This window comes from Megascapheus bottae, chromosome 6 (assembly GCF_031878675.1).
Source record: "Megascapheus bottae isolate mThoBot1 chromosome 6, mThoBot2.hap1, whole genome shotgun sequence".
Lineage (NCBI taxonomy): Eukaryota > Metazoa > Chordata > Mammalia > Rodentia > Geomyidae > Megascapheus > Megascapheus bottae.
In genome coordinates, this window is record NC_143514.1 from 54,079,137 (window position 1) to 54,150,265 (window position 71,129).

The following is a 71,129-nucleotide window of genomic DNA, read 5'->3' on the forward strand; positions in this document are numbered from 1 at the left end:
ATTTTTTATTTTAAATTGTGCCAAATATTAAAAAACATCTTTAATCAATCATACAAAGAGGTTTCAATTCAACCTTTCAGTTTATAAGTAGAGTCATTTAGATCAAAGTCATCCAAGATTAATGTTTGAATCCTTAGACTTTCCTAAGAAAAGTCGGCCTCCCCAGATCAACCGAATGTAAGTAGAACAGAAAAGCTGAATAGGAGGGAACTGCCAACTGCCTGATTGCTTGAGGTGGGACACTGCTTTATTTCCCCCCTTTGGACTGAAGCTGGTGTTGAGCTTAGAGTTTTTTTGATTGGGACTATATTACTTCTCCTTATCAGGTCCTCAGAGTTAAGTTTGACCTGTGCGTATAAAAAGAAACAATGAAGGCTGTAAGAATCAAAATGGAGTTGCTGTGTCAACCCTAAACAGAAAAAGTAAACAAGGCAGAAGAATTTACAAGGAAATATTCTTATACGTGATTGCCTGCTAGTAACTATTAGAAGCTTACAAAAGCCACCACAACCTCATGCAAAAAGTATTTCCACAAGGACAGCTTCCAAGCTAGACGAACACTACTCTTGCTACTAATCACTATGGCCAACAACTATCCTTTCAAAATACCTGGTGTAATCCTTCTATCTTTTGTTTTTGATAACTTGTCCTTGTCTCAGTCTCTTTAAGTGCTGCCTTAGTTTACCACAGCAAGAAGTGATTGCTGTTTCCCACCCTCCTTCCCTCCCCCTCTCTTTCCCTTCCCTTTCTGTCTCTTCTTTCTTCCTTCCTTTCTTTCTTTCTTTCTCTTTCTTTCTTTCTTTCTTTCTTTCTTTCTTTCTTTCTTTCTTTCTTTCTTTCTTTCTTTCTTTCTTTCTTTCTTTCTTTGTGTCATGGGCCTTGCACTCAGCATCCGGGTGCTGTCCCTGAGCTCTTTTGCTCAAGGCTGGTGCTCTACCACATTGACCCACAGTGCCATTTCTAGTTTTCTGGTGATTCATTGGATATAAGAAGCCTCATGTAGAGGTGGGAATGTGGCTTAGTGATAGAGTGCTTGCCTAGCATGCATGAAGCCCTGGGTTCAATTCCTCAATTCCATATAAACAGAAAAAGGCAGAAGTGGTGCTATGGCTCAAGTGGTAGAGTGCTAGTCTTGAGAAAAAGAAGCTCAGGGAGAGTGTCCAGGCCCTGAGTTTTTGCCAGGACTGGGAAAGAAAGTGAAAGAAAGAAAAGAAAGAAAGAAAGAAAGAAAGAAAGAAAGAAAGAAAGAAAGAAAGAAAGAAAGAAAGAAGAAAGAAGGGAGGGAGGGAGGGAGGAAGGGAGGGAGGGAGGAAGGAAGGAAGGAAGGAAGGAAGGAAGGAAGGAAGGAAGGAAGGAAGGAAGGAAGGAAGGAAGGAAGGAAGGAAGCAGTTCTCAGACTGAAGCTAAATCTTCTCCAGGTCTTCCTCTTCTTACTTCTCCATTTCCCCTCCTCCCTCTTTTTCTTCCATTCAAGAATCAAAAGGGAAGAATGAAGCACTACTTACTTTGTATCTCCTTATAATATCACAGTGAAATGGATGGATTTCCCACTCCCTGAGAGTTTGAGACTGTTCTTTGTCTCTGGGCTTTCTGCCACTGCAATCACCTCTGGAAACTTCCAGGAGCTTGCCAGGGTCAAAGATCTCTTCTGTTTGTGTTTAGCTGAGATAGAAAGAGAAAAACGCCACAACACTCACCAAAATCTTGATAGACATATTTTCTCTGCCACCACTATCACTATGGAAACCTGTCCTTCCCATCTGAGGCTGGTCCTGCTACTGCTCCACGATCCACCATGGAGCCTGTGAACATACTACACCCACTCACGTGGAGCTTTCAATGTGGATATTATCTTTTCAGTGCTAAGGCTTGAACAGAGAGCCTCATGCATGCTAAATAGTGCTCTAGCACCAAGCTACCTTCCTAGCTTTTCAATTTGACATTTAAAACAAGACAAAATGCTAGATAAATTGAAACTATAAAGACTAGAACAGAAACCAATGAATCTAAGACCAATATTCAACAGATGTGAATATTTTTGCTGTATTTGCTTTTGATGTCCTTCTCTATTTTATTTTCTTGGTGGCACAAGGGACGGAACCCAGGGCCTTATGCATGCTAGGCAAGTGCTCTGTCACTGAGCTATTCTCTCAGACATCTTTCTTTCAAAAGCAATTAAATGCCAAAATACAGCTAAAATCCTACCCTGATCACTCATCTTCTGCCCCTCCTCCTTTTACAAAAGTCTAAATTGAAAATAGTATATCTATTTCCATGCAGGCTTTTATACTATTTTTCCTATGTATTATGTAGGCAACTATGATACACAGTGATGCTTCTTTGAGTTTTATAAAACTATATTGTTATTATGAAGATGTACAGAGGGGTTACAGTTCCACAAGTCAGGTAAAGAGTACATTCCTTTTGGGATGCCACCTGTTCCCTCTCTCTCTCATAGTTTTTCCCTCCATTCCCACCCACAATTCTATAGTTTATTTTCTTTATTTATGTTTTTGGTTGTGAGGCTTGAACTCAGTGCTGTCCCTATGCTCTTTCACTCAAGTCTAGAGTTCTATGACACTGAGCCATAGCTCCACTTCTAGGTTTCTGGTGGTTAATTGGAGAAAAGTGTCTCATGGACTTTCCTGTCTGAGCTGACTTTGAACTGTCATCCTCAGATCTCAGCCTCCTGAGTAGCTAAGATTATAGACATGAGCCACATACACCTGGTGTTATAGTTCATTTTCAACATAGTCTCTAGTGAGTGCCACTACCACATTTGTTTTCTTTGATTCCCTACATTTGTTTCTTTGTGTTTTAAAGTCACACAGAAGCTAAGCACACTAGAACATGCCCTATAGTCTCCAGCTACTTGGCATGCTGAGGCAGGAGGGTTGTTTCAGCCTTGGAATTTGAATCTAGACTGGGCAACATGACAAGATGCTTTCATAAAAAATGTCGTTGTTAGGCTGGAAGTTTGGCCTAGTGGTAGAGTACTTGCTTAGCATGCACAAAGACCTGGGTTTGATTTCTCAGTACCACATACATAGTAAAAGCTGGAAGTGGTGCTGTGGCTCAAGTGGTAGAGCACTAGCCTTAAGAAAGCCCAAGGACAGTGCTCAGGCCCTGATTTCAAGCCTCAGGAGAGCAAAAAAAAAAATTGTTTTTTTTAACCGAGTGTTTACTTGCTTTTGCAAGTTTCTTTTTATCCCCTCCTCAGATTTGTTTTTGAGACTGTCCACATTAGCACAAATAGACTTACTTCCTCACTGACTGTTTTATGATGTCTCTCTGTGATGGTTTGTATAAGAAGTACCGCTCCTGTTCTATACATAGAAAACCAAAATAAATGCAATATAGAGAAAGAAATGGCACCTAAACAGCATACCATCTAAGGACCACAAGAACTGTCAAGACACAGGCCCTAATAAAAGCTTTTAAAAATGGTAGGAACTAATAAATATCTCTCAATCTTAACTCTCAATATCAATGGACTTAACTCTCCAATTAAACAGCATAGGCTGTCTAGTTGGATCAAAAGCAAGAGCCATCGTTCTGCTGTCTTCAAGAGACACATCTTACCCAAAAAAACAATCATCTTTTGAAAGTGAGAGGTTGGAATAAACTCTATCAAGCTAACGGCCCCCATAAACAGGCTGGAGTTGCCATCCTCATATCAGATAAAATAGACTTCAAACTAAAATTAGTAAGAAAAGACAAAGAAGGTTACTACATACTACTAAAGGTATCTTTCCTCCAGGAAGACATAATGATCCTAAATATTTACACACCCAATCCCAGAGGTCCAAACTTCATCAAGCAAACTTTACTTACACTGAAACCATACATAGATTGAAATACAGTGATTGTCGGTGACTTCAACACACCACTCTCACCTATGGACAGATCAACAAGGCAAAAACTCAACAGAGAAACCTTAGAACTGAACAACTATATAGACCAACTAGATCTAACAGACATCTGCAGAATATTCAACCCAGCAACAACACAATATACGTTTTTCTCAGCAGCACATGGAACATTTTCCAAAATAGATCACATCTTAGGCCATAAAACAAACCTAGACAGATTCAGAAACACTGAAATTATTCCATGCACACTCTCAGACCACAAAGGCATCAAATTGGAACTGAACACACATCTCCACCAACGAAAACCCTGTAACTCATGGACTGAACAACACATTGTTGAATCACCAATGGGTCATCGAAGTGATCAGAACAGAAATCCAACAGTTTATGAAATTTAATAGTAAGAAGCACACAAAATACCAACTCCCTTGGGACACAGCAAAGGCAGTACTCAGAGGAAAATTTATAGTGCTGAGTGCCTACAACAACAAGTTGGAAAAATTGCAAACCAACAAGTTAATGTCTCACCTTAAGCTCCTGGAAAAAGAGCAACAAACCAACCCTAATCCCAGTAGAAAAAAGCAAATTATTAAAATCAAAGCAGAATTAAATGATTTGGAATCCAAAAAAACTATAGAAAGAATCAACAAAACAAGGAGTTGGTTCTTTGAAAGAATTAACAAAATTGACAAGCCCTTAGCAAATCTTACCAAAAAAAGAAGAGAGCATATCGAAATAAACAAAATCACATATGAAAATGGTAATATCACGACAGAAATTACCAAGATCCAGAATATCATGAGGGAATACTTCTCAAACCTTTACGCCAACAAATTTGAGAATCTAGATGAAATGGATGAATTCCTAGCCAATATTAACATACCCACACTGAACCAAGAAGAACTAAGCCAACTCAACAGGCCTATTTCAAGCTCTGAAATAGAAATGGCAATTGGAGAACTTCCACCCAAGAAAAGCCCAGGGCCAGATGGATTCACAGCTGAATTCTATAAGGTCTTCAAAGCAGAGCTCACACCAATACTCCTCAAGCTCTTCAACGAAACTGAAAATGAAGGTTCCTTACCAAACTCATTCTATGAAGCCTGTATAACCCTCATCCCCAAGCCAGACAGAGATTCATCAAAGAAAGAGAACTATAGACCTATATCTTTGATGAACATCGATGCAAAACTTCTCAACAAAATACTGGCCAGTCATCTACAACAACTCATCAAAAAAATTATACACTATGATCAAACTGGATTCATCACAGGGAGGCAAAGCTGGTTCAACATACGCAAAACAATTAATATAATTCAACACATCAACAAGAGCAAGGACAAAAATCACATGATTGTCTCAATAGACGCGGAAAGGGCATTTGACAAGATCCAACACCCCTTTATGTTAAAAGCTCTGGAGAAACTAGGAATCCATGGAACATTCCTCAGTATAATAAAGGCTGTGTATGAGAAACCCACAGCTAGCATTACACTTAATGGTGAAAATCTAAAGCCATTCCCTCTAAAATCAGGAACGAGAGAAGGATGCCCACTCTCTCCACTATTCTACTGGCTAGAATTCCTAGCCAGTGCAATAAGGCAAGAAGCAAGCATAAAGGGGATCCAAGTAGGGAAAGAGGAAATAAAACTATCCCTCTTTGCAGATGACATGATTCTGTATTTAAAGAATCCTATAGACTCTACTGCCAAGCTCCTTGAGCTGATTCAAAACTTTGGAAGAGTAGCAGGCTATAAAATCAACCCTCAAAAATCAACTGCCTTCCTTTATGCCAACAGTGAGAGGAATGAGGCAATAATCAGGAAAGAAACTCCTTTCACAATAGCCTCAAAGAAAATAAAGTACCTAGGAATTAGCTTAACTAAAAATGTAAAGGACCTTTTTGTCGAAAACTTTAAAACCCTAAAAAAGGAAATTAAAGCAGAACTAAGGAAATGGAAAAACCTCCCATGCTCCTGGATTGGAAGAATCAACATTGTGAAAATGACAATCTTGCCAAGAGCTATCTACAAATTCAACGCAATACCCATCAATATCCCAATGTCATTCTTTAAAGAAATAGAAGAGGCAATCCAAAATTTCATATGGAATAATAAAAGACCCCGTATAGCAAAAACACTTCTTAGCAGAAAGAACAGCGCCGAAGGAATTTCAATTCCAAACTTTAGACTCTATTACAGAGCTGTAATTATCAAAACAGCTTGGTACTGGCACAGGAACAGGCCTGAAGACCAGTGGAATAGAACTGAGGACCCAGATATTAAACCACAGACCTATGGCCACCTAATCTTTGACAAGGGAGCCAAAAAAATAGAATGGAAGAAAGACAGCCTCTTCAACAAGTTGTGCTGGCAGAACTGGTTAAGCACCTGCAGAAAACTAAAGTTGGATCCTTCCTTGTCACCTTGCACCAGAATTAACTCCAAATGGATCAAAGACCTGGAGGTAAAAGCTGACACACTGAAAACTTTTACAGGAAGGAATAAGAGATACACTAGGCCTCCTTAGCACAGGTCAAAACTTTCTTAATAAGGACCAAGAATCACAACAAATCAGAGAAAGGCTGGATAAGTGGGACTGCATTAAACTGCAGAGCTTTTGTATGGCAAAGGATATAGCTAGTAAATTAATTAGGAAACCTACAGAGTGGGAGAAGATCCACATGAACCAAACAACGGACAAAGGCCTCATATCTAAAATATATCAACAACTCAAAAAATTGAATCACTCCAAAACTAACCTCCAAAGTAACAACCATCCCATTAAAAAGTGGGCCAAAGACTTAAGGAGAGTCTTCTCTGAAGAAGAAACAAAAATGGCCTATAGACACATGAAGAAATGCTCAACATCTCTGCTCATAAAAGAAATGCAAATCAAAACAACTCTAAGATTCCACCTCACTGCAGTTAGAATAGCCAGGATCAGGAAAACGAATGACAACAGATGCTGGAGGGGATGTGGCCAGTTGGGATCACTACTACACTGTTGGTGGGAGTGCAAACTCGTTCAACCACTATGGAAAGCAGTGTGGCAGTGCCTCAAAAGGCTAAACATAGAACTCCCCTATGACCCAGCAATTCCACTACTTGGCATTTACCCAACCATCCAGAAACAAGGACATACTAAATCCACTAGCACAACAATGTTCATTGCAGCACTATTCACCATAGCAAAGATATGGAACCAACCTAGATGTCCCTCGGTTGATGAGTGGATCAACAAGTTGTGGTATTTGTACACAATGGAATTCTATGCTGCTGTCAGAAAGAATGACATCACCCCATTTGTTAGGAAATGGAAAGACTTAGAAAAATCATATTAAGTGAAGTAAGCCAGACTCAAGGGAACTTAGGCTCAATGGTCTCCCTCATTCGTCATAATCAGTAGAAACCTTGGGCTCTACTAGCAGTGATCTGCAATAGAGAAAAATCTTGATACATAAGGCCATATAATGTGAAGCTAATTGAAAGGACCTCCAGGATATTGAAACAAAAGCCATATAATGAATGATTGTTGTCCTTAATGTACTATGTTGTCTCTCATCTCCTATGCTGTCCCTTGGTTATCTCATATTGTTATAGTATCTCACTTTGTTATCTGATATATTGAATTTATTTGTATTTGGATATTTGAAATTTGATAGGGAAGGGGGGAAAACCAAGACGGGTGGGGGGTGTGAGGGGGGGAGGGAAATGGGTACCAAGACATGTGAAAGGGTATCAATGTATGTGAATTAATGCACCTTCTATCTGGCAAATATCATGTAACCCTTTTACTAATTACAATAAAAAAAGAAAAAAAAAGAAGTAGTGCTCCACTGAACAGGTGCACAGACCAAAGAAAAAGATTTCCCCAATGAAGCCATAACAGAGATTGGCCTAGAATCAAATCCTCAACTCAAGCTGCCATCCAGCACTCCCCAAATGATTCATTCTGGGAGCTTGGTTCTGACTTGACATCAAAAGCCCTCAAGTCATTCTGGAAGTAAAAATGGCTTGCCTTACTGTGAGGCCATCTGAATGGACATGTCTTCTGGGCCTCCTGACTCTGCCTGCCCTTCCCCTATTACACAGCACTTTCCCTCCCATTCCACTTCTAGTATACATATGCTTTGGCACCACTGAGGGCAACTGGGATTACTCTGAAACAAGTCTATCACAGAAGGGGAAGTCTTTAAGAAGACTGAAGGTCCAGAATCTTGTCTCAAGGTAGTCTCTCTCATCCTCCTTTGATTGATGAGTAGTTTAGGGAGTGCTGGGGGGCCTGTTGGGATGATGGATGTATTCTCCACCCAGAAACAACCTTAAGAGTCACCTAATAAGCTATTCATAATGTGGAGCTGACTCTTCATACACATTGTCTTCTTAATCTTCCAAGTAACCCTTTAAGGTGGCTACTGTGATAACCTGCTTCTGTAGATTAGAAACTTGAGTTTAGAGAAGTGAAAAAGCACTTGCCTAGAGCTGGATTGCATCTCATGCTAGTCAGAAACCCAAGGCGCAATCCCACATTACTTGGTGTCTGTTGAGGAGATGGCTAGCCAGCTCAAAAGTTGAGGCTCAGAAATCTTGGGAGTCCTCACATGACTATTTAGTTTCCTGGGTACTAGGAAAAGCAATGTGGATACTTCTCAATTAATTTATGCTCATGCCACAGAGGAGAAATACTCATCTGGCATTCCAGAAGGAGCTATTTGTTCACCCTTCTTCCTCTTCTCTCCATTCTTCTCTTTTTTCCCTTTGTTCCTCATCAGGGAGATGAGTCAGTGGGCACAGTATGATTGACACTAGACTGATGGACAGAGTGACTTCTGGCTGAAAGGCATCTATTCTCTTCCAAAGAAAGCTAGTAGTTGGACATATTTTCCTATAAGGACGGGCTCTTATCTGTGGACTGTTAAAACTTTCAATACCAAACTTCTCTCGAGATGCCACATCCATATTGAAGACCCAACAGACTGTTTGAACTTGGTTGACTGAGCGTCATGATTGTGGAGAGATTTAATACTGTAGTAAGAGACTCAGACTTACCTTGTGCTGTCTTTACTCTCTCTTAATAGCTATTTACCATTAACATTTGCATCTAATTTAAGGTGTTTATAATTATGGAGATAAGTTTCATGTATCCAGAAGCTTGGCAGATCTGTAGCCTCTACTAGCTCTACTGAGCATGTAATGGAGTAACATCTGAAACCTTAGAAGAGATTTCGTGGCTTTTTGGTAGCCTGCCTATCTGAGGCTTCAACCAATGAATGGGTAAATGTATTAACTTATGACACTCATTTTTTGTAACTATAAAAATTCATGTAACCTTTTCCACAGAACATGTCATTCAGAGTGATTCCAATCTATATTCTTTGGCCATGGTCACTGACTCAAGAGAAGCTTTTTCTTATTTCATTTAAGCAGAGACATACTTTGATGTTTGCACTACTCTTCGTCTAAGCCTGTATTCCCTCCCCTCCAATTAGTCATACTAGTTGTCTGGGACTAAGTTAACAATCTTATATCACACCATCCTAGATAGAAGGGGAAAGGGACCAGGAGAGCAGGATGTGTTAGTCATGCACATCTTCCCAATCATTTTGTATTCTTAGTTTTCCTTGAGGCAAAGACCCTTGTAGTGAACTAGAGCCCCTTGGAAGAAGGGCCATGTCTGTGCTCTCCTGAGCTTCAACTTGGGACAAAGCCTGTAGAATAACTAACTTTGGCCAAATCCACCTGCTTCACATTTCTTATTACCCTTCTATCTTCCACCTTTCCATTTTTCCTGACCTTACTCTACAGGATTGGGCACTCAGTCACAGCTATACAAATACAGCCTAAGTAAAAGGAGATGGGAAGACTACACAGATCAGAAAATCCCAGCAGCCAGTTCAGGGAGAGGGACATCTCCCTTCTTCCTTTCTCAATCCGGGCACTAACACATGTAGCACCAGCTTTAACAATGTGCATAGGCTGTTGTCACATTCCCAGGATCCTTACAACAACCTGTGAAGAAGGCTATACTATCCCATCATGGGTCAGCACTCACAACAGGGCTAGGTCAAGGGTGTCAGGCATTTAAAATCCTTCTTGATAAGTTAAAGAGCTATGAGTGAGAGTGGTGCTGTGTGTGGATGCATGTGGGCTTTGTTTTCTTCACTACTCCATCACTCAGTGCCTGCATAAGACGCAGTGAGGAGGAAGATGTCTCTTCTTTTATACCCCCAGTGATGGATTCATTGAGTGCTGTAGCTTTTCTGGCTTGTTCAAATTGAGGGCAAGACGAGCCTGGTCTCTGGTTTGCAGCAAGATGTAAGGGTTTGAGGATAGGAGTCAATTACTCAAATCATTGCTAAAAGAGAAAAACTAAACACATGACACAATAGTTGTAAACTAAGATTGTAAAGACTGGCTTTTATCCATATTTCTGGAGAAGAAAAGTTGAAAGAAAGCCTTTTGGAGGACAAGAACTATTGGGAAGAACTTGGACAAAGGCAATCTTCCTCTCTCTCTGTCTCTCTGTCTCTCTGTCTCTCTCTCTCTCTCTGTCTCTCTCTCTCTTTCTCTTTCGTTCTTTTTTCTTTCTTTCTTTCGTGTTTCTTTTCTTTTTCTTGAACTTAGCCTGGGCGCTGTCCCTGAGTTCTTCAGCTCAAGGCTACACCCTACCCTTGAGCTAAGCCCCACTTTCCATTTTCTAGAGGTTAATTGGACATAAGAGTCTCAAGTTCTTTTGTGCCCAGGCTAGCTTTGAACCTTGATCTTCAGATCTCCACCTCCCAAGTGGATGGCCCATGCCTGACTTACATTTTCTTTTTTTAAAAGAATTTATTAACATTGATTTTTTCATCATATTTTAAATGACAAATTTAACATACAAGAGTTCAAGGAGGGAATCTCTATTTACAATCACTGGGACTTAGTATTTAGAACTTAATCACAATTAGGCTAAGGGTTTGTATGTCATAGAAACATTAATTTATGAAATAAAACATTATGTCTATAGAGTCATAGGTTTTTGTGTCTATATAGTTATGTTTATATTTCCATTACCATGTCCATAGCATTGGGTATGCAGTTATTGAGTCCTCGCTCTTATAGTCTTTGGATTTAATAGCCACATATTAAGGATACCATGCGCCTTTTGTTCCTTAGGTCTTGACTTATCTCACTCAACATGATTCACTCTAGATTCATCCACTTCCCTGCGAATGCCATTATTTTATCTTGTCTGTTGGCTATGTAGAATTCCATTGTGTATATATACCACATTTTCTGTATCCATTCATCTGCAGTAGGGCATCTGGATTGTTTCCATCGCCTGGCTATTGTGAATAGTGCAGAGATGAACATAGCTGAGCAGGTGTCCTTATCATATCTTGGGTCATGATGTTCAGGATAGATGCCCAGGAGTGGTGTGGCGGGATCGTAGGGAAGGTCTATTTTCAGTTCTTTAAGAAACCTCCACACTGCTTTCCAGAGTGGCTGAACTAGTCTGCATTCCCACCAGCAGTGCAGTAGGGTTCCTTTTTCTCCACAACCCCGCCAGCAACTGTCCTTGTCTGAGTTCAAAATCTTGGCCATTCTTGTTGGGGTAAGGTGGTATCTTAGGGTTGTTTTTATTTGCATTTCCTTTATGACCATAGATGATGAACATTTTCTCATATGCTTTTCTGCCATTTTAATCTCTTCTTCTGATAAGTCTCTCTTTAGTTCCCTTGCCCATTTAGTGAATGGCTTATTAGGTTTTGGGGGATTAGTTTCTTGAGTTCCCTGTAGATACTGGATATTAAGCAATTGTCAGATATATTGTTGGTGAATATCTTTTCCCAGTGGGTTGGCTGTCTCTCTACTTTTGCAACTATGTTTTTATCTGTACAGAACCTTTTTATTTTTAGGTAGTCCCATTTATCGAGTCTCTCTCCAATCTGTTATGACCCTGGGATTCTGTTCAGGAATCTGTTGCCTGTGCCTATGAGTTCCAGTGTCTCTCCTACTTTATCATGTAGCAGTTTCACGATTTCCGGTCTGACGTTGAGGTCTTTGATCCACTTTGAGTTAATGCTTGTGCATGGCGAAAGGCTAGGGTCAATTTTTAGTTTTCTGCATGTGGCTGCCCAGTTTTGCCAGCACCAGTAATTGAATAGGCTGTGTTTGTTCCACTGTATATCTTTGGCTCCTTTGTCAAATACAAGTTGCCTGTAGGTATGTGGTTCTATTTCTGGGTCTTCTATTCTGTTCCACTGATCTTCTGGTCTGTTTTTGTGCCAATACCAAACAGTTTTTGTTATTATGGCTCTAAGTAGAGTTTGAAGTCTGGTATTGTAATACCACCAGCATTGCTCTTTTTGCCTAGAATTGTTTTGGCTATTCTAGGTCTTTTCTTGTTCCATATGAATATTTGGATTATATCTTCTATTTCCGTAAAGAATGTCTTTGGGATTTTGATGGGGATTGCATTGAATTTGTATATCAATTTTGGCAGTATAGCCATTTTCACTATGTTGATTCTCCCTAGCCATGAGCATGGGATGTCTTTCCATTTCCTAGTGTCCTCTTTAATTTCTTTCATTAGGCTTTTATAGTTTTCATTGAACAATTCCTTTACATCTTTGGTTAAGTATATTCCTAAGTATTTTATTCTTTTGGGGGCTACTGCGAATGGGATCATTTTCTTGATTTGGCCTTCTGTTTGTGTATTGTTGGTGTACAAGAAGGCTACTGACTTCTGAAGGTTGATTTTGTATCCTGCCACTTTGCTAAAGTGGTTTATTAATTCTAGAAGTTTGGGAGTGGAGTTTGTTGGGTCACTCATGTAGAGGATCATGTCATCTGTGAATAAGGATAGTTTAATTTCTTCTTTCCCTATGTGGATCCCTTTGATGTCCTTTTCTTGCCTTATTACTCTGTCTAAGGGTTCCAGCACTATATTGAAGAGAAGTGGAGAGAGTGGGCATCCCTGTCTAGTTCCTGATTTTAAGGTGAATGGTTCCAGTCTTTCACCATTTAGTATAATACTGGCTGTAGGTTTTTCATATATGGCTTTCACTATTTTGAGGAATGTACCTCTTATTCCTATTTTTTCTAGTGCTTTCAACATGAATGGATGTTGTATTTTGTCAAATGCCTTCTCCGCATCCAGAGAAATTATCATATGATTCTTATCCTTAGCTCTATTGATGTGATGTATTACATTGATTGATCTGAGAATGTTAAACCAGCCTTGCATCTGTGGGATGAAGCCCACTTGATCATAGTGTATGATTTTTTAAATTTGTTTCTGGATTCTGTTGGCTAATATTTTATTGAGGAATTTTGTGTCTGTGTTCATTAGAGAGATAGGTCTGTAGTTTTCTTTTTCTGTTGGGTCTTTCCCTGGTTTGGGGATGAGAGTAATATTAGCTTCATAAAATGAGTTTGGTATTGCTCCTTCTGTTTCTATTTCTCGGAAGAGTTTCAAGAGTATAGGTGTTATTTCATCTTTAAATGTCTTGTAGAATTCTGCAGTGAATCCATCTGGACCTGGGCTCTTTTTGGTTGGCATTTCCCTGATTGCTTCCACAATTTCATTGTAAGAAATTGGTTTGTTCAATTTGTTTAACTCATCGTTGTTCAGTGTGGGTAGCCTATATTTATTTAAGAAATCATCCATTTCTACTAGATTTTCTTGTTTCTTTGAATATAGGCCCTGGTAGTACTTATTCATTATGGACTGAATTTCTTGGAAATCAGTTGTGATTGTTCTCATGGGGTCTGTAAGCTTGTTTATCTGAGTCTCCCCTCTCCCTTTTTTGATTAATCTTGCCAGGGGTCTCTCTATTTTGTTGACTCTTTCAAAGAACTAACTTTTTCTTTTATCAATTTTGTATATAGTAGATCTTATTTCAATCTCTGATATTTCTGATTTTATTTTTGTTATTTCTGTGCTTCTAGTTGTTTTAGAATTACCTTTTTCTTGCTCCTCTAGGTGTTTCAGATTTTTTTTAGGTTATTTACATGCTCTTCTTCTGTCTTTGTAATATGCACTCCTAGTGCGATAAATTTGCCTCTTAGAACTGCCTTTGCTGTGTCCCATAAGTTCCTTTGTGATGTTTCTTGATTGTCATTACATTCAAGGAAGATTTTAATTCTTTTCTGATCTGATCTGTTACCCAGGAGTTATGCAGAAGTGTGTTGTTCAGCTTCCAAGTGATTGAATGTTTTTTGACTTTGACTGTGTTGTTCAGAATTAGTCTGACTCCATTGTGGTCTGATAGAATGCATGGGATTATATCAGTGCTCTTGTATCTGCTTAAGTTTTCTGTATGAACTATTATATGATCTATTTTGGAGTGTGTTCCATGTGCTGTTGAGAAAAATGTAAAAAGTTTCACGGTTGGGTGGAAGACTCTGCGTATATTTGTTAAGCCCAGTGGGGCTATGGTGTCATTTAAATCGATGGTGTCTTTGCTTAATTTTTGTTGAGTTGATCTGTCATTTGTTGAGAGTGGTGTATTGAGGTCTCCCAATATGATTGTGTTTGAGTCTATCTTGCTCTGTAATTCTAAGAGAGTTTGTTTGATGAATTTGTGTGCTCCCGTGTTGGGGGAGGAAATGTTTATAACTGTAATATTATGGGCATGGATTGTAACCTTTACTAATATATAATGGCCATCTCTATCTTTATGTACTGATTTTACTAAGAAGTTAATTTTGTTGGAGGTTAAGATGGCTACTCCTACTTTTTTGCATGGTGCATTGGAGTGGAAAATTTGTTTCTATCCTTTCACTTGGAATTTGTTTCTGTCTTTGGCAGTGAGGTGGGTCTCTTGGAGGCAACATATGGATGGGTGGTGTTTCTTAATCCAGTCTGCTGCTCTGTGTCTTTTGATTGGATTGTTCAGCCTGTTCACATTTAGGGATATTATGGAGAAGTGCTCAGTGTCCGTTGTCGTTATTTATTTTTACTTCTAGGTTTCTTTCTCTCTCTTTTTTCCCCTTTTGTGTTTAGTGAATTATAGATGTTTGCTTCTTGATGGGGGTTCTTGATGTTCTACAATTTGTTCTCGATTAATTATTCTTTGTAACGCTGGTTTAGTATGCACGTATTCATAAAGCTTCTCTTTGGAGTGAAATATTCTTGTTTCTCCCTCAAATGTAAATCCCAGTTTTTCTGGATATATCAGTCTGGGTTGGCAGTTGTTGATCTTCAGGACATCAATGATGTTTTCCCAAACTTTTCTTGCATTTAGGGTTTGCATGGAGAGATCTGCTGTAATTCGAATTTTTTTTCCCATTGTAGTATAGCTCTTTCTTTGTTTTTGCAGCATTTAAGATCAATTCCTTGGTATTCGGGTCTAGTGTCTTTACTATGATATGTCTAGATGAGTTCCTTCTAGGATCTTGCCTATTTGGAGTCCTGAAACCTTCAATAATGTGAGTATTTTCCCTTTTGAGGTTGGGAAGTTCTCTGCTATGATTTTGGTGAATAATGGTTGCATTCCTTTGTCCTGAAATTCTGTGCCCTCCTCAATCCCTATTATACGAAGATTAGACTTCTTTGCTGCATCTGCCAGTTCCTGGAGTTCTCTCTGGTGGATTCTGACTGATTTTCCAAGGTGGCGATTCTCTGTTCCAGAGCTTTTGTTTTATTTTCCATTCCTGATGTTCTATTCTCCATCTCGGTCAATCTGCTGCTTAATGCCTCCATTTTTGCTTGAAGTTGGACACTGAGCTGATCATGTCTGCTGAGAGGGTATTGAATTTTTCTTCCACTTTTCTCTTTTTTTTTTTGCCAGTCCTGGGCTTGAGCTCAGGGCCTGAGCACTGTCCTTGGACTTTTTCAAGGCTAGAGCTCTACCACTTGAGCCTCAGCACCACTTGTGGCTTTTTTCTATGTATGTGGTACCAAGGAATCAAACCCGGGTCTTCATGCATGCTAGGCAAGCACTTTAACCACTAGGCCAAACTCCCGGCGCCACTTCTCTTTTGAATTCGAAGAGTTCCTTGGAAATTTCTTGCTATGTTTTTGGAATTCAGCCTTAATATCGTTAATCATTTCCAAAATCATCTCCTTGATTTGAGTCATATTTTGTGTCTCTTCAGGTGTCATTTCTTGGGATGGTGACATCGCTCTTGTCCCTTCGCTCTTGTTTCCTTGTGGGCTTTGCGTGGGACTTTGATTATTTATGTATGTCATAATTCTTCTTTGTGCTCTCCTAGGCATTGAGAACTGTTCTTGTACTTCGCTCTGTGGTCGGTAGGTGGCGGTCTTTACTTGGATTGGGACCGGCGGTTCTGGGATTCTGTGTAAACCTGTGGTTCTTGGCCAAATTGATTCCTCTGATGACTAGGTCAGAGTTTGTAGTTTTTGCAGGTGTTCGGGCTGTTCCAGAGGCTGTGTGCTGCTGCACGACTAGCTCTCAGCCCAACCAGTGGCCTCACAGTGGGCCGTGGGTTGGATTTGCGCGCTTCAGTCTCAGAGCGCTGGGCAGATGGTTGGTTTTCCTGTGCTGCTTCCAGGAGCGGCCCCCGGCCAAGGGTCTGGGGTTTGGGAGTTTCCAGGGACTCTCAGGTAGACCAGTTGGTGTCCGCTCTGTTCCCAGGGGAGCGGCCCAGCCGAGGACGTGGGCTCCAAGGGCAAAGCCGCGCCTTTCTGAATCTCAGAAGGCCAGCTTGGCTACTGTTCTGCCCTTCAGGTCCCTGCTGTGTTTCCGCCTCTTTGGCCAGGAGTCTGTGACTGTGGGGGGCCCCTTGGTGCTGTCTTGCTGGGGATTCCCAGCTGGAGGGTGTCCGGCTCAAGATTTGAGGGGGACAGATGCTGGCTCCTAGACTCCTGTGCACCCCACCCACTTTTGGAAGGCAGGGTCTCAGCGCCCCCCACTCTCCAGATCCAGTGACCTGGGAGAGGAACCTATTGGGTGGGTGAGCTGGGACACCTCTGCCCCCTTTGGTGAGGTGCTGGGTCTTAGTGCCCACCCACCTGTCACTTTCCAGTCAGAGGCCTGGGAGAAGAACCTGTTGGATGGGTGAGAGCAGGGAAGCTCCGCCTCCTTTGGTGGGGTGCTGGGTTTTAGCACCTGCCCACCCACCTGTCAGTTTCCAGTAAGAGGCCTGGGAGAGGAACCTGTTGGACGGGTGGGAGCAGGGACAGCTCTGCCTCCCTTGGTGGAGTGCTGGGTCTTAGCGCCCACCTGACTGTCAGTCTCCAGTCAATGGCCTGGAGGAGGGGGCTGTTGAGGGAAGGGACAGGATTCTAAATTCCTTGCCCCCTGCCCTTGCCAGTCTTTCTTGGGCGGGGTGGAGGGGTCTGAGTTAAGTTCTATAGCTCACCACCAGCTCTGCTTTCCCGATGGGTTTGGGGTCACGCTGAGCTACCCACTGCGTTTGGCTGTGGGTGCTCCAGGGTGTTGGAGAATCATCCACTCCCCTCAAATCTCCGCCTCCACTTGTGGTCTGCATCTGGGTTCCGCTGCTTGCTGTTCTGGTCTGCGCTGGTTCCTGCGTCTGCTTCTGCTGCCTGCAGGCCGGGTCTATGCTGGTTTCTGCGGCTGACGGGGCTGCCTGGCCCAGCGCCCTCCGCCGCCGCTTTTCCCAGCTTGGAGCCGGCGGCGAGAGGTGGGGGAGGGGTCCTCGCCTTCCGAGTTCTTTGAGAAAGTTGGATGTAAGCTTTATCTGGATTTCTTTTCTGGTTTGAGTCCTTCTCTGTTGCTTCTTGAGTTTGTTGTTGTGGATTTCTTAAGGTAGTTGGCTCGTGGGAATGCCTGGTTTTCTGTTTTTGTGGGAGAGAGCTAGGCAGCGTCCCTATTGTCTCTGCACCATTTTCCGGTTGTGACTTCCATTTTCTTAATACCACGTTATATGAAGAGAAGCCACATTTTCAGAGGTTGAATCTGGAGTGTGTATTATAAGGCCAGCAACTGCACGTGGACTCTTATTGCAAAAACCTGCATCCCTGTGAATACACTTAACATTGTAAGAAAACAGCCATGAGAGCAAGAGAGGAAAGAAAGAGTAGAAAAACAACTCCAATGGAGAGCTGAAGTGGGATGCCATGGTGACTGGAAAAGAGCCAGGAGCCAGGAGCCAGGAGCCACGACACGAGGCATGGCACACCTGCTCTGAGCTGGTCCAGGCATAAATATGGTCAGATCAGGGTGCAGGATCACAGGGAGCTTGAGAGTTCAAGACCTAAGACTGGCAGGCCCAATAACCTACTGTATAAGTCCCTGCCCCTGCCTCTAGGAATTTAGGCATGCCCATCACCTGGGAGCTTGGGCTTCTCTGGTCCCATCATGAAGACAAGATGGAGCTGTTAAAGCAAACTATCTTCTCATTCACCACATAGCCAAGATAGCATCAGTTAGATTCAGCATCCTTACTTCACCATCCTTATCATCCAGGTTCCTCTGAGCAATGGAGAGTAAAGACATATAAATTTCTTTAGCCAGGACTCTGAAAAGAAGCCTTTTAGTTTTGTTAGATGTACTAGTGATGGGACAAGGGCATATGGCAGAATGTTCTACAACTGGCTTGCCAGGGTGGATAGTCTTAATCTGTGGCATTTGCCAATTTCTGTGGTATAAACGCTCCCACGATGACCCAGGGAAAGGGATTGGTGTGATGTTATTGGTCTTAAACCTAAGAAATGGATATAAAATATGCTCTTGAGAGCCAGGTCCAGTGTTAGCCCAGTAGCCGTCTCTCTCATAGCTTAGCATGCTCTTTCCTTGGCAACACTATGCCCATTTAGTAGAAGTAAATGATTAGCTTCAATCCCCCTTTACCTTGGGAAAGCATTCCTATGGGAGCAGTTATAACCCCCAGCAGGATCCCCTAAACCTCACAGGTCATATAGGTCACCTGAGATGGAATTTCTTTGGGCAGATCTAACCATATAAGAGAGCATGATCTGCTAAACCTCATAGGTTATAAAGATCACCACACTTCTCTCTTGTGAGAAGGGATCTTGCCAGTCACTTTGCTGGCAATAAACCTTTCCTTTCTTCTTTGTATCTGGATGGCTGCATGGTTTTCTGGCAAACTCTAATTTACTCTAACTGTTCCAGAACACAAGATGGAAACATCTCTCCAACTGTTTGTTTTACATAGCAGACATTTTAAACTGGGCCTCTGAAGGGCAGGTTAAGACCGGAGTAAGTCTAAGTTTCAGATAAGTAGAGTTTGGCTTCTTTGAATCATGTTGCCAAGTTGGCTGGTGTCGGGGTTTTTAGTCCTTGGTCCCTCCCAACCCGCAGGAGGGATGGAGAGAACAGGCCCGACCAGGACAAGCCGAGAAACGAGAGGGCCTACTGACAGCCTGCACCCAGCCCTCCCTTGCCGGAGGACAATCAGGCGCGTCAGGGAGACCCGTCAAGGCAGGAACTCGTCTATTGAGGAAGTACATTCAGCTAACATAGGGTGCAGGAGTCTATCAGCACAAAGGTGGACAGGGCGGAGGAGGTCCATGTGTTTAGTCTCACTAAAGGTCTTTGCAGAGAGTGATAAAGCAATAACACATTTGTACCCAATGGTAATCAAGTCTCAGCACAAAGTGATTCACAATACCGACGATATAGCTCAAGGTTAGACATGGCATTCATACATGACAGCTTATTTCTTTGTGTGGTTATTCTACTCAGCGATGCAGACTCATGGGCCAGCCTGACCCTGCACTTGGCTCCCAACAGGCTGGGTAACTAGTGGAATAGGAGTTGGCTGCTACTCAGCCTCTGAATCTGACTATGTGCTCACCTGTTTTTTTGCCCTAGAAGTACAAATAACTGTCAGACTTTATCCAGGGAGTAGAGATTAGGATATACTCAAAAATAGGTAGCTAGTGCTGGGTCACATTTCTGGCAGGACCCCTGAGGATACAAGTGACCTTTAACTATTAATCATCTCTCTGAGTTTCTCTCCCTATCTGCCAAACCTGGTTGACCGCCAGGCTCTTTCCTCACTGTCAGTTCAGAATCAAGTCCCCTGATATGTTCTTGTCTGGGCTTGTCCTCTTTCTAAAGGATCAGCCGGTGATAGCTTCCAGTCCTCTCTGGGTCTTCAGTAGCTGCCATCCTCACCATCTAGTCTCTCACCATGAATGTACCAAGTGGATAGCCTTCCTGGAACTTACCTCTGACCCTCTTGTTTTTCTGCTTAAGATTCCCTCTGGGGCTTCCTGTAAACTCTAAGACAAAGATTAGCAACTGTGACCTCCTGTTGGAAGTTCCACATTAACTCTGATTTTGATGCTTCCATTTTGGGGACAGATTCCTTCTCTTTTGTGTGAGAGTGAATCTGATTCATTCTGTTGTATGGGAACTTGACTGGTGAGAAACAGATAAGCCACATTTTGAGAGGGCGAACTGGGAGTCTTTTTTTGCAGAGCAGGCAACTGCAGCTCTCTGGTGGACACCGGTCCCAAAGGCTTGGAGCCCAGAGCCTGAACCAAGTTTTTAATGACAAAAATCACTTGTTTGGCGTGGGGAACAGTCATTCTCTGAAGCAAAACTTCCCTGGGGCCAAACAGCATTACATCTGCATATTTCCTGAGACACAGCTCTCTTAGCTCTTCTGGAGCTAAGCACTGCAATTCAAACAAAGGCTTGTCTCACCAGGAGGCTTTTGAAGCTGGGTGAAAAACTCCCATCAAGAAGCTAGGTGCCAGGATGACTGTGAGTATACAAGGCATATTGCTTAGATGCAGTCCCCTTATTTCAATTCTAGATACCTTAATTAAGGATCTGAATTCAGGTTTTCTGAGCTCTTAATGGTTGATGTTGGTTATATACCTATTGTGACTATAATCAACGGTGGCCAGGCTGCATTGAGGCTATTTTAATTGTAATGCCAGAGCAGTCAAAGGTGGGTAGTTAGTAGAATCAGGACCTAGCAGTTGGATCTTGATTGAGTATACTATGATCTATCTGAACAGTTTCCAGATTACAGCCAAGGAATGGACATCAGAATATGACCAACAGTCTATAAATATTGTTTTCTCAGATAAATATAGGCCCATACTGAAAGTGGAGGTAAGGTCGATCCCAGTGTATCCCCAAGGCAGTACCTTCATGGCATTTAGATAAAAAGGGTACTCAAGAAATAGATGCTGACAGCCCTTTCAATAAATGTCTACTGTACATAAACCCATATTCACTTCTGGATGAACTCTATATGGTTCTCAATAAGCTCTGGACTGAGGCATCGAGAGCTGTCACTGCCTGTGTGGATAACTCTGGAATTCCCTGACCCCTTTATGGGCCTAAGTGGATCCATTCATCCAAGAGCAATTGGATTTGATTATCTTTCCTCATGGTTCTGAAAGGACAATCTTCTATGTTCACAACGGTCAAAATTGTACTATACCCTTAGGGATATAGTTAGCCTTTTATGTTCCAGAATCTCCCTTCTGGAACTGAAATCTTAGCCCAGAAGTATTTCACAAGAAAGGACTCAAAGCACATCATGAACTTGGCAAAAATGCAAGTCCCTCTATGAGGGTCTACATTGAAGGGGACAGTGGAAACTTTCTCAAATATAAGTACAGGTAAATTGAACCTTAATTCAATTATCTGGAAAATAGATTTAAAGAGTGAATACCTATGACTTCTTGCTGTCTTAAGTTAAATGAACAAGTATGTAAAAAGTCTCTTGAACATTCAAAAGAGTTTTCAGGAGAGAATTGTTACTATGTCAATGATTTTGCTAATAAGTGTCCACTGTTCTTTCCTCCAAGGAACTAAAATAGGATGTTTTTTGCCTGGTGTCTTTGAATCCTACTACCTGCTGTGTTTTGGAAGAAGTCATGCAAGCTCTCTCTTCTGATTTTGAGGTTTCTGTCTCCACCCCATTGCACTCAGCCCAGCTTGGGTTGATGCTAGCTGCTGGATGTGACTTGTGGGTGGGGCCTGGCATACTGCTTGGGTCTAGAGTATAAGAGAACTCAGGCGTGGCTGAAGGCAAAGTGGACTCCACACACTTCAACTCTAGCCATGGGGCTAGGCTTCCTCTCCCTGAACCTCTCCCGCCTGGGTCTATGGGCTTCTGTAGTGATCTTCATCATCAGTCTTTTCAAGATTCTCCATCTACTGCTTCGAAGGCAGAAGTTGGCCAGGGCTCTGGACAGCTTCCCTGGTCCTCCAACCCACTGGCTTTTGGGGCATGCCCATGAGGTATGTGGAGGGTGTTGCAGAAGGAGCCATTTCCCCCTTTCCTTTGGAGAATCAAGCCTAATCCCCTTGGGTTCAGGGATGATATCCTGGGAGCAGTGGTTCTCAGCGTGCTTTCCCTTACTCCTACCATAGAAGCTGTGCTAGAAGCCGCCAGCACTTCAAAGCCCGAGCCCTAGAAAGCCATGCTAGAGCTGACTGTGTGCTTCACTCTAGCTGTCCCCTCCCCTATTCCAGGAGAACACGGAGAATCTGCAATACAGCTTAGCTCTAGTCCTTTTGCATCAATACATCTATCTGGAGGGTTCTAGTTTGGGAGAAAGAGAAGACCCTGGAAGAATGGGAGAGGTGCCTGGAAGAATCAGAGAGGTGCTTTTGTGTACAACAAAGGTTTCCTGGGAAACCATCTGGCACCATCTGAATAGCACTGCATTCCTCCAGGGCTTGACACCTCTGCTGTGGTTAGAATCTAGACCAGAACCTGAGAAATGGGAAGGACAAGATGGGATTGGTTTCCCTAATGTTAAGAGAGGACTTTGAGATTCCAAGCAAGTGAAGGGTTAACTTAAGTCCTCCTAATAAGTAGACCAGAGGTCAACTCAAAGTCAGGCCCAGACACTCTGCATGTTGTTTTAGAAGATAAACAGCCCTAAAAAATCATAAGAAGAGGGCTGGGAGTTTGACCTAGTGGTAGAGTGTTTGCCTAGCATGCACGAAGACCCAGGTTCAATTCCTCTGTACCACATACCGCATAGAAAAAAGCCGGAAGTGTTGCTGAGGCTCAAGTGGTAGAGCTCTAGCCTTGAGAAAGTCCAAGGATAGTGCTCAGGCCCTGAGCTCAAGCCTAGGACTGGCAAAAAAAAAAGTCATAAGAAGAATGAGCTAGGAGTGTGTCCTAGTGATAGAGTGCTTGCCTATCATGTACAAAGCCCTAGTTTCGATTCCCTGGTAGCACATACACAGGAAAACCCAAAGTAGTGCTAAAGCTCAAGTGGTATAGCACTAGTTTTGAGAAAGCCCAAGGATAGTGCCCAGGCCCTGAATTCAAGTCCTAAGGTGGCCAGAAAAAAGATATTCAAAGTTGATTCCTACACCTGGTGAGGATGGATTTGGGAAGAGAAAGGTCCCGGGGGTGAGGATGGGCTGTCCATCAAAACTAACTTTTCTTACTCTCAAATTATAGTCTGGAAGGCCTGGTAGCATGTACCTATCAGTCTACTCAAATTTCAGAATATTTTCCCTCAGGCATGGATACGTCCTATTCTAGGAGCTACCTCATCCTACTCTGATGCTTGAACAGGGCTTTGCTCATAGTAGGGACTTACGGTAGAACTAAGTTTGGGGGAGGCTCTATGGGAGCCTCCATGGGAGGCTGATAAATCTAATCTTCGTGTGTGTGGGGGGAAACGCTAATTTCTAGGCCAGGGAAAGTTGATATTGAAGATCCCTGGTGCTCTTCCCTGGCACTGCACATCTCCGAAAGAGTCTCCTTCATTTTGTGTTGGATTGTAATGATTCTTGCCCATTTTATGCATTGAACATTGATCATGAGCTTTTGCTATATCTTGTCAGAGAAGTCATCCCCTTTTGTACTTTCAATTCCTTATTGGTCAAATTTCTAGGTTAGAAGAGTATACATACAATGAGATAGAGTATAGAGATTTAACAAACCACTGGGCAGACATACCAAGTCTGACATTATTATAGGGGATTTCTAAGGCAAAATGCCCTGAGACGTTTGCTTTCTTTGTTCCCGATTCCCTGTCAAACCTTGTTTTTGATTCTTCTTTTTCTCCAAGCAGCCAGCATTGTCTTATCAATAGGCCTACAAAAGACAAGACAGAGGACCTGGGTGGAGTACAAATAGAAGGCAGAGAGTCCCAGAAGAGGGCAAATAGGGAGCTGGAATCCAGGGTGGAATAGAAACATGAGGTATGGGCCAGAGTGGGGGCAATCCAGGCAGACGGATTGAGCCAATAGGATGGGGAGGAATGAGTGGTAGAGTTGACCAGAAGCTGGCACGTGGGAATAGGAGAGGGAAGAGCTATCAAAGCCACTTCCACAAATGTGAGGGAGTCACTGAGGTCCCTTTCATCTACTAGGAAGAGGGGGACAAAGATTGCTTTTGACCTTGCTAAATGGAGGCACTGATACACCTGGATCAGAGCAGAATTTGTCAATGCCACATAAAGAGGAAAAGCAACCCTCTGAGTCACCAGGATAGCCTTTGGAAGATTTTAAGCAAAAGGAAAGAATTTCCATGTTTCTACTGGAACACATGGAGAACTGAGGCCCAGGAAGAGAACGCTCAGAGCTGGCAGCACCTGTGCAGGGATCTGACCCAGACACCCCTGACATTGGCTGTGGGGCGTTTATCTATGATTACAGCGTGAGCCACTGCCCCTGGGTTGTCCACCTCTATTTTGCAAGCTGATGAATTTATGTTATGCAGCAGCCATGGGAGAGTTGAAGCTGCAGCAGACTGTAGAAGCAGCTACCTTGTTCCTTGAACACTGGCCAACTGAGCTTCAGATCAACTGTTCCAATGCCTGAACAGACTTGTTGACAGGAAGAGCAGTAGAAAGATCCGCAGTCAGGATCTCTGACCTATATACCAGTTCAGATGGGATAGTGGTTACAATCTTCACCTATAAAGAGAGCTTATGGCTTCACTAGACAACATTACATCCCTTTATGATTTGATTAGTAGAGTAAAACTGACTCAGACTGGAACAGCAGGAGCATCTTGTTGCTTATCTCTTGCAGGATCAACAAAGAGTACAAATGAGAGGATGACAGGGATGGGGTGGAGAGCTGGGATTAGTAAATTATTTCCATTCTCTGCTCTCTCCCTGCTTCCTTCCTTCTGGAGAAAAACAAGTTGGCCAAGACTTTAGGGCATCTGAGGACAAATCGAGGCATCCTGCTGTGTAACCTAGAGGAGCTGGGCCGCAGTCACATGTCCTCTAGAAGAATGACCTTCCAGTTCTATCAAAGGGGCTGCAGCTGTAATAGTGGGTCCAAGTGTTGTCCTCAGTCTCACCATGTTCTGGGACAGAGAGGGCATAGGGAGAAATATGGGGACAGGAAGGCCGGGGCACACTGATTGGTTTTCAAGAAGTCAGGGTCTCCTGTCAGATGGGAGGAAAATGCTGGGCAAAGGCATAGGCATGGCTGATGAAGAGGGGAGTAAGGCTCAGATGAAGCAGATCAGCCCAAGATTCCTTCCACTCTGAGATCCTAAGGTTCTGGTTTATTGTGATTTGGGAGGGATGGAGGGAGGAGGACTGCCAAAGGTGACCAGAAAATTGGTAAGGAAAATCAAAGAGGACCAGTGGAAAATAGAGAAGTTAGGACTTCCATGGATACTCGCTAGAAGGAGGCCAGGGCACCAGAAGTTTCCCTCTTCCCTGTGGGTAGAGATGATTTTCATCCTTTGTCTTATTTTGACATTGCCTGCCCAAGACCAATGAAAACTCTTATAATTTCTCTGGATTGGATGAGGGATGAAGGTGTGGGGGAGTTTCTACCAAACATGACAGAGAGCCTGGAGGACAGGAATCCAAAGACAAAGCGAGTAGCTGGAGAACAAAGTGAGGTTAGTGGCTAGGTCAGACAAGAGTCCCTGGACTTAGAGCAGTAGCTGTGGAGCTGGGAGTGGGCACTGCAGCAGAACTGTCCAGGAGAAGGGGTGCAGGAGGAGGGAGGAAAGCTCAAGGGCTTACCTGGGTAGCAGCGTCATTTTCCTGCCCAGGGACCTGGGGCTTGGCTGGTGACATCAGCTTACTGAGTCTTTTGGCCTTCTGTTACCATTTCAGATTCAGCAGACGGGCAGCCTGGACAAGGTGGTATCCTGGGCTCACCAGTTCCCACATGCCCACGCACTCTGGCTTGGACAATTCATTGGCTTCCTGAACATCTACGAACCTGACTATGCCAAAGCTGTGTACAGCCGAGGGGGTGAGGTGTTCCAGGGAGAGGGAGGGGCTTTCCGAGAGTATACCAATCAGACCACAATGTGGGGAGGAGTCCAGGGACTATATGCAAAGTATAGGAAAGGGATGGCCAAATTCTCACCCCATTCAGCATCCAGTCTCTTCTGGACAGACCCTATTTCAGATGAACCTCTTCCCTTCTACAGACCCCAAGGCCCCGGATGTGTATGACTTCTTACTCCGCTGGATTGGTAAGCACCTTGCTTTCCCTACCCTTCCCTGGCCACCCTTGTGCTGGATGATCAGTGTTCTCACTTTGCTGTCCTAGTCAGTCAGTTCAGTCAGTCATCCCATCAGATGGACAGCTTACCTGGTTCCCATGTGTTGGTCCCTGCCCTAAGCTTACCTTCTCTGTAGGGAGACAAGAGGAAAGGAGAGCTCTTGGATGTCAGGGGAAGTATGCTCAGGGACCTTCCTTGCTGAGCCTTCATCTTCCCTTCCTCCAGGCAGGAGCTCTGGGGAATTAGGAGAGGTGAAGAATGGCCTCATGAAGAAGGCAGTTGTAGAGTTGTTCTTACAAGAGATTTTTTTTTGTCAGTCAGTCATGGGGCTTGAACTCTGGGCCTGAGCACTGTCCCTGAGCTCTTCAGCTCAAGGCTAGTATCTATCACTTGAGCCACATTGCTGCTTCCAGCTTTCCAGTGGTTAATTGGAGATAAGAGTCTCATGGACTTTCATGCCTGGACTAGCTTTGAACTATGATCCTCAGTTCTCAGTCTCCTGAGTAGCTAGGATTACAGGCATGAGCCACCAGTGCTTGGCTCTTATAGGAGGTTTTGCTAGGTGATGCTATTCAGGCCAAGAACATGAAAGGCTGTGGTACTAGGACTGCAGGCTGAGAGTAGTCTGAGTGGTTGGAAGGCAGACTTTAATTTGGAGATGAGGCTGGACAGGAGTGAAGTGGTCACTCTTGGCTATCAGGCCAGTATTGTAGATTGATTTGAGGATGAATGGGAGCCACTAAGTCTTCTAGCGCTGAGGCCATACGTGTCTCCAAAGTCTTTCTTTTACTCATGATCTCCAAGGCAGCTCTCTGTGAGCTAAGAAAGGATGAGGCAAGAGGAAAAAATGGTCTCAAATAACACAAGAAAATACAATTGATAGATTCCAGTGCTTCTTGTTTTCACTAAAGCTATAAGGAGAGATCAAAAGAAAAGACAGATTTAGGAAAATGAGAGGCAAATTTTGAAGATAGAAATGCATTTCCAGGGCTGTGTACTGTGTATGGTTATAGGTGCAGGAGTTTAGGGTCCTTCTTGAGACCATGAAGTACAACCACGACAGATTGCTCTCGACTCCTGAAGCTGTGACCACCATCTCAGCAGTTGAAAGCCAAAGCTTTTAAGCTTCCCTCCTGTCTTACTATCCCTAGCAGCAAATCTCCTGTGACTGAGACTAGTGTCATTTGACACAAGGTCCTGGAGCCCTGACTTTGTGGGTGCAATTCAGAGGCAATAACCGAGGAATGTATGAAAAAGACAAAGTTTGTTCCCCAAGAACTCTTGCCTGGGCTTGGGGTCCCTGAGGGCAATACTCTTCTAGTGGCCTCTTCAAGAAGAGGTCTAGGTTTGAGAATGGGAGGTAGACTTGCAGGATCCTAGCTACCAGGACTGGGGCAAAAATGCCTGGACCCCTCCCCACCAGTCCTTCCATCCCTTTTCTCTCCTCCCTTCTCAGGAAAAGGCCTGCTGGTTCTGGATGGGCCCAAATGGTTCCAACACCGTAAGCTGCTTACACCTGGCTTCCATTATGATGTACTGAAGCCTTATGTGGCTGTGTTTGCTGAGTCCACGCGTGCCATGCTGGTGAGCTTCCTGAGGCAGGCTCCTGGAGCTGTGGGCTGTTGGACCAGTCCTCCCTGTACGCTCTGTTTGCCCTAGGTAAAGGCAGGAAGAGCTCTGGAACGGGGAGGGTCCCTGAGGCCCTGCACACACATTCTGCTTGTAGCAGCAGGGCCACAGTTCTGCTCTGTGACTCCCTGCTGTAAACTGTACTGAAGTTCTCAGTGCCCCGTCAGTGCTCCTCTAGTCTCTACCAGGAGGCCTCCCTCTCCTTCTTGCCACACTAAAAGGTCCTGAGAGGCTCTAATATGTCTCCCGCTACAGCAGAATTTTAGGACTATTTACATTTGAGACCTATTTACATCTAAAAACTATCTTCTATTTATTCTTTGCTTCTCACAACTTCTTACACTCATCTCTAGAGGAATGGCAGGTCAGGTTTAGAGTCTCAGGACTGGGAGAATTCTAGAAGTTACCTAAGCTAGTCTTTCCCTTTGCAGGAAAGTCTTCCCCAGCAGTACTGCAGGCTGATTTATCCATATGCTCTGCTGGGGAACTCACCATCTCTTGGTCTTACTGTTCCTCCCAGGCTAGCCTGTCTGGGGGAAAGTAAGGACATATTGCATAACATCTTCCTCCTAGTCTGTCCTCTGAACTTGCCTTCTACAGATTGTCAAACTCCACATTCCAGCAGCTGGAGGGCAGGAGTGGGTGTGTGTGGAGTGGAGGAGGGGCTTGGTGTTGAAGACAGACTCCAGCAGTCTGGAGTACATGAGGGTGTCTCGCCAGCTAGGCCTCCATATGGCCTCCTATCTTTGGACTCTAGGACAAGTGGGAGAAAAAGGCTCGACAGGATAAAAGCTTCGACATCTTCTGCGATGTGGGTCACATGGCTCTGGACACACTCATGAAGTGCACATTTGGCAAAGGAAACAGCGGCCTGGATGACAGGTTGGGACACTTCAGACTGACACCCCCATCCTAGGACTCAGAAGGAGGAACCACAAGGGCTCCTGGGCCCTCACTGGAAAGGAGATAGGGATCTGCCCTCACCCCTCCCAGGTCTTTCTTGTGGTGGGGAGCCACCTTTGGTGTGAGTGAGGGGTAGGAAGAGGAGGAGCAGGAATCCCTTCCTGCTATTATTGAGTGGGATTCCCGGGTGGGAGCTGCTCAGAAGTCCATCTTCAGTCAGTGACTGAATTTCCCTCCCCTCCCCTCCCCCATCTGCTGCACAGGGACAGTGACTACTACCTGGCAGTCAGTGACCTCACACTGCTGACTCAGCAGCGCATTGAGTCTTTCCAGTATCACAACGACTTCATCTATTGGCTCACCCCACATGGCCGCCGATTCCTGAAGGCCTGCCAGATAGCCCACAACCATACAGGTGAATCTTTCCCACAGGTATTGTCCCTAGGAATCATGGGGTTTTTCCTTCGGGGCCTTCTCTGCCTTGCCCAGTGTAGAATCTCAGTGCCTCTTAGGGCAGAGGATGATTCCCAGACAATAACATTATGTTCCTGACCTAGACCATATCATCAGGAAGCGGAAAGCAGCGCTGCAGAATGAGAAGGAGCAGGAAAGGATCCAGCAACGAAGGCACCTGGACTTCCTGGACATTCTTCTAGGTGCTCGGGTGAGTGGATGTGACCTGCACGTGGCCAAGCATTCGTTCCAGTCTTCAGCTCATCGTCCTGGGAGAGGTCCACGTCCTGACACAAGTGGCAACAGTCTCTCTTTTTCCCCCAGTGTGGGATGGCTTCATGTCCTATGACATGTGTCAACAAGGGGGTGGAACTGCAGGGTGTGTGGCTGGGATGGGGCCTGAAGAGTTAGCATGGGTCGTGACATGGTGGTAGCAACCTGGAGACATCTATAGATTCCTAAGATACCTCCCACCCTGCCCAAATCTTGGCAACGTAGAACCTTGGAATTCAAATGTTAGTTTCCTTCCTTTCATTTCCCCAGTATTTTTCTACTCTGGAAACTTACTGAGGGCTGACCCCAAGATAGTGCCTGTGCTAGGGTGCAAAGACTGGAAAGCACTCTGGTGTTGGCAATCTAGTGGCGAGGACACTAGGTGGATAGTGACAGACACCTTTCTCTGCCAGGTGGTACTCAGTTGTCACTTGCTGAGTAAGCAAAATCCAATGGGAGCTGTGAAAAGTCACAGGCCATTTAGCCAGAAGGGTCAAGGAGGACTTTCTAGAGCAGGAGGGCTCTAGGTTGGACTTGAAAGACAGGAATCTGGGAGGAAGTCCTAACCCCTGACCCCAATCTGCCAAGCTGCCTTCACTTTGGCTTTCAGTCTTGCATTTGAAAAGCACTGTTCCCAGTTATCGTTGGCACCTACCCTAAAGACTTTGAGCTGATCCTTTGTGCCTTAATTCAGGATGAAAGTGGGATCACACTGTCAGATGCAGACCTCCGGGCTGAGGTGGACACATTCATGTTTGAAGGCCATGACACCACCACCAGTGGTATCTCCTGGTTTCTCTACTGCATGGCTCTCTACCCAGAGCACCAGGAGCGCTGTCGGGATGAGGTCCGAGAGATCCTAGGGGACAAGGACTCCTTCCAGTGGTGAGTGAGACTGAAGGTGAACCCTTCCCCTCACAGCCAGGGAGCGGGCTATGCCCAATCTGTACCATCAGCCATCTGGGAAATGGCAGTTGCTGTCCTCATCCCTCTTGGGGAGGGGGGACTGCGTGTGGATATACCCCTAGCCCCTTTTCCCAAAATGGAGTCTTTGTCACACAGAGAAAGTTGTTAACAAGTAATCTATTTTTTTTAAATTGGTTGTGAGGCCTGTGTGCTGTCCCTGAGCTCTTCAGCTCAAGGTTATTGCTATACCACTTGAGCCACAGAGCCACTTCCAGTTTGCTGGTGGTTAATTGGAGATAAGAGTCCTTTGGGTTTTGCAGGTCTGCTGGATTTGAACCGTGATCCTCAGGTCTCATCCTCCTGAGTAGCTAGGATCACAGGTGTGAGGCACCATTGCCTAGCATGAGTGACTTCCTTTTTGGACAGTGTCACTTCTTTTATTGCTCCCTCTCCCGGTTTTTCCCTCCTATTTTTGTCCACAGGTTATGTAGGTCATTTGGGTCAAAGAGAAATGGCACACACACACACACACACACACACACACACACACACACGAGTTGATTGCTGTTTACCACAACAATTTCTGAATCTTAAGTCAGCCTCAGCCCCTGTCTTTCCCAAAGAAAGTCTACAGGAGAAAAGAGGCAGAACCTAAAGAACTCCTCATTATGGGGCTTCCATAACATCCTGAGGGTCATGAAAGGACAAAGCACCTTGTCTTCGATGACTGGATGAACTTGTGTCAGTTAGGTCTTGTGCCATCGCTCCTAATGGTGAAGATGGGGAGGGGACAGAGGCAAGTGGGTCCAGTTCATTGGGTCTCAGTGGCCCCCGGTATCTTCACTGCTTGGCTTGTGGAATCCCCTCTCTAACTGCTGGCTGGGGGGTTGTGAGGATGATGTTCAGGCAGGAGCCTGCCTTCCCCCAGGACTCCATCGATCCCTATTTGCAAGCGTCCTGTGTTGCCATCAGGGATGATCTGGGCAAGATGACTTACCTGACCATGTGCATCAAGGAGTCCTTCCGCCTCTACCCACCTGTGCCTCAGGTATTTCGTCAGCTCAACAAGCCTGTCACCTTTGTGGATGGCCGCTCTCTACCTGCAGGTGAGATAAGAGCGGATGTTGAGGTGGAAATACAGTCCTGTGGATGCTTTCTGACCACCCCCACTGCTATTGGTCCAGTCTTTGCAATAAGAAGGAAGAGCTTTGGCTTTGTGTTCAGAGGGCCCTGGTTCTACGTCGTGGCTCCACAATGCAACATCTGAGTCAATTCCTTTATCTCTAAGCCCCTTTCATGTGCTATAAAATGATAGTAAGAAGGAAGAGTCGCCATGTTCTTGAATTATTGTCCAGATGAAAGAGGCAGTGTTCATCAAGGCTTTCACATCCAGTTTGTGAGGGGGATTTGCACTGACAGTGTAGTGTGCAACATGTGCGATTATATATGGTGGCTTGACAAAGAGTGTTTTAGGCCTATACCTAATCTATAGTCAACACCTAGTGAATGCTAGTTGTTATTTCTAACATCATGATGCTATGGATAACAACTTCCCAATAGTTAATTAAAAGTGGAAATGCTATAACCATCCCTGCCTGTCCCACTTCATGATAGATTGAGATCCCCTCTTCTTTTCCTTCATTCCACAATGCCTATGTCAGGTGCTGTACTCTGTGCTGGGGCCATAGGAACTGAGGGTGGTGAATCAGAAGTTAGAGGTCACTCAATGATGTGTGAAGATGGGCCTGCCTGTCCAGGACCACTGGTCACAAGGGCTCTTTTTTGCCTGCAGGCAGCCTGGTGTCTCTGCACATCTATGCTCTCCATAGAAACAGCTCGGTGTGGCCTGATCCTGAGGTATTCCATCTCTGGAGCTCAGGCAGGGTGGGGGCTTTGGAGGTCATTCCAAGACCTAGTAAGTATTTAAGCAATGTCTGGCTCCTTAGGTGTTTGACCCCCTGCGCTTTTCACCTGAGAATATGACAGGACGCCACCCCTTTGCCTTCATACCCTTTTCTGCTGGCCCCAGGTAAGAAGAGGCCCAGACTCTTCATGCCTTCATAAGGCATCATGATGGGGTGCTCAGGGAACTTTTCACTGTTCCAGGCCTACCCTTGGGGAGGAGGTGGACTGGCACCAAATCATGCCTCCCCATTTGATATTGCTGGTTGTTTTGAAGATGGAATATAGATTGGGCTGACCTTGAACCGTATATAATCTTCCAGTTTCAGCCTCTGGAGTAGCAAGGATTATAGTTGTGAGCCACTGGTGTCCATTCTCAATGTCCAGTTCTTAAGCCTAGACCACTCAATGCATCGGCCACTTATTCATCCAAACAGAGCCATTGCTTTTTGTGGATCACTAGAAGTGCTGGAATGCCTCACTCTAGACATCCCAGAGTTTCACGACTCTTTCTCTTGCTGCTTGCTGCAGGAATTGTATCGGGCAGCAGTTTGCCATGAATGAGACAAAGGTGGTCACAGCGCTCTGTTTGCTCCGGTTTGAGTTCTCCCTGGACCCTACACGGCTGCCCATCAAGCTCCCACAACTAGTCCTGCGCTCCAGGAATGGTATACACCTCCATCTGAAGCCTCTGGTCTCTCAGTCTGGGAATTAAGCTTTGGAGAGCAAAGGCCAAGAAGGGGCAGGCTACTGTCTTCTTCCTGGGCACTGCCCTCAGACTGTATGAGGGGAAATGATGGCTCTGTGACCTTAAGGAGGCTTAAGGTTTGGTAGGGGAGTGGGTACTGATGAACAGGGCCTTGTAAACATGTGTCTATATGTGTTAGTTATGCATGGAGTTTTAGAGCTCATTATTCATTCCACAAACATCTGGTGAATACTCACTTTATTGAGATATTTCTTTTTTCCTCCTAAAATTTTGCATCACTTATATGTGTATGTTTGTGTGTTTGAAATATAATGGAAATAAGGCGAAAATTAATGAAATCAAAACTCTACAGAATAAAAAATTCTAAAGCAAATCCGAACCACTGAAGTCACATGTTAGCATGTCTTCTGCTCCTCCTGAGAAGGATCTTGAGGCCTGTCTGTCACCCTCAGCATTGGTGTCTCATCGTTGTATTGTGCTCTGTATACTCGGGCCTTGGCTGGGGAGAAGATGGCAGAGAGGCATCAGAGTGGGATTTCCTGGAAGAAAGGAAGTGCCTCTTATACCAGGCTTTGAATCGTGGGTGAGGTATAAAGGTACAATGAAGAAATTTTGGAAGGGCCTCAAGCTGGGTACTCCCTGGTGACTTAGCAGGCTTTTCACGGTAGTCTCTATGATAACTGCTTGATCTCTCTGGACACCTACATCACCAGGGCTCAAGATTTAAGGTTTCCAGTAGGCTCCAGTCCAGGATTTAAGACATATGTAGAATGAAGGGTACTAGAAACTGGGCTGGGAAACAGGAGAGAGGAATTGAAGTCCTGGTGATCACTTGGTGATGTTTCTGTGGTGTTCTGAGGGATATGTGCCCTATATATATATCCTTACTGCACTTCTTTTCCTTTGGAAAAAGGAAAGTCTGACATCTGCTCAGTGCTGAAGAATCAGACCTATTAAGCCCCATTTAGATTCAGACCTCTTTGTCTCCCTGGGACTCAGATGCAGACAACCCAGCCAGAGTGGGCTGTCAGTCTATGCCACCAACTTCTCTTGTGTTAAAACCTTCATAGACTGTTGTCTGCACAAGTGACATCTTCTGGGGCCTAAGTCTAGAGTGGATAATGACATCATACCCCTAGCTTGAAGACTAGTTCAAACTGCATCCATTGTCCCCTTAAAATAGTAAGAGAAGAGACCCCAGAGGTCATTTACAAAACTTCAAGCTGACACCTCCAGATTCTGGTGTCTTTTGACTAGAACTCCATCAATAGCATAAATGTACTGATGGTGTCCGTGGGAAATACAGCCAAGAACTCCAGTGCAAGAGGAGGAGGGGTTTGTCAAGGCTGGCCCCTGTGAGCCTCACTGATGAAGTCAGCTTAATCCTTCTAGCTCTCCAAACACATTCTTCTGCCTAGTGTGATCCTGGGATTGCATATGCATGAGTGTGGCTAGGGCGGCATAGGTATAAAAGAATGGTTTAATGAATGCAGTACAGGTGGACTGTGTTTATGCATGCATGTGGGTCCACATACCTATATGGATGGGAAATAAGATTGGGCCTTCCCTATTGCATGGAGCTCACATTTTGAGTACATATTAACCGTACCCTAGAGTCCTAAGGGTTGAACATTTATCCTTGGCTGGTCACTAAGAATTATGATTTCTTTTTGTCCGGTACTCTGCTTGAGCCCTTCTATGGCCCTTGATGAACATTCTGTCCATGACATTTCCAGGTCATACTTCTGTTCCAATAATGCTCTCCTCTCTACTTGGTGAAGCATGGAGGGTCCTCTCCTGGTTCTCTTCAAAAGAAGACTGAAATATCCCAGTGACCTAAGGAGTCCCACAGTCCAGGAGCCCAGTAATGTGATGCTGGCTATAGGCATCCAAGCAGAGAAAGCAACTTCTAGGAAAGAGAACATGGCAAATCCCCGGGTCCTGGCATTAAGGACCACTGTTAATGGCATCCAGGACCCTCAGCTAGGAAGGGTTTGTGATATCAAGGAAACGTATGCTCAGAAAGTGAAGCAAGGCCTGGTTTAGAAAGGCTACTGGAAGCAAGGACACCAGCCTAGAGAATGTGGTGTGTTATACAGGGGCAGGGAGCAGGCCACAAGTTCCAGGATGAGATGCACCAGCACCCAAAGCTCCCAAGGTTTTGGCAGGGTTGATGAGGTCCTTCATCTTTCTGAGTACCTGAACAACAAATCAGGGAAATTTCCTGGGACTGTCCTGGAGGAAAGGAATTGCTTATAATTGCACATCCTCTCCTACAGGCCAGACCTACTTGTCTATCTAGACTCCTCTCTGCTGTTGTTAAACATCTGTCTACTCCATAAGCTTCCTGAGGAACTTACAGACCCTAAGAGTGAGCAAGGCTGACAGGCAACTGTGTCAGAACAGGTTGAGCTCTCTTGACATGCCTCATCAGGGTTGTGGTGAGCAGGGATCCCAAAGCCCTTTGGGCCAGACCAGGCCCAAAGGCTGCTCTGTCTGCCCACAACCTATTCTAGAGTGAGAAATGGTGGTTCAAAAGCCATACTGGTCCTTGAATAGAACAGAGGCCTGCTCTCTTTCCCTGACAGATGACAGCATCTACATTTGAGTTTCCAGAAAAGAACCTTTGTGAAATTTGGTTTCATGGGAGCCCCAGGAGCTGGCAGGTTATTTCAGGCAAAGCTGGGCTCCTGACCACAGGGTAGACATTGCCTCATTCTCCTCCTTAGAAGGGACTTATACCCTCTGTCTCTCCAGTTCTTTGCCGGCTGTCTCTTTTCCCTTTATCTCCTTCCAAAGAAAGTCAGGCACAATATGAAACACTGGGAACTTTATTGTGAACAGTAGAAAAGTTCGACCTGAGAGAGTCAGAGACCATTCAGAAGAGATTAGATGGATAGACCAGGTGACAGGGCTATACTAAGCTGTATAATCAGCTTTTCTCTACCTCCTAACATGGATGCTCATGAATATGTCACTCAATATGTCAAAAGGAACTCTTAAGTTTTGATTAAAAATGAATATTGAGATGGAGAAATTATCCTGTTACCTAATGGATGTAATGTAATTAGAAAAGGGAAGGAAATGAAAAGATACAGAGAGAAAAGGGTTTTTTCTTCTAAGTTTTTCTTATTTTTCTAAATAAGGTCTTGTATTTTGTTTGGGATTGACTTAGGGGCCACATTTGGCTTTCCTGTTGCGGTGACAGTCTCAATAACTTTTTGCTTAGACTGGGCTAGAACTGTTTATAGGCATGTATCACTCTCCTAGGGGTGGAGAAGGAGACAGAGATTTGAAAAGATCTAGCTTTAAACAAGGAAGGAAAAGTTAATTCCAAGGAATACAAAAAGTACAGCTCTACACTGGCATGTGAAGAAGGGTTACGTTATAGAGTTTCCAGAAACTTGGCCAGTTTAATCAGCTTGGTTTTCTCTCAGCAATAGGATTTCAGATATCTGAGCTACAAAACTGTAAGAAAGAACTGTTATTTCATACCACTAAGGCTGTGGTAGTTCACTACAGCAGCAATATAAAATCATATAGAGGAAAATAAGAAGACAGAAATGGAAAAGACCTTCCAGGGGATAAGGAGAAGGCAGGCCAGTGGTCATACGAATATCCTCAAATGCAGGCAGGTAGAAGACAGGTATGCAGACAAACAGATAGGGAGCCCCTAGTAAAAGGTGGGAGAGGAAAACAGAAAGGTAGGTGTACAGGACGTGGCAGACAGACTGGGACTAGAAACAGGTGGCAGGAAGACAAAATGGGAAGCTGGACTGTTCTTGTTCCTACCTGCCTCAGTGGAGCTTCTTGAGATGCAGGTAAATCCCATTCTTGGACTTCAGCACGAGTCTTGGTAATAGGTTGGGGACCCTGCTGGGATCTGGTCGCAACTCAAAGCGGAGCAGCGTCAGGGCCACTGCCACCTTCAGCTCATTCATGGCAAAGATCTTCCCAATGCAGTTCCTGGGCCAGGAAGAGAAAGTGAAACGGGAAATGGCTCAGGCTACATTCTGAGACTGGGCAGGCACTGGGCCCTGACTTCCAGTCCAGACCAGGGCTTTCTGGGCCCTCCCTCATGGACAAAGCTTCACCCTTCTTTACAGGTCACACAGATTTCTACCTCAGACATTGATCTATGTTTTCCTGACTTTGACAAAGCTTCCCAGGCTTCCAGGGCTATGCTACCTTTGCTCCTGATGGTAGAGGTGTGAAACCTCTGTTAGGACAAGGCCAGCACAGAATACAGTCCCTTGAATTTAAAGCTAACTACTGGTTACTTGACTAACCAAGAACTGAGCTCCTCATAGGGCAATCGTGTCAACAAGAATCCTCCTAGAGAGGGAGATAGGTTGGAAACCTTCAAGCTACAGCTTCTGCTGTTTTTCTCTCAGTGGTCAGGCTCCAGAACCCCTTTACTTTCTCAGTGTATAGTGTCTGAAACCTTCTAGATTTGCCCTATAATTGTCCTTCTTTGCCATCTTCAGTTTCATTTTCTCCCTGATTTCCTCTCTCCCCAAGTCTCTTCCCTCACCAACCATCAGGTAGGACAATGTCTGTTTTCCCAGTTGAATCCCCCTTCTCTATGGGTTGTCTGTCCTCTACTTCCTGTCTCAACCCCACTTCCCACCTCAGCTCAGGTCTGAGGTTGAGGTCACTGAGAATATCCTCTCCCCTCCCCACCTCTGCCCACACATCCTAAAGGCTCAGGCCAAAGACCAGCTAGCCCCATCCTTCTGCTACTTGCCTCTGCCACTCTGAGCTCTTCAGGCCCATCAGTGCTTTCTGAAAAGATGAGCCATACTTAAGGCCTGGATTGTACTAGAAACATGGAACTTCCCACAAACTGCTAAATGCATGATTACTGGGTAAGAGTGAAGAAAGAAATGAGGCCTGTCTTAAGTGTGGGTATTTGTCTCTGCACACTATCTTTCATCTTTGTGCTCCCATGACCTAGCACAGGATCTGACTCAGAAGCTGGTTTAATAAATTCTTGTGTATTTGTATCATTCATTTCGCTTTTTCTTAAAGTAAATTGAATTGATGTAACAATAAGCATAGATAAAAATACAATAAAAGCAGAAATCAGTTCTGATTTAAGGATTGAGCTGTCTAATAATTTCTTGTCCATGCAGGTTTGATTATTGCTGGTATAGGAAGGACTCCTCAATTCACCATTTGAAGAATGTATAGAAATATGGCCTCAGAAAGACTTGGTCCTCCTAACACCTGTCAAGTTGCTAGTGAGTTGTGTCTCATTGGATGATTTCTGCATCTTTTTAAATTTTGTCAGTTACTGGACTTGAACACTGGGCCTGGGCATTGTTCTTGAGCTCTTCAGCTCAAGGCTACCGCCCTAACCCTGGAACCATAACACCACTTCTAGTTTTCTGGTGGTTAATTGGAGATCAGAGTCTCAGGGACCTTAGTGCACAGGCTGGCTTTGAACTGTGATCTTCAGATCTCTGCCTCCTGAGTAGCTAGGATGACAAGCATGAGCCACCACATCCGGATGAATTTCTGCATCTTTTGATGAGTTTTCAGGGTAGTGATTTTAGGGTATCCTTTCCAGCTCAATAGTTCTTTCAAGTGTGCTTTATATTTTACATATCAGGAATAATTTGAATGATAAATGTTATATTCAAAGTGTATTTTCTCTCAAAGGCAGGTAATTTAACTGTTCCCACTTTTAATGCTTTTTGGCCTGAAGCTGGATCATAGGAAATCGAAGTGTAACCTCAATGTATATAGACTTTCTTTCACCTGTCAAGGTTAGACAACTGGAAGTATTGTAAAGAGCCTGCAAGCATCACTATACAGTCAAAATCTGGGCTAGAAGAGACTATAAAGGTGGAGATGAGGCACATTGGTGTAAAACACTCTTAGGTTCATGATAAGCATTCAGAAAAGAAACCCAGGGAAATGAAACCCTTGCTTCAGTGGTTCTAGGATTGAGAATTAACCAGAGTAGGTGGTGGGTTGGGCTGAAAATGTGTGGAAAGAGAGACGTATTTCTTATAAGAATACTGGCAGTTGAAAAGCACAATAATTGAAATTATAAATTTAGGAGGGAATTCTTTTCTCTTGGAAAAGAACTTGTAAAGCCCTACATTAAAGTGCAGGAAAAAGGAGAACACTCAAATGTGGAGTATCCACTAGCACTGGAATTGGAGCGGCCATTGAGAAAGGCATCAAATCAATGGTGCCATAGTCTGCCCTGAACTGCCACCTTTTTGTTGCATACAAATATATCCAAGTGATTCTTGGCCACAAACAGCAACAAGCAGAGGCGAGTCTGAAGATGTCATATGTGAATTAGGAAGTGGAAGCATCAAGACTCTATTATGAGTTCCACCCCCACCTTCATTCCCCCATTACTTCACAAAGATGCCTCACCTTGATCCTCCTGAGAAGGGCAGGAATGAATGGCTGTGTCGGACAGAATCTGGTGCAAACCGGAAAGGGTCAAACACCTGCAGAGGGAGCAGCACAGCCAGGAAAGGTGGGGGTCATGTCCTGGTTCTCAGCCCATAATGGGGAATGACATAGAGGTGGGAGCAGGAGAAGATCTGAGTCCTGAGAGACCTCCCCTTCCCCTCTCCTTCCAGGGTCCTCATACCTCTGGGTTTGGCCACACCTTCGGGTTGTGATGAAGGCCGTAAAAGGAGAGCATGACTTGGACTCCTGTGGGATAGAGGAGACAGAGAAGACTTTTTACACCAAAGGGAGCATGCTGTGGTCCTTCAGCCAGAGTATACATAGACATAAGGTCTGGGTGCCACAAATCATCATTTTGAAAAGGATCATTCAGGTATCAGAGAGGAAGGTAGGTTCAGCAAAGACCAAGAAGGAGAAAACGAGGATCCAAGAGAGATGAGCAGAAGAATGAAGAAAGAATTGAATCTTGTTTTTGATGTAAATCAGATAAAAGCATATGTCTCTTTATTAATGATTTCCACTAAGAAGTATATATTAATTCTTTCAGACCTTCCACCAGCATTATAAGGAAGTCCTTCTTTATCGTTCCAGTTTTTCATATGAAGAAACATTTCAGAGAGAAATTGCTTATGGTGTCCCAGGTAGGATTTAGATGTAATGAGGTATAAGTCAAAGGGTCATTTCCTGCCATTATAAGGGCTTCATATCCAATCAGCAACTGTTCTCTGCATTAACCTGAGGGCTCCGCAGAGACTACACCATCTATGGCCCATGATATGAAGTTCATTGACTTTTTTCCTTTGTCCTGACCCTAGGAAGAATCACATCCCTCTTGCTCCTGTCTGATTCTCTATATCTCAGCAAATAGAACGGGCTAAAGTCATGAGATCATCCCCACAGGTGAGGATCACTCAGTATAGATCCCCCAAACAGAGTTATATCCTGTTTATGCATCTATATAGATAGTTCTTTTCATTGTAAATCAAAATTTAATAATATCAAATAAGAAAAAGAGCTTCACAATGAGGATACACGAGGAACAGGATGGCCAAGAATTCTGTTGTATTGACATCTAGATAGGTCCTGAGGATTTAGAATCATAGGAAGTCACTGCCTCTGAAGTTGGATAAACTGATGCATTGTAAGAGCATGATTCTCAGGAAAGAATGATAGCCAAAGAATAAGAGAACCTTACAATGCTAGTCACAGGGAATAAAAGAAGTGGAAGAAACCTTATAGATCATTTACTCATGTCTCATGTTGGAAAATGTACTTTAAATATAAGAAGTATGTATTTCCTGACAAGTTAATGGAGACCTGGAGAGTTTCCTAACTAGTGAGGAACACGTGGATTTCTGATTCTCCCCGTTCCCTAGGAGACTAAATGAATGAGTCTAGGAAGCTCAAACCTTCAGGTAGGGAGCGGCCATCAGGGAAGGTGATAGGTTTGCTTAGCGTTCTGACAACAGCTGGAACTGGTGGATAGAGTCTCATGGCCTCCTTGATACACATGGTGGTGTAGGGTATCTGGTCCAGATGTTCCCTGAAATGAAGTCAGCCCTTAGAGGCCTGAGAAGACTAAAGGGGCACGACTTTCTCACTTGCTGGAGCTCTCACTCACCAGGTGACAGAGGCTCCATCTCCCAGGAGGCCCTGTACCTCCTCCCTGCACTTCTGCTGGTGCTCAGGGTGTGTGGCTAGAGTATACAAGATCCAGGAGAGGCCACTGGCTGTGGTGTCATGACCCTTGAACATGAACGTGTCCACTTCAGCACGCAGGTCCTTGTCAGACAAGCCGCTTCCATTCTCCATCTGAAAACAGCCAGAGCAAGACAACAGGCTTTGTCCCTTGTTCTGGGCTTTTGAGCAAGACCTGAGGCATCAGCCCATACACTCACTCTGGCAAACAGGAGAACGTCCAGAAAATCCAATCGTCTCTTCTTCTTCAGCTTCTCCAGCTCTGTCTCATTCTGTAGTTCAATCTTCCTCCGCTTAATCACTTGATCTGTGTAAGGACAGCAGTTAGCGGACAGGCCCGAAGCTACAGCAAGTCCTAATAGGCCCAAAGGACCCCTGCTTCAACCTGAGTGTCTGTACACCTCGGGAGGCTCACAGGAATTAGTGTTCATTTATGTGGGCATGGTTGAGGGTCCCTCACCATCTGATGTGGGTGAATCCTTCCTTCACAAGCTCAGCCCATGGAGGCTCTGCTTGATCTGCTGGTTTGGGTCTGATTCAACATTAAAATACTGGCACAGGTAGCCCCTTGCACAATCCTAGACTTCCAAACATCTAGTCCAAACACTAGATATCTGCAAGAATAGGTGTCAGGTGCTGAAGTGGTACCACTGAGCTGCCCCAGTGTGAGAGGTGGTGGGACAGTTTCATCAGTGCCTTGTAAAGAGGGAGACAAAGGGATAGACAGAACCTGTGTGCTCATGGGCGATTTGGCAAGCCTCGTGGTTTGTGCGACCTTTAGTGGACAGACTGTACATGGTGTCATTCTGGTGAAAGATATTCCTCACACGAGAATGAAACAGGTCATTCAGATCCCCAATGGCCTTGATGAATGTCTGGAATTTCCTGAGAAACATGATACAGAATATGTTAGATTGTAAAAGGAGTTCTGATTCCAAGTACAAAGACTATGCAGAGATTTCCCCAACGTGAAGACAGGCGATACTGAGACACAGTAAGTTTGCTTTTATGATCTTTGCAACTTTTGGACCTTTACAGGATTGTCAAAAACACACAGGTGATAGGGAATCCACAGTGCTTGGTTGGAATCGGGGGTTAGGTCCATAGTTAGAATTTGGTCTAGGCCTGGGTCAGAAGCCAGGATCTTGTTTGTTATGGAGATGCGCACCTAAGTTGGCCCTCTTGTCTTTCAGGAGAATCCACAGCAGTTAGTAAGATCAAGGACCCTGTAGCTCTGCGGTTGTTACTGACCTGTCCAGCTGGACATTGCCCTGGTAGCTGAAGGCGCATTTCATGATGGTGTCCAGTGTCATCAAAGAGATGTGTTGGAAGATCTCCACAGAGGAGTCTTTGCCACTGAGTTTCTCCCATTTGTCCTGTGGTTAGAGAGGACACTGACTTTTCAATTTTCCACAGATAACTCCATGTTATATTAGGCTCTTTCTCCATCTCTAGATATCCTCTTTTAAGTCTAGCACTTAAGTGAGGAGACACACTGCAAATTTACGTAAATTAAATGACACTGGTATTCTTACAAATTATTTCAGAATGTAGCACAGTGTTTACAAGGAGTTAAGGTAATACGCTTTTAATTTGACAACTTTCTTTTTCCTTTTTTTTAAGAAATAAAAAGGAGGAGGACATACTAGTATTTTGAATTGTGAGACTGATAAGACTGCCATTGAGGAAGGCAGATATGTCAAGACAAAAACCATGCGGTCACTACAATGACTTCTAATTTGTCAGACAGGCATCAGGACTTTGATTTCTGTTTATGCCTCAAGAATTTGTTAAGAATAATTAGGTCAGAATTCAGAGCCCTGGTGAGAGGCGATGGGGTGGCAGGTTTGGCTATTAGAAGGTAGACTTGGAGTTCATTTTACTGCTTGGGCCATTGAAGTCCATGCAGAAGACCAGGCTTCAGGCTCAACATGGACTGGGAAGCTTCCTGGGAAGTCTGCTCTTCCCCTCACAGTGCCAGGGTCCCAGCCATTCAGGTTTATATAGTTCTATTATCTGGCTAGGTTGATTTCTCCAGTCCACTGTGCCTTAACAACCTGGATGTGGGAAATAGGGCCTGGAAACATTGTGATGCTCTTTGCCTTGATAATGAAGAAAATGACCCAGTGACTGGGTCCTTCTGTCCTTTGTTTGAGAAACCTATTCTCAAATTTTTGCTTGAGAGTATTATTGTGAGACACATATTTGAAAATGGATTCTACAAGTGTTTGATAGGTGTGGGCGAGGGGAGTGGGAAGTATGGGGGCAGGGGGAGAGACAGAGACAGACAGACAGACAGACAGACTCACCAGCATCACCCTGACTGAGTTGGCCGTAGTTTCCACGTAGGGCTTCAGGATGTCATAATGGAAGGCTGGGGTCAGCATGCGCCGGTGCTGGAACCATGTCTGCCCATTTAACAAGAGCAAACCATAGCCTGGGCCAGAGATGGGTATGTTGAGATGGAACTAATTTGGGAGGAACCATAGGGTGGCCACTGGGGAACCTGACCCTAAAGAAAGTGTAGTTGTTTAGACAATGGAACGTGAATTTCCTGGATGGGTTGGAATACCTGATGGGACTAGAATAGCTGTGAGGTAAAAAGTTTAAGAAGAGTTGAGGGTATGCCAGGCACCAGTGGATCACGCCTGTAATCCTAGCTAATCAAGAGGCTGAGATCTGAGGATCATGATTCAAAGCCAGCCAGGTCACAAAGGTCCATGAGACTCTTATCTCCAATCAACCATCAGAAAAGTGGAAGTGGTGCTGTGGCGCAAAGTGGTAGAGAGTTAGCCTTGAGCTAAAGACCTCAGGGATAGTGCCCAAACCCAGAGTTCACACCTCTCAACTGACAATTAAAAAAAAAAGTAGAGTCGGGAGCAGGTCAAGGTAGGCTAGAAATCAATGTCAGAATGTTTTGGAAAAGTGAGCAGAAGCTGAGCTTCAGTAGGGCTCATTCTGGCATCTGAAAGGCATGAGGATCTGGGTAGGAAAAGACAACATAGGATGATATAGAGATTGTTCATAAACAGTGGTGGCTTTGTCACCTGCTGTTCTCTGTGAACTAGAGAAACACGTGGACAGACTAAGTGAAGACTAACACTGTGGAAGCCTAGCTTTTGAGTAGACTGAATTCCTAATTTAGATGTACATACCAAGCCAGGGAGCCAGGGATCTGTAGGCAATATCAGCCTTTGGATCTGGAAAGGAAGGAAAGGCTTAGCAGAAATCAGAACAATTAATGCAATTCTGAAGCACCTGGGATGGAGATCATGAGCTGCGGAGATTTCTGCTAACTCTGCTAGTGGCTCATCTCATGCTGTTATCTATTGCCTCCCATCCTCTTCTGGCTGAGGTAGGTAGGCCCCATGTGTCAGTAACTGGACATTCTCGGGACTGAGTTGGTGAGTTGGCAAAAAACATAAGCCATATTCTCAAAGCAAAGAATAATCAAGGGTCTTGATTATTTTTTCATCCCCTTACAGTGGGTGATGATGGCTTAATCATTATCTGACCATTAGAGAGTTCCAAACTAAATCAGTATGGATGTGTGGTTTGTGTCTTTCAGATGTGGGACAACTTACATAACAGATCACGTCAAGTTGAATACAAAACTAAGAAAATAAGTGTTAAATTTATTTGGCTCCACACAGCTCTTGACTATATCTCATATGATTGCCCACGTGCTGATGGCCACCTGTGAAATGGTAGGAGGAGCATGTAGGGGGATGGCTGAAATCTCTCACTTACAGAATCTGACAACCCAGGCTCATGTACTAAAGAAGGAGAAGCTGTTAGATTGTGCACTTACCTGATCTCCCCAGGATCACCTTCAGGTAGTCAGGGTCATAGACAATAAGGAAAGCCTTGCTTCCCCAGAACCAGCGAGGAATAGCACTTGGAAATTTCTCTACACATTCTAAAATATACCGTAGTTCCATGTCCTCTTGAACCTGTCACCAAAGGAAATAGAGACAAGTGAAAACTTCTGTTTAGTGTTAGTCTTGAGCTGGAATGAAGGCAGGACAAGCACAAGGACATGAGTTTCTTTGTCTGTCTCCTCTTAAGCCTGGGCAGTGCACAATCCCTTGAAGGGCATCTTTCCATGCAGCCATACTTAGCTCAATGTCCTAACTCTAGGGCTGACAGATGCTGCCCATGCCCAACTCTCAGGCTGCTCCTTGTCTTGCCTCCTGGATAATTCTACACATCTCTGCCAGCTCATGTGTTTGGCATTGGGGTACAGAAAGAGCATGACACATTGTTCCAAAGAGTTGGATGTAAAGGGAAGAGCAAGGAGCTGAAGAGACCTTGATGGACAGCACATGTGTAGCATGTCTCTGTGTCCTGCAGTTATCCTCTTTGCATGTGCACATGGTCTTGAGAATCTCAGTCTATAAATCCCTTATTCTGGAAATTCCTTCAGTCTAGTGCCAACCTAGCACATCAGTCCTTTCCTCTGACATCATCCACCCACCTGTCCCAGCAGGATGAGTTTTTGTCCCTGCAATAGCTGCTGAGAGTCTTTTCTGTTGGCTTCTTACCATGAACCCACAGGACATTTCATACTAATGCCCCTGTAAGCTCTAGGTTTGAGAAACAATAGCCCTTCGGGCGGAGATCCAGCTGAAAGCTTGTTATTTGAGAAGTGAGGGGGGCTGGCAGGGAATGAAGAAACTCAAGAATGATCAATCACAGCCTGCAAAGTACAATGTTGTGAGGACAGAGTACAGATCTTCATAGCAGAGGTATGCAGCAGAACTGAATGAAGAGCAAGACAAGCTCTTTTTGAGCAAGTAAGCTCTTTATTTCTGGGAAGAAAGCTGCCTGAGCAGAATGCTGGGTGTTCCCTGAGCTGCATGTTGGTAACACTGCTGGCTTTGCCTTGTAGCTTGTTGATCCATGACAGAGTCCAGGCCTCCACCCCTCCAATATCCCTTCTCTCTCCTTCCTACCTTGTCCCCAGAGAGCCAGTGGGATGGTGGGCTTTGGAACTGCTGGAAGGCTTTGAGCAGCCATTGCCTTTGCAGGTAGAACTGGACTGCCTTGAACAGCAGCAGAAGCAGGACGAGCAAGGAGGTGGCTTGGAGGAGCCCTGAGATACTCGCTGGGAATATGCTGTGGCTCAGTGTAGAGTCACTCATGGTGCAGAGGCTTCAAATCACCAGACTGCCTTAGACTCTCTGGGCTCTTAAACTGTCTGCCTTGGTTCTGGGAAATTGCTCCACCCACCTGTGGGAGGGAGAAAGCTTGAAGGCATAGCTTGCCCTCAGAGTCCAGAGTCTGTTTACCTCGAAGAGAAATCCTTGTCACCTCATGACTGCTGGCCTTTACCACATGTATTTTCTTATACTCATTTATTCATTTGTCTGTTTATGTGTTTTTTTCTTGCCCTGGATTTCCTCCTTCTCCTCTTTTTTGCCTCTTCCTCGTTGCTTTTTTTCTCTTTTTTGTATATGTTTGTCTCTTTCTCTCTCTATATATAATACATGGCTTTTTAAACTCATTATCTTGAACTTCTACCAACTGAGTTTTTACTTTAGCCATAAACTTGTTTTTTTAATTGAAAATGATTTTACCAATATTTTTATTCATATGCACTATAAGGATACAGTGTGATATTTCAACACAAGGACACAGTGTGCACTGATTGCATCTGTACATCTCCTTTGTCATTGTAATATATTACAAACATTTTGTATTTAGGAACTATCAAACAAGATTATCACACAAAAGCTGACATGTCATGAATTTACTTAGATTTGAATGGAGTGTTTGAAATTAAAATTATAAACTATTTAAAATAAAGGGCGTGAAGAACTCTTATGACAAAGTAGTTTATAGATGTAGTGGGCCTTATCCTAGAGTTCATAGCTTATTTATTTCCTTCTGTGAGGAGTTTCTTGAGTTTGCCCATTAAGTCCAGCATCTGTGCATTCTCTTCTCAATTGTTAAAGCCAGAAGATGGCCAATAATCAGTTATGATTGGAGTGTAGAGTTTCTAAACATCACTTCCTATGATGTCACAAGGAAGTTCATGCTTTGTGGGGTTTGATTGGTTATAAATGTCTTACACTGCTTCCCTCCACACCTTTTCTCTCTTTATTCTCTTCAGAAAGTTGTACAAAGGGAGCCAGGAGCTGATAGCTCATGCCTGTAATCCTAGCTATTCAGGAAACTGAGATCTGAGGATCACAGTTCAAAGCCAGCCAAGGCAGGAATGTCCATGAGACTCTCATCTCCAATTAATGACTAGGAAACCAGAAGTAGAGCTGTGACCCAAGGTGGCAGAGTGCTAACCTTGAACAAAAGGACTCAGGGACAGTTCCCAGATTCAGAGTTCAAGACCTATGACCAGCAAAAAGAAAAAACAAAAAGGTATACAAAGGGGTTTCAACTTAACGTGCCCATGCCCAGTTATATATACAATACATGTTGATTGGTGTCACCCCTTCACCGTTAGCCCTCAAAATATACTCTTTCATCATCTGTTACCCTGTTTCCTAGTTCTGTTTTCATGTACAGAAATGGAGCAGCAGCACTCTCTTTCTTTGAAAGGACACCATTCCTCTTTCAGTTCATCTGCCCCATCACCTGAATCAAAATATGTTTCAGCTTCCTGGTGTTCATTCTGTTAAACTTCTGTTTTAATTACTTAGAGAAGTCATTCTCACATTGCTTCCTAAAGTGTTCAGCTGCCTCCAGAAAGGACCTAGTATCATTGGGTGGAGTTGACCATGTCTCTCAGGTTGGACTTTCACAGGGAAAGTCTGAGGTTCAGATTATTGATCATCTCTCATCCTTGTGACGATCAATAATTTCTGTGTTTTCAAAGAATGGATTAAGGCCATTCTCCATATTTATGATTAGTAACAGCCTGACTGGACCCTATTGAGGCTGAGACCAGCCTCAATTATACCATTATACCATAACTTGTGTTCCTGGGTCTACCATCTCCTGGGTCTCCTCTGGTCACCACAGTGTTCCACTTCAGCTCTCCATTGGGGTTGATTTGTTTTAAGTATTGTTTTTGTTTTGTATTTGTTAGTATTTTGTATTTGTTTGTATTTGTTTAAGTATTATTTTTCTTCTTTTTCTGTGTCATAGATTTTTGGATAGTTGAGGATACATCATGGACTGTGTTCTCTCTACCATATGGCAGCAGTATAGATTATCTGGCAACTCTGAAAATTGGGCTCAGGGTCTCTAAAGGCTACAGCTTCTTTACATACAAATACTTCAGGTATTTATAAGTTTAGTGCTAACTTCTGGGATCCTCCAGCTTACTCATTTTCTATTGTGCGAAGTTTAGGTTTGATATCAGATAGGATATGTGATGATTGATGCTATTTTCTCCATTTTCTTCTTTATAAAGATATACACTTGGGTCTCTGGGCTCAGTGTGTGTTCTGTTGCCAGTTACACTGTAGTGCTTTCCCCCGAAGGAAGTATTATTCCAGTGGAAGAATAATGTTCTTTGGCTTGATCCTTGTTTGTGGAGAAGAGCCAGTGATCTTGCTGATTACATTCCACTGGGTACTTTCTCTGTGCCAAGAAGGTTAGTACCTGATGTGCATGTCAGCAAGGACAAAAGATATGAACATGAACCCTAACTTAAAAAGAATTCACAACTCTTTCCCATCTTTCAAGATGGCTGAGAAGCCAGACACTAAGGAATAGAAACCTGAATGCAAGTAGGCGACTGCCAATGGTAAGATGAAGAAAGCTACCCTAACACTCAAACGCCCAAGACAGGGAGTCTCCACTGATGCAGAAATCTGGTCTTAGTCTGAGGAATTGGCCAAGATTCCCAGTCTACCTTGTATTCTAGGAAAGCTATGGAGAAGTGAAAGTGCTTGGCTGCTAAATCCAGGGTTGAAAAGAAAAAGGAAAAGGTTCTTGCTGATGGTATACAACCATTTGATGGTGAGAGGAACAAGTGGTTTGCAAGTGGTTAAGCTTTGCAAAATGTCTATTACCCTACTGAAGATGTGCCTCGAAGATGCCATGGCAAAATATGCTTCAGTCTGTATGTATGCAGGCTGTGGGACAGTATCACTCCAGGGACAATCCTCATCTTTATTTGGCACCACAAATTCAAGAGAGCGTTTATGTTGACATAGCTGAGCAGTGTCTTCCTACTTAGGACTGGAACTCTATCTCTAGATTGTGCTTCTCTTCACAGAACACACCAGAAGTTTGGTATTACCATCTCTGTAAAAATTGATATCAGCAAGGTTTCAAACCCCAAATTAACTCACAGACAATTACTTCAAGAAGAAGCAGAGGGTAGATCCAAGATGGCAGACTAGAGACAGGGTAATACCAGAACTCTGTCCATTCAATCAGAAAAATAAGCCTCCAACCTGGAAATCCAATTCAAGACTAGATGCCTGGGAAAGGCAAGCAGTCAGAGGCCAGTACCAAAAATACACATCACACTTATTGATGAGAATCTGCTTTGTTCTTGTAACTCGATATTGCTCTCATGATTTAGCCCATTGACTACGTTTCCCCCAAGGAATCTTCGCAAAATTCTCCATCCCACTCCAAATCTTAATGTAAATATGAAAGCCCCCTTCGAACCCTCTTATGAGATAGGTACCTGAGAGGTGGTGCAGGACTTCTCTCTACGCATGGAGACTAAGAAACACACTGCTCATGTGGGTCACTGAAGAAATAAAGGAGGAAATCAGAATTTTTTTACAATTCAATGAAAATTAAAACACATCATACCAGAACCTCTGATACTGCAAAAGCAGTGTTTAGAGGCAAGTTCATAGCTCTAGATGCACATAGTAAAGAGTCTCATGATGCAACTAAAGAAGCTAGAGAAGAGCAAACCAAACCCCAAACTACTGCACAGAGAGAAATAGTAAAGATTAGGGCAAAAATCACTTAACTAGCTGAAAAAAAATTATGTAAAATCAATGAAACAAAAAACTATTTTCTCATATATTTTTATTGTAATCAATGGAAGTGTTACATTATATTTACCAGCTAGAAGGTGCATTACTTCACAAACATTAATACCCTTTCTCATGTCTTGGTCCCCATTTCCCTCCCCCCCACCCCCCTCATCTTGTTTCTCCCCCTTCCCTATCAGATTGCAAATAACCAAATAAGCATATAGGCAATATATCAGATAACAAGATGAAATTGTGTAACAATATGAGATACCCAAGGTATAGCAAAAGAGATGAGAGATAACATAGCACATTAAGGAGAACAATCACTATTATATGGCTTTTTTTCTATATCCTGGAGGTCCCTTCATTTAGTGTCATACTCTATGGTCTTATGTATCTAGGTTTTGCTCTATTGTAAATCTCTGCTAGGAGAGCCCAGGGTTTCTACTGATTATGACAAAAGAGGGAAACCATTGAGCCTATATTCCTTTGACTCTGGCTTACTTAATATGATTTTTTTCTAAGTCTTTGCATTTTCTTACAAATGGGGTGATGGCATTCTTTCTGACAGCAGCATAGAATTCCATTGTTTATATGTACCACATTTTGTCGATTCAATCATCTAGTGAGGGGAATTCGGGTTGGTTCCATATCTTTGCTATGGTAAATAGTGCTGCAACGAACATCATTGTGCTAGTGGATTTAGTATGCCCTTGTTTCTGGACAATTGGGTAAATGCCTAGTAGTGGAATTGCTGGGTCATAGGAGAGCTCTATGTTTAATCTTTTGAGGAACCGCCATACTGCTTTCCATAGTGGTTGAAGGAGTTTGCACTCCCACCAACAGTGCAGTAGTAATCCCTCCTGGCCACATCCCTGTCACCATCTGTTGTTATTAGTTATCTTGATCATGGCCATTGTAACTGGAGTGAGGTGGAATCTTAGAGTTGAAAAAGCTCTATTTTTGAAAAGCAAACTAATAAAATTGCCAGACTAGTAGCTAAGCTGATGAAGAAAAAGAGTGGAGAGACTCAGATTAGCAAAATCAGAGTTGCCAAAGGAAATATTACAACAAACATCCCAGAAATCAAAACCTATACTCAAGGGCTGGGAGTTTGGCCTAATAGTAGAGTGCTTGCCTAGTATGCATGATGAGTCAGGTTCAATTCCATAGTACCACATACGTAGAAAAATGCCTAAAGTGGTGCTGTGGCTCAAGTGGTAGAGCTCTAGCCTTGAGAAAGCTCAAGGAAGTTCTCAGGTGCTAAGTTCAGGCCCCAAAACTGGCAAAATTCTAAAGTATGTCTAAGCTGAACCAACAAGATATGAACCATTTAGACAGGTCTACAACACACAATGAGATTGAGGAAATAATCAACAATCTTTCATCAAGGAAAAGCCCAGGTCCCAAAGGATTCATGTCTGCATTCTATAAGACTTTTAAAGTTGAACTGTTGGTCCTCAAACTTTTCTGTGAAATAGAAAAAGGATAAATTCCAAACTCATTTTATGAAGCCACTATTACTCTCATTTCAAAGTAGGTTTGATCCAAGAGATGCAAGGCTAGCTTAACAAATATAATTAAATAAACATAGTATATCATATCAACAAAGCCAAGGACAAGAACCTCATAATCATCTCAGTAGATGCAGAAAAGGCCTTACACAAAACATCCACTCATGTTAAAAGGTCTAGAAAAGTGATGAATAGAAGGAATATGCCTCAAAGTAATAGAGTCCATCTATGAGAGGACTATAGCCAAAATCATATTGAAAGGTGAAAAGCTAAAACCATTTCTTATAAAATAGGAAAATGTCAAGAATGCCCACTGTATCCACTCATCTTCAATATAATTCTGGAATACCTAGTCAGAGCAATAAGGCAAGAAAAATATATAAAAGAGATTCACATAGGAAAAGAAGTCAACCAATCCCTACTTGCAGATGACATGATACTATACATAAAGGACCAAAAAACTTTATCCATAAACTCCTAGAGCTTATTGATAATTTTGGCAAGGTAGCAGGATACAAAATTAACTCACAAAACTCAGAATTGTTTTGTATACTAACAACACACAAGTAGAGAGGGAAATCAGGAAAAGTACTCCATTTGTAATTGCCTCAATAAATAAAATATCTGGAAATAAACTTAATCAAGGAAGCGAAAGATTTGTACAGTGAAAACTATAAATATTGGAAGAAAGTAATCAAAGACAATATCAGGAAAAGGAAAGACCTTCTTGCTGATAGATAATTAGAATTAATATTGTGAAAATGGCCATTCTTCCAAATAGAATCACAGGTTTAACACAATATCCATCAAAATCTTAATGATGTTCTAGATTGAGATAAGGGAACACAATCTAAGAATTCATATGGAACAACAAAAGACCTAAACTAAACCAAGCAGTTCTTGGGAAAACAAAAAATGCTGATGGTAACACAATCCCAGACCTTAAGCTCTACTGCATAGTTATAATAATTTAAAACATCTTGGTATAAAAACAGACCTAAACATCAATGGAATAGATCAGAAGATGCAGAAAGAGAGCCAAATACTTCCAGCTCTTAATATTTGTAAGGGAGCCAAGGATATACAGTGTATAAAAGATAACCTCTTCAATAACTGGTATTGGGAAAATTGGGCATCCATAGGCATGTAACTACAAGTGGATGGCAGCCTGTCACTATGCAGTAATATCAACTCAATGTAGATCAAAGGACCTCAACGTGAGGCCCGAAACCTTGAAATTAATGCAAAATGGAGTAGAAGAAACATTAGAATATATAGGAGTAGGCAGGAAAAAAATGTTGGTGGTATCACCATTCCAGACTTTAAGCTCCATTACAAAGCTGTAATAAAAAAAATAGGTTGGGGGGGGGCGGGAGTTTGGCCTAGTGGTAGAATGCTTGCCTAGCATGCACGAAGACTCAGGTTCGATAACTCAGTACCACATACATAGAAAAAAAATAGGTTGGTATTGGCACAAAAGTAGATTCAAACATCAGCGGGACAGACTAGAAGACTCAGAAATAAAACCATACAATTGGTTCTCTGATATTTGACAAGGAAGCCAACGATATATGGTGAGCAAAAGGTAGCCTCTTCAATAATTGGTCATGGGCATGCCCATGCAGAAAACTCAAAGTGGATGCCGGCTTGTCATCATGCAGTAGTAGCAACTCAATGTGGTCCAAAGACCTCAACATCAGACCTGAAACCTTGAAATTACTGCAAAATGGAGTAGGAGAAACACTAGAGCTTATAGGAATAGGCAGAAAACTTTTAGAAAGGAGTCACATGGGCACAGCAAATAGAGACTCGACAGATGGGATTGCATCAAAATGTAAAGTTTCTGCACAAAAAGGACATAGTTACTAAACTGAAAGAAAGCCAACAGATTGGAAGAAGATCTTTATTAGAAATACATCCGATAAAAGCTTACTATCCAAAATATACAAGAAGCTCAAGAAATTAATCCTTCCCAAAGGCAATAAATTAATCACTAACAGGGCAAAGGACAGGCTTTTCACAAGAAACACATGAAGAAATGCTCATCATCCCTGGCCATAAAGGGAATGCAAATCAATATAACGCTGAGATTTGATCTCACCCAGCTAGATTGGCCAACATTGTAAACTTGAATAACAACAAATTTGGTGGGGATGCAGGGAAAAAGAACTTTATTGCACTGTTTGTAGGATTATAAACCTGTACAATCAATCTGAACAGCAGTCCAGAAATTTCTCAAAGAACTAAACCTACATCTTCCCTGGAACCCAGCCAAACCAGTCCGGGGTGTATACGCAGAACATCACAATTCCATGATACTGTAAAGACACTTGCACATCCATGTTCATTGCTACACTATTCATAATAGCCAAATTGTGGAAATAGCACAGATGCCCTTCAATAGATGAGTGGATCCAAAATTGTGTTACCTGTACGGAATGGAATTTCACATAGCCATTAGAAAGAATAATCTTGTTGTCCTTAATGTACTATGTTATGTCTCATCTCCTTTGCTGTTCCTTGGGTACTCATATTGTTACAGTATCTCACTTTGTTATATGATATATTGGATTTATTTGTATTTGGTTATTTGAAATTTGATAGGGAAGGAGGGAAAACCAAGACGGAGGGTGGGTGGTGGGTGGGGGGGAGGGTAATGGGTACCAACACATGTGAAAGGGTATCAATGTATGTGAATTAATGCACCTCTATCTGTCAAATATCATGTAACCCTTTTATTAATTACAATAAAAAATATAAAAAAAGAAAGAATAATCTTACGTAGTTTGCAGGGAAATCGATGGACTTAGAACAGATCACGTTAGGCGAGGTAAATCAAGCTCAGAGACAAAATGGTGCATGTTTTCTCTCCTATGCAGAAGTTGGATCTAAAACATATGGTCATAATAAATCACACAGGACTCGAGGCGTTCACACACAGTAAGAGAAAAGGAAGATACTCACAGGAAAAGAATAGAATGACACAATGTCTGTGTGCATCTGATCATACAAAATAATATTTCTTGAAATATTTTTTCCTTCTGTTTTTGCCTTCTTCTTGTTCTTTTTGTTCATTTATTTGTCTTTGGGAGTATACGGGGAAGCACAGAACTGGAGGGGAAAAGGATAAACAATGTAGCAGTGGTATTCAGTGTACACCTTGAAAATGAACTATGAAACTTATTGGTGGGGATGAGAGAGAAAAACTGGAAGAGAGCAAGGTAAGAAGTGACATTGTCCAGAAGTAAATGTGCTAGTTACCTGATTTAGGTAACTGTATCTCCCCTACCTTTGTAATAACAATTTTTAAAAATAAGCAGCTGCAGAAAGCCAGACACCAGAAGGCATGATCATCTTAGACATAGAAAAGGAGAAATACACAGTTACAGAGCAGTGCAAGGTTGATCAGAAAGCTGTGGATTCATAAAGTCCACCCCAAATCAAAGCTCTTCTTCACCTTCAGTGTTACATGCCATCAGGTTTTACACTACCAAATGGAATTAATCCTCAAAACTAGTGTTCTAAACTTCTTAGCAAGAGCCTCATTAAATTATTTATAAATTAACAACAACAACAAAAGGACTGGCTTTTACCATGTCCTTATTTCCGTGAGAAGAAACTGATGGCAGAGCGAAAAAGGGATGCTAATAAAAGGAAAACAGCCACTCTGAGTCCATGGTGGGATTATAATTCTTCCCTATTGAACTACAAATCAGCTTCCCTTTGCAGCTAATGAAATATTTCCAATAATCTCCTCATTTTTCTATCCAAATAGCATGGAACTCATTCACAGTCCATGGGATCAGTTACATTCTTTCTTTTCCTTTTCATAAATTCTTGGTCATGACAAAATCTAGGACAAAGGGGAATGTAATTATTTACACTGTTTTCCACTGAACTTTCTCCTACTTTTGTGTTTAGGCTTTTCATACTGCTTCTTCTCCGCTATCTGTGGCTCTTGAACTCTGACTCTTGCCCCACTTGGATCCCTACCTGTTTTCTCCATATTCTGCAAAAACCTTTGGAATCCTATTTGGGACTTTGTCACTCTGAATCTTCAATTCCTTAACAGTTGAGCTCACAATGTCCTAACAGTAAACATAGTCTGCAAGGAACTTTGCTCAGAGCACTAACGAAAGGATTTCACATTCCTTGCATAACTTATGACACAAAAATTTTTAAATCTCATAACATATAGTTTTGGAATGTCATATAATATGTAGATTGGGAAATCTAAGTTAGACAGAATATCGATGCTTGACTAGGGTCACCCAGCTGAGAGGTCCAGCCAGGTTCTAATCTAGGCAATCTGTTTCCACGATTTTGTTGTTAACTATTATGTAGAGAAGATAATAATGATTAGGTTGAATATCTGGTCAGTATGGTGGCCCTCAAATAACCAGAGAGTATTTCCTTCCTTCCTTCCTTCCTTCCTTCCTTCCTTCCTTCCTTCCTTCCTTGCTTTCTTCCTTCCTTCCCTCCTTCCTTCCTTCCTTCCTTCCTTCCCTCCTTCCTTCCTTCCTTCCTTCCTTCCCTCCTTCCTTCCTTCCTTCTTCCTTTCCCTCCTTCCCTCCCTCTGTCCCTCCTGCCCATCCTTCTCCCTCCCTCTCTCCCTCCTGCCCACCCTTCTTCCCTCCCTCTCTTCCTTTCTTTCTTTTTCACCTCTCCTGGGGCTTGATCTCAGGGACTGGGCACTTTCCTTGGGCTTTCTCAAGGCTAGTACTCTACTGCTTGAGCCAGCACCACGTCTGGTCCTTTGCGATGTTTCATCCATTGTTTCCAAGCAGTAGGAAAATGTGACAGAGTATCTACTCCACATATTGACACAAATGCAGGCTTCCCTATTTAGGGAAGCTCTTGTAAGAGGAGTGTGCAAAGCCATGTGGTTACACAGATGTCATAGTGGTCAAATGATGCTTGTCTAGAACCTGGAAGGATATGAGTAAGGCTGATGAGGAAGCCACGAGTATAAACCACATGTAGAAAATGTAAAAATCGTGCTCAGCACCATCATGATTAACAAAAAATATCTTTCCCATCCTTTCAGTGCACAGGCAGCTCAATTGATAATCTCAAAAGCCTGTAACTAGGCCTTGTGTGCTAATACTTCTCATGGCATGGGGTAGTGCTTTTTGTTGATATCCAACCTCCACTGTGTCACTGGGTGTCTGAGTAGCAAGGGAATCAATAAAACCCTAGCGTGGTTGGATTTCTGTCTTAAACAGACCACGCTGAGTTTGAGTTACTATATTTCTTTTTGTGTTGGTACTTTTAAAATTTAGTTTTCAAACACCTGTACAAGGGGGTTATCATTGAAGGGATCCATTGATGTATCTTGATCAGAGTTATCTCTTCCATTGTTCCCCCTGAATCACATCAAGTTTCCCACTTTCCTTTTCACTTATGTCCATTGAGTATTATGATTCTATTCTTCCCTGTTCCCTTTTCCATTCTTCTACTCTCTTCCCACCAGCCTTCCTCCTATTCTGATATGTATTCATTTTGTTAAGTGTTTACAGGATTTACTCCATGAAGTTTTACTTCTGTTTGTACTATAAAGTCAGTCAAGTTGATTATGTATATGTGCATATGGGTGCCATTGTTAGAAAAATAAATTTACATTGCAAATTCCAGAATTTTCTGTTCCCAGTTTAAAGTATAAGTGAGGCTGTAGAACACCAACCGAGAGATTATTATTGAAAGAGATACTCCTGGGTATATATCAGTCTAGGAGTTTCCTGATTTCTGTTTTTAATTTCCTCTTTTCTTTTTTTTTGGAAGTAAGTTTCATAATGATAAAATTTTTCATGTATTGTTTACTTGTAAACCTGTATAAAGGTTGAATCTCTTTTTGTGTGAATACCTTTATTTAGACATACTGAAAATGTTATATAATCTACATGCTTGCATTTTAAAAAGATTAGTGAGCTACTTTGCAATTTTACCAATTTTTATTGTATAGTTGCTGCATTAATTGACATTTAATTGTAATTAATTAAATTAAATGTATAACCGTCAACAGTTTTTTTTACTCCAAACATTTCTATTTTTCCAATCAAAAGAAGATATCAATTAGGTCATAATATTCCACTTCTTCCCTTCCTCTGGTCCCAAGTAATTTATTTTTTTAAATATTTTTTTATTGTGATTAATAGAAGGGTTACATTATATTCACCAGATAGAGGGTGCATAACTTCACGAACATTGATACCCTTTCGCATGACATGGTCCCCATTTCCCTCCCACCCTCCCCCCACTTATCTTGATTTTCCCCCCTTCCCTATCCATTTTCAAATAACCAATTAAGCACATATAAAATATATCAGATAACAAGGTGAAATATGAGATAACCAAGGGATGGCAAAAGCGAGGAGCGATAACATAGTACTTTAAGGACAACAGTCACTCATTATACGGCATTTGTTTCCTTATCCTGGAGGTCCTTACATTTTGTGTCAAGCTATTTGGCATAATGTCTCTAGATTTTGCTCTATTGTAAATCTCTGCTAGGAGAGTCCAAGGTTTCTACTGATTATGACAAATAAGACACACCATTGGGCCTATGTTCCTTTGAGTCTGGCTTTCTTCACTTAACATGACTTTTTTTCTAAGTCTTTCCATTTCCTTACAAATGGGGCGATGTCATTCTTTCTGACAGCAGCATAGAATTCCATTGTGTACAAATACCACATCTCGTTGATCCACTCATCAACTGAGGGGCATCTGGGTTTGTTCCATATCTTTGCTATGGTAAATAGTGCGGCAATGAACATCTTTGTGCTAGTAGTACCTTTCTTTTTAAGTCATTATTCTCTTAAACTAAAGATGCAGTATTTATTACTTGTATTTCTATGTTTTTATTACCTCTGTTAAGTACAAGGTCTGTGGAAATTTTGAAATGTCATGGTGATTAATTTTAGCTTTTTGAACTCATTTAGGTAAAATGTATGGATGCTTATTGCTTTTGTTTACATGTGTGTGCCCACACTGGAGTTTTAACTAAGGTCCTCCACACTGCACTGTCCCTTAGCTTTCACATTAAAGGCTAGCCTTCTACCACTTGAACTGCAGCTCTACTTCTGGGTTTTGGGTGGTTATTGGTGTCAGAATCTCATGGGCTTTCTTTCCCAGGCTGGCTTCAAACTGTGATTCTCCTAACTAGTTAGGGTCATAGGCCTGAGCCACTGGCATCCAGTGGCTTTGTATTACTTTTTCATCTAATAATTATACATGAACAAGCTGAACAAACCACCAACTGCAGGGTATCTTATCTGTGAAGGTTATAGTCCAAGTTACCAAGGATAGGCATAAAACAATAGCTAGTATTGAGCCCTTTATCTGCTATATGATATTGGTCCTATACATACACCCTTACTGAAGGGAATCTGCTTTTTTCTCATAACTCAGTGTTGTTCCCATGGTTTGGCTCACTGACTATCCTTCCCCCAGGGGATCTTCCCCAAATTTTCCAGCCCATTCTGCAGCGCAAAATCTTAAAATATAACAAACCCATTCCCCTAACTTCTCAGGCTATAGGTGCTGGAGAGTAGGGGCAGGAGACACCCTATGCCATAACTCACAAAACTCTTTGAATCCTCAGGTCATATGTGTACCATCCTGCCCCCACCACACTTATTACCCAAGCTACATTCCTTCACTCCACCACTTTATGCCTTGTGTCTCCTGATTCTCTTCAGGAGACACTGGCATCCCTTTCTAACTTTCCATTAACGTCTATGTGATCTGTTGAGTTTGCTTTCTGCTTTTTCTTTATTCTAGCATTCTTAGGACCCTTTTCCTAACACTTATGTCACCGTTTGTAAGTGAAAACAATTACAAAAAATATACCTTATAAAAGTTTGATTTGGGAGTCATTTGTTAAATAAAGGGTAACAAACAAAAGAACTTGAGTCAGAACAATCCTCAGAAGTGAGACGGTGATATATATGCTTCTTAGATACACCAGCAAAAGGAATATTCACATTGTAGCAGGATGTTGCAGAGTTTCATCCTAATATGCAGAATGATGCTCAATTTCAAATTTGTTTGTATCTGGAATTTTCCACTTAATACTTTTTGACTGCTGTTGAGTATGATAGGTAAAACCATAGAAGCTCAGCTATGGATTAGAGGGACTTATGGTACTTTCAGGAACCTAAAGAATTAGTACTTTAAGTACCATTAGGCCTCTTCTCTACAAATGTAATTGCTTAGTTTTCAGTAAGGAGAAGCAGATATGAGTTGCTATGAGATAAGGATTTTTTTTACCATTAAAATAATAATGATTGGCTAGGCATTTGGCCTAATGGTAGAGTGCTTGCCTAGCATGCAGGAAGACCCAGGTTTGATTCCTTGGTACCACATACACAGAAAAAGCTGAACATGGTGCTGTGGCTCAAGTGGTAAAGCTCTAGCCTCGAGAAAGCCAAAGGACAGTGCTCAGGCCCTGAGTTGAAGCCACAGGACTGTCAAAAGCAAAGCAAAGAAAAACAAATTAATAATGATTGATACAATGCAAACTTAATAAACTTAATTTCTGTATTTCTCCCCCAATATTAATGAAAGAATATCAATTCTTTTATGGTTACATGAAAAATACCTCAGTGTTTCCTTGGCACTAGGTGAGATCTCCATCTTGTGATCTTTGAGTGCGATTTTTTTAATGTTTGTATTAAAGAATTTAGTAACATTGATTTTTTTTATTTTTTATTGTAATTAATAAAAGGGTTACATGATATTTGCCAGATAGAAGGTGCATTAATTCACATATATTGATACCCTTTCACATGTCTTGGTCCCCATTACCCTCCCCTCCACCCCCCCCTCGTCTTGGTTTTCCCCCCTTCCCTATCCAATTTCAAATACCCAAATACAAATAAATCCAATATATCATATAACAAAGTGAGATACTGTAACAATATAAGATAACCAAGGGACAGCAAAAGAGATGAGAAATAACATAGTACATTAAGGACAACAATCATTCATTATATGGCTTTTGTTTCAATATCCTGGAGGTCTTTTCAATTAGCTTCATACTATAAGTAACATTGATTTTTACATCATATTTCAAATGACATGTTTAACAAACAAATATTCAAGAAGGGAATCTCTATATACAATCACTGGCCCTTGATCTTTTTAAAAAAATGAACTTGAACTTGAAATAGTGTAGACATTGGGTTAATATTAAATTCACCCTTTTATCATTTTATATACTTGAGAAAACTCCAGGTCAAATGGTATTAAAATATTTAAATATATGAAATTTAAATCCTCTTTTTGTATTTACTGGTAATTCTGGGCTTTGAACTCAGATCTTTCAGCTTGCCAGGTGTTTTAACATTTGAGATATGCTTCTCGCCATGTCTATTTTCATTGTATTTTATTCTAATTTAAACGTGTATGACCCATGTCCTTTGATGAGGTTCATTGTAATATGTCCACACAGGTATACAGCATGTGCTAATCAAATCCAAACTCCCTTCTTCTACAGCATTCTCCCATATACCTAGCAATCTCTAATAACTTCACAATTGCTCTTCCACATTCAGTTGGAAATTTTGGCTTCCGTATATGACACACAACTATTTTTTCTTCTCTATCTCTGTCTGGCTCATTTTACTTATCATAATGTGCTATACTCCAGTCCATTCTGCTGCAAGTGACTAGATTCAGTTTCTTCTATTGCTTAAAATTATGAGGATATGCATATATACCACATTTTTCTTAGCCATTCATTTGTTGATTGGCTCTGAAGCAATTGCTTAGCTGTTGTAAATAGTGCTGCAATAAACATGGTTTTCGAGGTATCTCTTTGGTACATGATTTATTTCTTTTGGATATATGTGTGTGTATATATATATATATATGCATACATAAACATGCATATATAGAACTGTGGTAGTTTTATCTTTAATTCTTTGAAGACTCACCACACTATTCTTCACTAATAACTACTGTAACTTACTTTTCTATCAATAAAAAAAAATTCTAGCTGGGCACCCGTGGCTCATTCCTGTAATCCTAGTTCCTCGGGAGGCTGAGATCTGAGGATTATGTTTCAAAGACATCCTGTTTAGGAAAGTCAGTGAGATACTTATCTCCAATTAACCACCAGAAAACTGGAAGTGGAGCTGTGACTCAAAGGTCATTAGCTTTTAGCAAAAGAGTTCAGGGACAGCGCAAAGGCCTTGAATTCAAGCCCCATGACCGACCAGAAAAACATTATTTTTCTTCACATGGTCACCAACATGGGTAGGTGTATTATTTTGTTTTGTTTTGTTTTTTATTGATAGTCTTTTTAATGGATTGATAGAAAACGTCATTGTAGCTTTGAAAGACTTCTCTGAACAGATAATTTGTTCAGGGATATTTTTTAAATCACAGAGAGGTGTTAAATTTCTTTTGTAGTTTGTTTTTTCTTATTTTTATAATGTTGTTATTATAAAGGTGATATACACAGGGGTTATTATTTCATAAGTGAGGTAATGAGTGCATTTCTTTTGGGACAATGTCAACTCTTCCCTTGTTTTCTCAGTTTTCCCCTCCCTTCCTTACCCACGTGTTATATAGTTTAGTTTCAACATCATTTCTACTGATAACAATGCTGTGTTTGCTAGCCCAATATCCCTCCATTTTTGTGATCCTCTTTCTCCATCAAGAAAGAGAAATGAACGAACATGTAAAAAAGACAAGGAAAGAGATTTTTTAAACCATTTTCCAATCCCTGCATTTCATTTTAATAAATATTATTTTATATGATAAAAGGCACAGAGGCAATGCACCATTATGCTGATCCCCTAATTAAAAAGGATTTTCCTTTGTTTTTACTTTTGTTTCCTCTTCTTTTTATCTTGTTTGTTCATGTCTCTGTCTTTGTTGGGGGTGAATGTACAAAAATGGATGGGCAAGGGGTGAAAAATGCAACAGTAGCACTTAATAGAAACTGTGTTTAAAATGAACTATACAACTTGTGGGCGGGGACAGAAGGGAAAAACTGGGAGAGAGCAAAGGAAGGGGAACATAGTCTAAAATATGAACTCATTACCTGACTGATATAACTGTCACTTCTCTGTATATCACCTTTATAATAACAATACAATTTCTTTTAATAGGGACTTCTTTTAGTCTCACTGTATGTGAATGCCTGGAGTCCTATATAATTTTTCATAGCTTGGTGATATAGCTTCTGCCTATAAGAGGAAACATTCACCTTTTGTCACTCTGAAATCTGGTTATTTCACTTAACATAATTTGCTCTAGGTCCATCCATTTGTTCTAGGTCCATCCATTTGTCTGCAAATGACATAATATTCTTTCTAATGGCTATGTAAAATTTCACTGTGTATATGTGTCAAATTTTTGAAAAGCCCACCCATAAGATATCTCTAATACGGACAGCATCAATCAAAAATACAGCAAGGGCCAATGGCAAACCTAGAGGACAGTCCTCTAAATGCTACACAAATGCAATTGATAAACATGATTAATGAAAAGCTTGAAAACATACAGAAAGAGATATGTGAGGAAGCCATATCTAAACAAGATGAAACCATAAAGAAGGTGATATATGAACGTGAGGAAGCCATAAAGGAGGCCATAATGAAGTAGTTATACGAACATGAGGAAGCTAGACAAAGAAAAATGAAAGAACTCATAGAATCCACAAACAAAAACATCCAATGAGAGTAAAACTGCTGAGCTAAAGGACTTCAAAGAGACCACTCAAATGGAAATCAAGAGGTTAAAGAAGTCCATACACGATCTAAAACAAGAGATGCTAGGCATCAAAAATGAGCAATTGGAAAGGAGGGACATGAAAAAGTAGAAAGTTTTGATACGTTAGACAATGCAGAAGAGAGAATCTCTGAGGTGGAAGATAATCTAGTTGTTATAGAGAAAACAGAAAATGAGTCAAACCAAATCTAGGAAATATGAGAGGATGCTTCAAGAGGTCCAAGATACAATTAGGAAGCCAAATTTTAGACTAATTGGTACTGAGGAGTACCTGGAGAAAGGGGTGTATGGTATTGGAAATATTCTTCAGGGAATCATCTCAGAGAACTTCCCAAATATCCACAAGGGCAGGCCCATCCAGATACAAGAAGGTTTTAGAACCCCAAACAGACCTGATCAGAAAAGGACATCCCACCACCACATTATAATCCATACAGGATTAATAGAGACCAAAGAAAGGATCCTAAAAGCAGCTAGGGAGAAGAGAACAATTACCTACAAAGGAAAACCAATCAGAATAACCACAGCAGACACCATGGAAGCAAGAAGAGATTGGAAGGAAGAATACTATACCCAGCTAAGCTCTCATTCATAACTGAGGGAACAATAAAAACCTTCCATTCCAAGGAAACATTACATTATGTAGCAACCAAAGCAGCATTACAGAAAATTCTCAAAGATGTTCTACACATTGAAAATCAACACAAACATGGTACTGACAAAGAAATGGCATCTAAAAATCATACCAGCTAATTATTGCAAGAACTGTCAAGCAACAGGCCCTAATGAAAGCTTTTAAAAATGGCAGGAACTAGTAAATATTTTTCAGTCCTAATCCTCAATATCAATGGACTTAACTCTCCAATTAAACAGCATAGACTGTTTAGTTGGATCAAAATGCAAGATCCATTGTTCTGCCCCAAAGCATAAACATTTTTTGAAAATTAGAGGTTGGAATAAAATTTATCAAGCTAACAGCCCCCATAATCAGCCTGGAGTTGCCATCCTCATATCAGATAAAATAGACTTCAAACTAAAATTAGTGAGAAAAAACAAAGACAGTTATTACATACTAATACAGGGGTCTCTCCCCCAGAAGGATACAACCATCCTAAATATCTGCACTTCTAATCCTGGAGCACCAAACTTCATCAAGAAAACTTTACTTTTACTAAAACCACACATCGATTGAAACGCAGTGATTGTTGGTGACTTTAAGATACCACTCTTACCTATGGACAGATCAACCAGGCAAAAACTAAACAGAGAAACCTCAGAATTGAACGACTCTATAGACCAACTAGATCTAACAGACATCTGCAAATTATTCCACCCAGCAACATCACAATATACATTTTCTTCAGCAGCACATGGAACATTTTCCAAAATAGACCACATTTTAGGGCGTAAAACAAACCTGTGAGGATTCAGAAACACTGAAATTATTCCCTGCATTCTCTCAGACCATGAGGGCATCAAATGGAACTGAACACCAATCTCCACCAATGAAAACCCTGTAACTCATGGAGATTGAACAACACATTGTTGAATTACCAATGGGTCATCAAGGAGATCAGAACAGAAATTCAACAGTTTATGAAAAAAAAAGATCACTCAAAATACCAGCTCCTTTGGGACACAGCAAAGGCAGAACTCAGAGGAAAATTTATAGCTCTGAGTGCTTACATTAATAAATTGGAAAAAATCACAAACCAATAATTTAATGTTGTACCTTAAGCTCTTGGAAAAAGAGCAACAAACCAACACTAAGACCAGTAGATGGAAGCAAATTATTAAAAATCAAAGCAGAATTAAATGAAATGAAGTCCAAAAAAACTATAGAAAGAATCAACAAAACAAGGAGTTGGTTCTTTGAAGAAATTATGAAAATTGACAGACCCTTAGCAAGTCTTACCAAAAAAAGAAGGGAGCACACCCAAATAAACAAAATCAGAGATGGAATGGTAATATCACAACAAAAATTACCAAGATCCACAGCATCATGAGGGAATACTTTTCAAATCTTTATGCCAACAAATTTGAGAATCTAGAAGAAATGGATGAATTTCTAGCCAATATTAACATAACCACACTGAACCAAGAAGACCTAATCCAACTAAACAGACCTATTTCAAGTACTGAAATAGAAATGGCAATAAGAGACCTCCCACCCAAGAAAAGCCCAGGGCCAGATGGGTTCACAGCTGAATTCTATATGGTCTTCAAGCAGAGCTCACACCAATACTCCTCAAGCTCTTCAACAAAATTGAAAACAAAGGCTCTTTGCCAAACTCATTCTACGAAGCCACTATAACCCTCATTCAAAACCAGACAGAGATTCATCAAAGAAAGAGAACTATAGACCCATTTCTTTGATGAATATTGATGCAAAGCTTCTCAACAAAATACTGGCCAACCGTCTTCAGCAACTCAACAAAAAATTATACACTATGATCAAGCAGGATTCATCATAGGGATGCAAAGCTGGTTCAACATATGCAAGTCAATTAATATATTTCAACACATCAACAGGAGCAAGGACAAGAATCACACGATTGTCTCAATAGATGCAGAAAAGGCATTTGACAAGATCCAGCACCCAATTATGTGAAATCCATGGAACATTCTTTAGTATAATAAAGACTGTGCATGACAAACCTACAGCTAGCATTATACTTAACGGCGAAAAGCTAAAGCAATTTCCTCTAAAATGAGGAATGAGACAAGGATGCCCACTCTCTCCACTCCTCTTTAACATAGTAGTAGAATTTCTAGCCAGAGCAATAAGGAAAGAAGCAAGAATAAAGGGGATCCAAATAGGGAAAGAGGAAGTGAAAGTTTTCCTCTTGCAGGTGACATGATTCTGTACTTAAAGTACCCTGTAGAATCCACTCCCAAGCTGCTTGAGCTGATTCAAAACTTTAGCAATGTAGCAGGGTATAAAATTAACCCTCAAAAATCAACTGCCTTCCTCTATGCCAAAAATGAGAGGAACCAGGCAACGATCAGGAAAGCAACTACTTTTGCAATACCCTCAACAAAAATAAAGTACGTAGGAATTAACTAAGAATGTAAGGGACCTTTTTGATGAAAACTTTAAAACCTTGAAAAAGGAAATTAAAGCAGAACTGAGAAAAGGGAAAAACCTCCCATGCTCCTGGATTGGAAGAATTAACATCATGAAAATGACAAACTTGCCAAGGGCTATCAACAAATTCAGTGCACTACCCATCAATATCCCAATGTCATTCTTTAGAGAAATAGAAGAGGCAATCCAAAATTTCATATGGAATAATAAAAGACCCCTTATAGCAAAAACAATTCTTAGCAGAAAGAACAGTGCAGGAGGAATTTCAATACTAAGCTTTAGACTCTCTTAGAAGGCAGGGATGCTGTCCATTCAGAAGGAGCAATAACAGTTCCATGGTAGTGAACGTGCATATGTGTCCTTGGATGAAATTCAAAAGAAGTCTCCAAAGGCAGGGATGCCATCTTCTTCAGGGATGTAAGACACCTTGGAGTCATAGAAGGGGCAAGAGCAGGAGCCTTTTTCACTCTTTACAGAGGAAACCACTGTGGCTATCCATTGAGCTAAACTGCAATGGGAGTGGTGAGCAGGATCTGATGAAGGCCTGTCCACTTAGGATGCTAACCAGACAGATTAAGGGTCTTAAGAAAGACTCGATTGTCAAGCAAAACTGGGGGAGAAGGAGAAGGGTTTAAAGGGGCCAAGGGAGCCTTGGATATGGGACAGCAGAGTAAGATTAGAAAGGAATGTAAAAAAGGAAATTTATCTATTCTACATGGGTAGTTGCAGAGCAACTACACCCACCACTGAGATCTGGGAGGGAAAAGACAGGCTGGAATACTCAGGTAAAAATGAATAACTGGCTCCCATATCCAAAAGAAAGGGTACAAGTAGCCTGCCTGCAACCTGAGACATACCCAGGACTCCTCCATAGTGATGCTTGTGGGATCTGGCAGCCCTGGGCACCGTCACACTTCCTTTGCCAAGCTGAGTATCTTGGATAAATTGGGCTCCTCCCCATATGTGGGGGGTTTGGGAGGGACTGGCCCACCTTGTAGAGACGAGGAGGGATGGTCGACTCCCCAGCGTCCTGGCTGTCCACACTTTGGCAGGGTCCAGATGGTGGTTGTAGAGTAGGTCAAGCTCTTGCCCAGTGGCCTTCCCTGCCACACTTGAAGCATGGTCTGGGTGGTGTGCGTTGGGTGCTTCTTCTTTGAGGAGCCCAAAGGGCAGCCAGGAGCTGGCAATTTTTCCTATTCCGGGCAGCCTTATTAGCTTTCTTCTGTTCCTCCCGGTTGTTAAAAACCTTAAAGGCCATGCTCACCAGATCTCCCTGGGGGGTTTGAGGGCCATCCTCAGCCTTTTTCAACTTTTTTTTTAATATTGGGAGCTGATTAGGAAATGAAATGGATATTAAGGACCACTATACCTTCTTTTGACTCCGGGTTCAGCTTAGTATAACGCTGGAATGCCACTGTAAGGAGATCAAGAAATTCGGCAGGTTTTCAGTGGTTCTCTGGGTAACCTCCTTTAGTTTATCATAGTTGACTGCATGGTGGGCTGCCTTCTGGAGGTTACCATCCTATTTCTGCTAACCCTTCCAGGCACATTATTTTTTTTTCTTTTTTCTTTTTTTTTTTTCGCCAGTCCTGGGCTTGAGCTCAGGGCCTGAGCACTGTCCTTGGACTTTCTCAAGGCTAGAACTCTACCACTTGAGCCTCAGCACCACTTCCGGCTTTTTCTATATATGTGGTACCAAGGAATCAAACCCGGGTCTTCATGCATGCTGGGCAAGCACTTTAACCACTAGGCCAAATTCCCGGCCCAAGGCACGTTCTTTTCATAATCCCATTTGGGCTCTTCCCTGGGCACAGCCATTGCCCCTACTGGGAAACTATTGTCTAGGCAGTGGGTTTCACAGCATGTGCTTCAGCTGCAACCCAAGCCCTTTCCTTTTCTTCAGAGGTAAGGGTAGAGGACAGGACTGTATATAAGTCATGCCAGGTGAGGTCATAAGTCTGAACAAGGTATTTAAACTCTTTGGTATAATTATTAGGGTCTTGGGACAAAGATCAGAGTCACTTCTCAATCTGGGAAAGATGGGTCAACGAAAAGGGAGCCTGCGCATGAAAAACTCTGTCTGCCCCTGCCACCTCTCACAGAGGAAATAAGGGGGCTGCTGGAGGCGGTGAGCCACCAGTGCAGGACTGGGTGTGAGCTTCCGGAGGTGAGGAAAAAGGAGATGAAGGGGGAGGAGAAGGAAGGAAAGGTTCAGCTTGGGGAGGAAGAGCAGAGTCTTCAATGTTGAGCAGGGGATCAGGCACTTTAGGGTTAGGAAGAGGCTCCAGGCTCTTAGGTGATTTGGCAGGGACAGGATGCCCCTGTGCCAGTAGGATAGGGAAAGTTGAGCAGGATTTGTAGAGAGAAGGGCAAACATGGAGAGCAAAGAAAGCCTGAACATATAGAACCTCTGGCCATTTACCATTGTGTCGGCAGAAACTCTCTAAATTCCTGAGAATATTATAATCCAAAGTCCCATTTTGGTGCCATTTAGACCAATTTTCTAGACTTTCCTTTGGCCAGACACAATTGCAATAAGAGATGAGCCGTTTTGGCTTTATGGAGTCTCTGAGTAGAAGAACATCTAAAGAGCATAAAAGATATCCCAAGGGGGTGTCACGGCTTGGGTGAGATTGAGGAGACCCCACTGTAATAAGAAACACTAAGAGGAAGTGAAGTCTGTGAGGGTGGGGGGTGGTCAGTGAGGAGGTAGGGGAAGAGTGAGGACATTGGGGGGGGGCAGTGGGGTGAGGACACCAGGGCAGGGTGGAGTCAGTGGTGACTCCTTATACACTTTATATCTGGTGAATATAACTGTAACCCCTCTATTAACTACAATAAAATATGAAAAAATGTTAGCCTAGGAATGGACAAGAGACCAACGGTTTTCCCTGAGTGGTTTGAATTTCTTCCTCCCACATCTTAAGGCAGAGTGCCTTGTTCAAACTTAGCTATCTGGAGCCCCAGCAGCTGGACAGGTGTGGGGCATCAGAGGTCATGTGGGTAAAGTATGTTGGATCATGTGGGCTACATAACACTGAACTGGAGTCATGGCACTCAACCAGATGCTATGTACTTCTTCAGAAGGGGTGTAGCCTCTCTGTCTCTCTGAACCTCCATTTTTCTCCCACCCCTCTAACTCAATCCAAGGAAATCAGGTACATTTCAGAAGTTGAATTTATTACAAGGAAGAGAGAAGATAGAGAAGCTTCTGTAAGAAATTCTCAGAAGCTTGGTGTAGTGGCTCACACTTATAATCCAAACTACTCAGGAGGGTGAGAACCGAGGTTCAAAGGCAGCTTGGGAACAAAAGGACCTGAGACTCTTATCTCCAATTAAACTCTAGAAAACAGAAGTGGGGCTTGGCCCAAGGGTAGGGTGTTAGCCTCCAGCTGAAGAGCTCAGGGACAACACCCATGCCCTGGGGTAGGATGATAGCCTGGAGCTGAAGAGCTCAGGGAAAGCACCCAGGCAGATTTAAAGCCCCATAACACACACAAAAAAGAAAATTGTCAGGTAGATAGAGACCTCTCAGGAGACAGATAAATACACATGGAGAGGTCAGATGACCATCATGCAGAGACAGAACAAGTATGGCTATCCAAGATACACATACCATGGGGCTGGAGTTTGGCCTAGTGGTTAAAGTGCTTGCCTAGCATGCATGAAGACCCTGGTTCAATTCCTCGGTACCACATACATAGAAAAAAGCTGGAAGTGGTGCTGAGGCTCAAGTGGTAGAGCTCTAGCCTTGAGAAAGTCTAAGGATAGTGCTCAGGCCCTGACCTCAAGCCCAGGACTGGCAAAAAAAAAAAAAAACAAGATACACATGCCAAAATCCCAGAGGACAATTATTATCATGTGTTTTTATTACAATGGGAACAACTTAATTAACCACTATAATGAACAAGTAATGTAAATATAAACACAGAAATATTTGAATATTAGAGTATGCAGCTTCAGAACATAAAAATTGGAAAAGAAGAGACACACAAACAGCACCAAACGTGGTGGTCCCAGATTTCCTGTGTTTGGACCAAGGAGACCCATCTTAAATTCTTATCTTCAAAACCACAAAAGACTAGATAGATTTCTGTCACACACATCATTGTCATTTATTATAAAGCACTTGAAAGCATAGATCTGTACGTAGATAAGCTCAGCTGAGATCAGGGGAAGGAACAGAAACAACCTGTTCAGGCTCAGCTAGGTCCTAGGGCAGTCAGGTGATCAGGGGTTATGAGCATAGTCTTAGGCAGGTAGACTGGAGACAGATAGTGAAGTAGGTGGGGCCCCTGGACAAAGGTAGGAGAGCAAATGGAAGCAAGCAAAAGAGCCAGAAGCAAGACTCTAATGATATCAAGCAGGTTGGAAGAAGGGCAAGTGGGAAGAGAAAGCAGGCTGTATAGAGATGGGCTCTGGATAGGACCTGGTGACAGGAAGACAATGCAGGAAGCAAGCTGTCATAACTTCTTGTCCCTAGCAGGATTAGCAGAGTTTCCTGAGTCGAAGGTGGATCCCATTCTTGGACTTCAACACAAGTCGAAGGATGAGGATGGGGACCCTGATGGGATCGGGCAGCAGCTCAAAGCGAAGCAGGGTCAGGGCCACGGCCACCTTCAGCTCATTCATGGCAAAGTGTTGCCCAATGCAGTTCCTAGGAAGGCAGGGACAATGGAATGAGATGTGGCCTCAGAGCCTGACCTGGGCAGGGCAGACACGGGATCCTGAGACT

At 42.5% G+C, this 71,129-nt stretch overlaps 3 protein-coding genes and 1 pseudogene across 4 annotated transcripts in view; 2 read left to right on the forward strand and 2 right to left on the reverse strand.

Moving 5' to 3' along the window:
* The first annotated feature begins 21,780 nt into the window (after window positions 1-21,780).
* Window positions 21,781-33,385, forward strand: LOC150061876 (cytochrome P450 4B1-like). Of its 2 annotated transcripts, XM_090334909.1 has the most exons (12): window positions 21,783-22,020; window positions 25,836-25,977; window positions 26,159-26,203; window positions 27,690-27,817; window positions 28,620-28,744; window positions 29,029-29,180; window positions 29,323-29,429; window positions 30,186-30,376; window positions 31,370-31,503; window positions 32,190-32,254; window positions 32,344-32,426; window positions 32,831-33,385. In XM_090334909.1, the coding sequence occupies exons 1-12, from the start codon at window positions 21,841-21,843 to the stop codon at window positions 33,012-33,014; spliced, it is 1,536 nt and encodes a 511-aa protein (XP_090191035.1). In that variant the 5' UTR covers window positions 21,783-21,840; the 3' UTR covers window positions 33,015-33,385. The 2 variants fall into 2 exon arrangements, with proteins under 2 accessions (XP_090191036.1, XP_090191035.1); XM_090334910.1 differs by lacking the exon at window positions 32,831-33,385 and having other exon boundaries at window positions 21,781-22,020; window positions 32,344-32,430.
* A 2,455-nt stretch (window positions 33,386-35,840) lies between these two features.
* On the reverse strand, window positions 35,841-46,335 carry LOC150061877 (cytochrome P450 4A10-like). Its single transcript, XM_090334915.1, has 13 exons — window positions 46,100-46,335; window positions 44,956-45,097; window positions 44,300-44,344; window positions 43,454-43,581; window positions 42,396-42,520; window positions 41,875-42,029; window positions 41,345-41,451; window positions 41,068-41,258; window positions 40,856-40,989; window positions 39,628-39,692; window positions 39,405-39,481; window positions 36,801-36,974; window positions 35,841-36,476 (listed from the first exon to the last, which is right to left on the reverse strand). Exons 1-12 carry the CDS (start codon window positions 46,286-46,288, stop codon window positions 36,806-36,808), a joined length of 1,527 nt encoding a protein of 508 aa, XP_090191041.1. The 5' UTR covers window positions 46,289-46,335; the 3' UTR covers window positions 35,841-36,476; window positions 36,801-36,805.
* A 2,459-nt stretch (window positions 46,336-48,794) lies between these two features.
* Window positions 48,795-49,649, forward strand: LOC150061878 (large ribosomal subunit protein eL6 pseudogene; annotated as a pseudogene).
* Window positions 49,650-70,484: 20,835 nt separating this feature from the next.
* LOC150061879 (cytochrome P450 4A6-like) overlaps window positions 70,485-71,129 on the reverse strand; it is an 11,523-nt gene continuing 10,878 nt past the window's right edge. The window contains exon 13 of the mRNA XM_090334911.1: window positions 70,485-71,051. Coding sequence (XP_090191037.1) covers window positions 70,883-71,051 — 169 coding nt within the window. The 3' untranslated portion in view covers window positions 70,485-70,882. The remainder of the gene's footprint in view (window positions 71,052-71,129) is intronic.

Coding starts and splice junctions, on each gene's coding strand:
- LOC150061877 (XM_090334915.1), bottom strand. CDS start 46,288: ATGAGTGACTCTACACTGAGCCACAGCATATTCCCAGCGAGTATCTCA. Junction 39,482..39,627: donor AGGTGTGGCCAAACCCAGAG/GTATGAGGACCC, acceptor CTCCCTCTGCAG/GTGTTTGACCCTTTCCGGTT. Junction 36,975..39,404: donor CCCTTCTCAGGAGGATCAAG/GTGAGGCATCTT, acceptor TTCCTGGCCCAG/GAACTGCATTGGGAAGATCT.
- LOC150061876 (XM_090334909.1), top strand. CDS start 21,841: ATGGGGCTAGGCTTCCTCTCCCTGAACCTCTCCCGCCTGGGTCTATGG. Junction 22,021..25,835: donor TTTTGGGGCATGCCCATGAG/GTATGTGGAGGG, acceptor TTACCATTTCAG/ATTCAGCAGACGGGCAGCCT. Junction 29,430..30,185: donor ACATTCTTCTAGGTGCTCGG/GTGAGTGGATGT, acceptor GCCTTAATTCAG/GATGAAAGTGGGATCACACT.